We start from the raw sequence: 60,203 nt of genomic DNA, 5'->3' as shown, positions 1-60,203 counted from the left end.
TTTTTATTATATTTTTAAAATTATTAATAATTTATATAATTACCGAGCCGCGCGGGGGGTCACGGGTGCGAGGCACGTGCGAAGCACGTGCCGAGTGCCCGTGACCTTTCGCGCGGCGAGGTTAAGCGGCTATTACGGCCTCACGGGATTTAACCAATCAAGTCAATTGCTTGGCTTGGCTTATAAGATAAAACCTTATCAGTAAACTTAAGGATTGTGCCGCCCCTCGGGGAGGCCTCTAGTTTTAAAAGTTTATTTTTTAAAGAGTAACATTAGTCGTGTAGTATGCCCATTGCTACCCGTGCAGTAAAACGGGGTACGTACCTCGTTTTTTTCCCACCCTTTCAACGTTTCCTTTAATAACTTTACGAATCCTAGTCCGAATTATATATAAATTACATCAAAATTTACATAAGAAAATGACGAAAATTATGGTCCAGCGTGCACGTGATCCGGCCCCGAATTGACTGAGATATTAAAAGAGTAAGGATTTGTGTATACAAAGTGACTTTTTTACTAGTACCTACTAGTTTTCAGTAGCGTATTTTATAAATATAGCCGTATCTTTACCAAATAAATTGGTAAAAATCCGGGCTTTGTTTTATAATATTGCCTATTTAGTTATCTAAATATCAAAGCTTTTTCGAAATTTATCCGAGCTATATTGGTAAAGTTATTGAGGTTGAAAGGTGTTGGGATTACAGGGGATAAAAGCCACTAAAAGGAGCCTTGTAACAGCCACTATAGTTAAAACTCATACTTTCAGCCGCATCCGGACCAATACTGGTCCGAATCACGTGCACCCTGGACCGTAATTTTGCTAATTTCTTTATTCAAATTACGGTATAAATTATATAAAGTTTGGACCAGAATTCGTAAAGTTATTAAAGTAAACGTTAAAAGGGATGCGAGGAGCGATTTAAGGCTACCCGGTACGTATCCCCGCATACTGCACGGGTAGCAATGGGCATATTGCACGACTAGTGTTGCTTTTTTTAAAACGTTATAATAAAATTTAAATAAAATTGCTTTTATTAACTTTAATAAATATAAATTTAATATAATTTTAAAATTTTATAATTAATTTTTAAAGTAAATTAATTATAATAACCGTTAAATACTTTTATATAATAAAATTTTAATTTTAAATATAAAGTTTATTTAATGTTAATAATGTAAATTAAAAGTTAATAAATAAAAGGTTATTATTATTAATTTAATTATGTTAATTTAAAATTAATAAAATTAATTAAATATAATAAATTAATATTTAATAACTTTAATAACGGCGTTAATATAACCGTTTTAATAATAATATACGTAATAATATATAATATTTTCATTTTTAACGTTAATATTAATAAAACTTAATATCACATTTAACTTTTATAAATTATAAAATATATAAAGTTATTAATAATAACTTTTAAAGCTTTTTTAATAAATTTAATAACTTATATTTTAATAATAATAAATATTTATTATATTTTTATAAAAACTTATAAAACTTTAAATATATTAAAATTAATAATTAAATTAATTTAATTAATTAAATTAATAGTTTTAACTTTTATATTATTATTTTAATTAAATATATAAAGTTTATTAAAACCGTAATAATAATAAATAATTAAAAAGTTACGTATTATATATAATTATATAAAGTTAAATAATTAAAAAAAAATTAATTTAAAAGTTTATAAATATAAATTACATTTAATTACAAATAAATAGGTTTTTTTATTTATTTAATTTAATTAAATATAAGTAATAAATTTAATTAAATAAATGGCTTTACGATACGACCGGGTAAAATTATATATTTATTAAAAGATTAAATTAATCTTAATAAAAATTAAGTAAACGAGGGCCCCGGGGGTTATCTCACGTAAAAGTGGGTGTTACTATGTTTTTAATCAATTTTTACTGTGTCCTTAAAGTTACTATCTGCCGTGGTATTTAAAGATTGGAATAAGTGGAGAGAACTACGGAGAAGTGAGGCGTAGCGCCCGGTTGGAATCTTTACGTAATAACTCCGGCATGTAACGATACGGAGATCAAAAGAACGGGATTATTCACGGGGTCTGCCCGTGCCGTGTTCCTGCCCAGCGGCCTCGGGACCCGTAGTCGAGTCGCCGTGGCTGTGCTAATAGTTAGCATCTCAATTGAAGGTAGTGGATCTGGGCTTCGTCTGCGTGTTTAACGAGTGACTCATACCGGCCTGTCTTATACTTATCTTTTCCGGACCATATCAATCTAGTTATATTTACCCATCAGTAGTTGAAACAAGAAGTAGTAAATAAGGGCCCCAGTTATTCAAGTAACTACCTCCCAAGGTAGTTACATAATATCTTGTCAACTTAAGCTCTATATGTGTTCAATTGATATTACTTAGCTTATTGTGTTTGGCTTTATGAAGGGCTATAACGAAAAGAGCTTCATTGTGTTAAAGTTATTCCATTAATGTTTTATAGATGTAGTATACCAACCAGCTGAGTATTGTAGTCCAGATACGCCGAAACAACAACTGTTACATATTGAGTACAAAATCACCGCATAGACGTAGCGCCCCATTTTCACTTTAATACAAACCAGAATACTTTTAATAGCAAAGCTCTATATGCTAACGTTAGATTAAGTAGTTGTTGCGGTACCTAAGATAACAATATCAATTTAGGTACCTAGGTGGGTAGGTACGTAAGAGGTGTTACTTGAAGCGTTCAATGAGCGGTACGTTACATACTATAGCTGAATTATCTTACCAAATACGTGGTGACGGGGTAATTTCAATAAGTACTGTGTATGAGCCACTTGATTATCCCTTACATATTAGCTGAGAATACGACTACGCACCAAAAGTTGAAAAGCCGCTCTACTTACGTGATGCGACCTAATTAACAGCTGATATATGCAGTGCCTCATAGTAACGTATACCAAAGCAACCGCATGTACCTTAGGTACATGGCAGGATCCAATAACTAAGCCAATTGCTGGGTCAACTACTATGTTAGCAATAAGCCGTATATCTAAAGCTATCTATATACCTAATCTACATCAGTAGAGCGGGCTATCTAAGTTTAGTAATTAATGACTGGCTTGAATAGGACTGGGTACGAATACGTGAGGGTTAGATATTGCAACTTCACCTTTCAGTGCAACCAATGGCGTTTTTTATCAGACGCCTTGCTTGTAGAGAGACACAACTCCCGAATTATCGATTGGTTGAGCAGATATCATTATCTATCTCCTGAGGCTTATCTTGATCACCGTGGGGAATCTGTTGTTGCATCGTCTCCTCAACCACAGTCGCGTGTGTATCCCTATGACCCAAACTCAGCCCTTTATGCGGTCCGTGAACCCTTATTGAATAGAATAAAGTATCTTACGGGATATTAGATTGGTCAACTAAGTTTATTATTCTTGACGATAGGTTTGTCGCGTCGCCTGTCTCCTTATTGCTCATAAGCGGCGAGCTTACTTGGCATACTGTGCTTACCCGCGAATGAATTGTAACCTCAGGTGGATAGATCGCATATAATGTTTATATAACATCTTACTGTGATCTTTATCTCTCTTTCCCTTAGGATACTCAATTCGGTAGCCATATCTTCTTCTTCCAGCGACTTTATCGGTAGGAAAAGGCCGGGTTGACATCACGATGTTCAAGCGAACGCGAACTGGAACATGGCTAGGAGCTTTCGTGCCAGAGTCATCAGCATGCCTCTCCTCCTTGTTAATATTTTGTTCAATAACACAGTCAACCGTAAGTATCATACCCGGTGTTGAGGCTAATTTACTAATCATTGCGGATATTCCCTCACGAATAGACCAATGGATATGACGGCTCCATGCTTAACGGATTGAATATTTTGCCCTCGTATACGGATTACTTCCAACTAACACCTGCTACAACGGGTCTGAATACGGCTTCTGTATTCATCGGCGGCATTCTCGGCACGCTCATCTCCGGTATCATGACCGATAGACTCGGCCGGCGTCCAGCCATGTTTTGGGCGTCCGTCATTACTCTGATCGGTACGGTTATTCAGGCGGCAGCCCAGAATATCGCCATGTTCGTCATCGCTCGGATTATTCTGGGTTTTGGAGGTTCTCTTTCGGGCGTGTCTTCCGGCGTATTCCTATCCGAGACCTTTCCTAGCCGCTTACGTGCCTGGGGGCTCGGAATGATGAACAATTTCTTTTAGTAAGAGCCCAATTGACAGAAGTCATAACAATAATAGTGCAGCTCCGGAACTAACTAAGATTTTTTTTAACAGCGTAGGAGCACTAATAGCATCCGGAGTTACTCTAGGGACTGGGCAATGGCAATCAACAGTAAGAGTATTGGTCTAAGTCATGAATTGAACTGCCCGGCTAATAATATGTTGAGTGGGCATGGCGGCTACCATCCTTAATACAGGGTGTTTTTTCGCTTTTTTGCATCATCATATTACCTTTCGTGTAAGCTTCTCCCTCTAACGAAACCTCATTCTACCTACCCTAACTAATCGAATAGCCCCGAATCGCCTAGATGGCTTTGCCACCAAGGCTATTTTGAGGACGCGCGGATTTCTGTAGCGCAAACAAATACCAATGGTGATATGCTAGATCCCGTCGCTATCGCAGTGTATAAGGAGATTCTCGACACCCTCGAGTGGGAGAAGAAAGAAGGCCGATCAATGAGTCCAAAGGAGATTATCAAAACCCCTGTCACGAGAAAACGATTACTCATCGGAATGTCTGCTGCCCCCTTCTCATGTGTCGCTGGCAACATTATCGCCTCGTACTATTTAGGTGCCGAGCTTCAGACCGCCGGAATTACCGACTCAACGGACCAGTTGAAGGCTGTGAGACTATACTTATATCTACCGAGTATGAAAACTCGCTTACATCAGACAGAATGTCGTATTAAATGTCTGGTGCCTTCTGTGTGCCTTGGTCGGTACGCACATGGTGTCTCAATGGGGCCGAAAGCCCACGGCCCTCGTTTCGGAAACACTCCTCGTTATATGCCTCTTCGTAATCGGAGGGCTTTCTAAGATGTATGCCCACAACCCCGCAGACGCTTCTCAAAGTCTCGTATATGGAAATGTTGCGGTGATGTTCCTATTCCAGGGATTTTACTCCGTGGCTTGGACACCATTGCTTTACCTTTATCCTCCAGAGGTCTTTTCGGGTACGTAATTGTGATCTTGACACCACTCATCCGTTATATTTTATAAGATAAGCGCTGATACATCTATAGTTCGTTAATACATCTTCTCGTGTCTTCTTCCTCTTTATATTAGGCGGAATTTAAAGAGAATTTCCAGAGGTCACACTCAATTTGCTAATAATATACGATAGTACTCCATTAGGTCCAATGGTCTGGCTGCCTCGACGCTCTCTTTGAACGCACTTGCGTAAGTCTCTAGCTCTCAACTAAAATGTGCACTTGAATACTAATAATATTATTAGATGTGTGTTCGTATTCATCATGCCCATCGGCCTAGATAATATCGGATGGAAGATGTACATGATTAACGGTTCTTGGGATATTGTTATCGCTATACTTATCGTGAGTACTTGATTACCTCTACAGCATTTCAGTAATTTATGTCGCTAACATCTCCCTTCACTGTGTTAAGGCGGTATTCTGGGTCGAAACGAAGGGCAAGACACTAGAAGAAATAGACACCTTGTTTGAGGGCGAAAAGCATTCTTCCGTCCCTGGCGTGGAGATGATTCGGACTGGAAAAGCTAGGCTCGACGCTGACACGATGGAGCTGTCGAATCCGAATTAGTGATTGATTTGCTCGCCGAACTTGTCAGTCGTTTTACCCTTCGAAAGGATTAGGGTTAATAGAGAGTAGAACCCTTTTACTTTATTGGTTTAGAGAATAAGTAATCAAGCGAGCGAATTAACAATTAACTATATGCTAAGTTGTCGTGTATCTAGTTGGAGTGGTTCATGCGAAGCTCACCCACGCAGGTTCCTATACATAAGTAGTCATCGATCGCTACATCACTGTCACACATATGCTCATACGCTCATATAGTGGTGTAACGGTTCCAAAGTCACATTCTAGAGGTCTAGAGCTCCCAGATTTTACTTATAATATATTTTTGCTACCTTTCAAATGCTCTAGGTACATTCTACTCCGTAGTGAGCGCCCAAACGCCTAACGGTAGTCATTACCGCTCGTTAGCCTAAATAGCTGTATCTACCCCGATATTACTAGCCACTCTTTTGCTAATCAGTTACAGTATATGTATCGTAGTATTCAGTACGCTAATTTGAAATAGTTAAGAGTGCTCCAAGCTATTTCAGGCTATTTTACTCAATATAGTAAAAGACGTTTTAACTATTAACCTCTATAATCAAATAAGATGGGAGAGAGCCCCAATAGATCAAGAATTGGATAACTAAGTATGCGGAAAAAGAAGAGAAAAGAGATTGAACTGCTATTGTTAACCTCCTAGGCCAAGAGCATATACCAAGTGCTCTTCCAAGCCTTGGAATTTGGAGAAATATTGACTTTTCTTTATTAAATGACATGGGGGCGGCGGATTTCACTACCCCAAACAAGTCATTCTCCTCATTACCCCAGTCGATGAGATGATTATAACGGGGGTTAATATAGCGATGCGGAGAAATGCAATCGGTGTTGCGGGGTTAATTAACACGAAGGTCTCTCTTGGCAGAAGACCTATAAACTACTTATAAGCCTTGGGTGGTTGAGATGGCGCGCATGGAGATTATCAGACCGGTATTGCACATACGCTCGGATTTGCAGTCCACGGTGAAAGATGTTTGGCCTAGATATGCGCCTCTCTAGCAGGTTATTGCTCCTCAGTGCAGTTGCAGCACAGGCAAAGTATATTGTGCCCGGAGCGAGATGGCGAGATACGGAAAATAACCTGGTCAATGCCCATGCGGGCAACGTCGTCTTGGAGAATGGCACATTCTGGCTCTTTGGAGAGTACAAGGTCGAGGGACAGGAAGAGGGTGGTGGTGTTTCGGTTTACAGCTCTGAAGATTTAGCTACTTGGACTTCTCATGGTCTGGCTTTAGGTAAGTCGCATTTAATCTCAGGAATATTTTCATAAAAGGGGGGTTTCTAATTAAAACAATAGAACCTATCTCCTGGCACCCCTTTATCTCGCCTAAGAACATTATCCAGCGGCCCAAGGTTGTGTATAGTGAGTCGACAAGCCAGTATCACGTAGGTTACCCTTAACACATTAGACATACTCGTCAGTACTAATATAATATGTTAGATGTGGTGGCACGCCGACAATGCTACGTACGGGCGTCTACTACAAGGACTCGCAGTTTCAGATACAATCGGCGGACCCTATACATTCGTCAGTGCCCAAGCTCCTTTGGGTAATTGGTCTCAGGACTTTGGGATGTTTACCGACTACAAAGACGGCAAAACGTACGCCCTCTACTCGAACGGTGACAGTTCAGAGGGCCGAGACGTGTATCTAGCTTCGTACAATAAGGAAATCACGACGCTTGAAGAGGTGGTTCACCGCTTCGATAAGTTCGATCTTGAGGCTCCTTCTATCGTACAGACCGAGCATTCTTATTATGCCTTATTAAGTCACAAAACGGGATACAGACCCAACAGTGAGTAAATCGCTCAGCCTATCCTAATATCATGCCATACCCCCTACGTATCGCGTGATTAGTATTAGAGGCCTATTTATAATACCAGGGTGTACTAATTGCGTCTTTAGACGTCGTTGCCTTTCGAGCAGACAGCTTGAGTGGCCCCTGGTCCCAGCCCTGGATTGTCGCGCCGCTTAACACGCGTACTTTCAACTCACAGTCCGGCTTTACGTTGAGAATAGTAGGAACCGAGAAGACGACATATTTATACTTGGGCGACCAGGTGAGTCGCTTCTCTATAAGGAGTATTCCGAGAAAGTAAAACTAACGGGTTGTAGTGGGATTCTAACTCGCTTTGGGAATCTCGATATATATGGCTACCTATTAACATCGACGATGACAAGAAGACCCTTCAGCTGGAATGGCACGATGTTTACGATCTAGATGTGTACGTGCTAGTCGGTCTCGCTCCTACGCAGATGAATCCTAACGTATGATTTCAGAAAAACTGGAAACTGGCAGCCAGTGGATGGGACCACATATTCTGCCAAAGATGCAACAACAAGTGGAAACGCTTTCAAGCAAGAAGCTGTAAGTTTATAATATTCAGGGGGTGTTGCAGTTTGATTGATGTTCGTGTGTATTGTAGAACTTCGCCACCGACGGAGTTATCTTGACAGGGATCGAAGGCAACGACAGCACAGTCACCTTTCAGGGTATAGAGGGAACAGGAAAGCCTCAATGGGTTTCGTTCTACTACCAGAGTTAGTATCCCATGTCAACATCAAGTTACGGTCATATTCTAACAGAGACAAAGACACCGACGACATGGGCTTCGGAGATCAACGTAAGTTTATGACTTTATCGCCACGGCCATTCAACTACTAATAAACTTCTTAACAGCCGGCGGCTCGCCAGATCGAATTGGTGGCTCATGGCAGCTCCGCCGCATTTCTAGCGTTGTTGTGAACGGAAAGACGGAGAACGTCGAGACACTGTACCAGAGGGATACACACAAGGGAATCATCCTGTCGACGCCGCTCCAGCTGACTCTGGAGGAGGGTTCGAATAACACTATCACGGTGGGCGGTTTGTACAACGGGTTTCAATACAAGGGTGCCGATCTTGATAAGATCGTCGTTTATCCCCCAGAGAGTTAGAATCCTGGCCTTGAAGGTATGCTGGATATCCCAGGCGCCGGGCAAGTCTATTTGTTATTATATTAAAACTAATAGTGTTAGATCTAACTATCACTCGTAGATATACCTAAGTATGATATATGCCTACACTCGTAGTAAAGAATTACAGCCTTTTAGGACACCTGGAAGTCGTCTACTCTATATTCCCATCCCAATTCCGTAAAAGGTTCTCAACGCGTAAGTTTCTTAATTCGTCTCCGTAGTCGCCATATAACTCATATTACGCGTTCCAGATATATATATGTTGAAGGTATGTTATGTAATCATAGGATTATGTGTTGCCGCACAGGAGGCTCGTATACCAACTAGGCCGACGTAACCGTAGCGGCTGGCCTGATAGCGCCCTTCTCCAGGTCTTCCGGAGTTTCACCAGCCTCTTTCATTAGAGCTGGCGCGTCACTATTCTCATCAGCTTCAAGTCTCTCTCCATGTTTCTTTGCCCTTGCGAGCCGTCGTTCGTTCTTCTCCTGGTCCTCACGCATCTGTCGGATAATGGTACTCTTGGAGCGGATCTTTTCGCCGTATCGATAAAAGATGATGGGGATAGGAATCATGGCCGCTTCTAATAGACCTAGGAGCGTACCAGCCCACTGCGGAGTAAGCTTTGCATACATGGAGGGTCCAGCGAGAGGCAGGGTACCACCAAATATACTACGAGTTACGGCATTACCTGCTAATGCAGATGCGGCGTAGATACCATACGCGCCAGCTAGGTAGTTAGAGCCATAGATAAAGCTTAGCGTGTTGCCTGCACCAAATGGAATACCAAAGGCGATAGGAATAGCCCAATGAATGGTCGTAGGTAGACATGTCCAACTGAAGACGAGCTGGCCGATGGGAACAAGTATCGCACCAATAATCATAACACGCGCAGTCGCTTCAGGAGGTGCACGCCCAGTAGCGGGATCCTTGGGATGAGAGTTGATAATTTTGCGCCATAAAGGTTCGGCGACAATCGCGAACGTACAACCGATACCAATCCCAATAAATGCAAGACCAGAAGTGCCTGGACCCCAGCCACGGTGTTGGGAGAATACGATAGGATAAGCGACGAAGCAGAGGTAGAGAATTCCGTAGATTAAAGAGATCCTACAATAAAAGGTTAGCAGGACAGAGATAACGTCCCCCCTAGATGATTTTCCATCTTCTTATAAAGGGATATATGCAACATCCTCCGTGTATCTTGGAAGAAAGGATTCTACTTGAAGTTGTTGGTTGTTGTAGGTGTAAAAGTTGTACTTCGTAGACCTAAGTTTCGGTACGTACCAAGATCCCCACAGATTTAGCTCGCGCTTGCGTTAAGGCCAGTGCCACGAGGTCACGTGGCAAGCCAAAAATAGCTTTTTATATGGGGATTTCAGTTACACGGCATAAATAGGAGCCATAAATAGGGCTGGAGTTCGAGGTAACAAGTTCGAAGTAACAAACACTTAAACTAAACTCCTTGATACGCGCGATCTCAAGATAGGTAAGATATACATACCAGACATTGAAAAACCATAGGATTGGTTCTTTGATAAAAAATTCGAAGGGTCTTAACAGACAAATCTTTACAAGTGCCGCCTTGGACAGCTTCTGGTCGTACCGACACCACCATCTTTCGTCGTCGGTCTCCTTACGCATTTTGGCTGCTCTCTTTTGGAGAATTATAGGAGCATATGTCTCCTTGGTGAAGAGCATGAGGAAAATGCCGACCCCGGCAAGTATAAGAACGAGCCAGTTGTCCCATCTCCATCCTAGGTATTGGAAAACGTAGCCGCCGATCACAGGGCCCAGCCTACGTCAAAGTTAGCTTTCTCTTCCCCTCCTGGAAAAGTAATAAGATAAGGTTTCATACACCGGTCCGTTTAATGGGGCGGTTGAATATAACGACATGAATAAGGCGCGAGTTTCTTCTGTCGAGATGTCCACAACAGTTCCTGGACTGTTAGCTATCATCGCGCTCCCGAACATCGCCCTAGCGTTTAGGTCAGTACTTTCCTCAGGGAAATCCAGGGATTGGCCACTTACGCGAAGAATCGGACCACGAGAATCTCGGCTAGCGAGGTTGCCAGACAGGTTGGAATTACCATGGCCGCGAAACAGATCAAGCAAACGATATACACCGGCCTACGTCCATAGAGCTCACTTGCAGGTGCTACGAGCAGACTACCTGTCGCAAGACCGAACATATAAGTGGTAACGCCGAGGGTCACTATGGTGGTGGAAGAATCAAACTCTTCTACCAAACCAGGGGTTGATGCCGTGTAACTAGTGCTGTAAAGCACGATTACCCATGACGAAAAACTAATAGCGAAGATAACAAACTGCAATAACGAGTTAGCAGTCACTTCTTTTAGTAAATAGATTTAGGATAGGGTGGAAGGGGAAAGCCATCGAAATAGGTATTACATACCGACCGGTACCATAAAGGCCAGTATCGAGGGTTTTCCGGATCGTTCTCCTCAAATGCAACTTCATAATCTGGGAGCCGCGACGCCGAGGTGCCGACGCTAGTCGCCGTACGTACACGAGCGACCTCTTCGAAGACTTGTATTCCAGGTGAGATTGCTAACTCCAACGGCGACAATGGATCCGTATCGTCGGAGGCATTCGATGCGCGGCTCGAGCGGCTTAGACGCCTATGCCGGCTTTGCTTCTCCTCAATTGAGTCCTCGCGCGATTCCATCTTATGCTTTTCTATACGCTCAGGTTCTCTCTTGTCCTCGCCAAGCCCGTTTTCTGTATCTTCACGACCTGCCATCACTGATGTAGCAAGCGGGTGGCCGCGCGGAAGAAAAGCAGCTAGGAGCGGTCTGCAGTAATCTTTACGCCAACTTCCTGCGGAAACCAACCGGGGTAAAGTCGGTCAAGACTCCTAAGACTAGCAATTGAGGACGGGACAATCTATAGAGTAATAGCCCAAGGGCTTAAACATATGAATTTTAAACTTGTCAATGGCAAGATATGGGTGAAAAGAAAAAAAGAATTATTTACAGTTAGGATGAATTGGGAACAACCAGGAGGTAGTATCTGGGTACAAAGTCCTACCACCGGCCTATTTTCGTAATTTTGCCTAGGTATACTACGCCGAACTGATTAATAAACCCCTCAGGAATAAAGAAGCTCAATGTACAAGGCTGTAAAGTTGGCTACCTGGGTAGCTACCCCTGCCAGAGCGCACCGCTGTGTGATGTTCTGCATGCGCATGGGAGGCGGAAAGGCAAGATATCATCTTTATCACCTTGTGCGCTCCTAGCTTCCCATAGGTCTATATTTCGTGGCAACCTTGTCAGTACATGCATGAGTGGCCCGTCAGATTGGGCAGCGTATGTTGATATGCACGTTAGGGGCAAAGTCCCTTGCTTTTAGAGGATCACATCATCTTTCCGTTCCCGACGAACATCGGTAGAAGAAGCCGAAGTCGTAGCCGATGCTGAATGTCGAAATATCTCCCCTATCTTCCTACATGTTAGCACTTACATCTCCAGTATAATCCATAAGTTAATTGTAGCATTATTCCGCTTCTTAGAGAAGTCCCAATCGCTTCTATCATAAATAAATAAAAAAGAAAGAAAACTGTAATTGTTAGTTATTAATTTAAAGAACCCAACCTGTTAACATCCGGGTATCATTGCGGATTGATATACGCTAATGCTTTATTAGGAAGGTCGGAAGGAGATTTTCTGGACCTTTTGAGGCTCCCAACGAAAACTCATTGACCTCAAAGCTTGCCGTTGTTTTTACCCTTTAACGAAACTGGTTTTGTTTTCCAAGCATTAGAATTCTTAAAATTCGAAAGTATGAGAATACTTGTTTACTTGTCTTTTACTTGCAACCACCTAGAAGATCGAGTTGAATACCCCGCCTAACATAAAGAATGTACGGCAATATTTTGGCGTATCTCCACTAATAGAATATTTGCCGAGGTAAAATGTATAATAAGTGGGCTTTTGGGATCGACCCTGATGGTCATGGGTCAAATTGTAAAGCCTCGATTTGAACTTCTTTATCTCTTATGCTTTCAGGTGCGAGCGTGCCACAACACATACTTGAAATGGTATATTTTGGGTGCTTTGAAAGTATTGATTTGTTGATATAAGCGGAGTATATGCTGTAGCACGCTTGCACTTGAGGACATAGATATGCCATCTGCCTCATATAGTAATTTACTAATAAAATCTTTCATAACTTACACACCCAATCCAAGTAACATCAATAGACGAACGTTTATGCACTATATAACAAGTCCGTCGCTAACCGGGATGAATATCAACCAGCCGAATCGCTGAGATTTCTAGCTGATACAGTCATTCGTCTTCAAAATGATGCCAACGATAACGGAAGCCTTTCAGGTCAACTCCCGACGCAAGTACGAAGTAGAGCCGCTTCCGAAACATACATACATATCCATTGTATTAGAGAAACTTGCATAAGAAACGCGCGTTGAATCGATGAGTGGCTGTAAAACAACTGTAAATCAAGGAGTAATAGCGGTATGTATATTCCGTAGTGCTAAGTGGCTTCTAATACACCTGTCACCGATCCTTGGCAGAAGCAATGAATACCAGTATTGCAAATAACTCGATAAGAAAAAAAGGTTGTCAATCTAGACTATAGAGAATTGAAGGATGAGCGAGCCCGGCGTTATCTCACCGCTTCTAAATGAGATGCCGCTTCAAGGTGGCTGGTCCGGGGCCTTTCCGTGTCAAGCCGGACTAACAATGCATCATTCACGTGGCAGTTAGGGGAGCCGCCGATGATACTTCACCTTTAGCTACCGGGAGTGTGCCGGCCGACATTTTTCGGCAATGGACCATTGATAGTGAAGTTTTACCGGGTATTGTCAACGTCTATACAGTGTAGGTATGCATCTCATCTGACTGTGGTTTAGGCTCTACATCAAGATAAATTAGTTGATGACTCACTCAAGTTTGTGCCCAAGCTCATCTCATATGTAGTTCTCATTAGTGTAAACTTCCCATAGGTAATCCGTACACTGTGATGATTTAGTTTTCCAATGCTACTTACCTAGCACCTACTTGGTAAAAGACCTTATGCCCGTTGTATTAGGAGCAACCTTAAGCAGCATCATACTCTCATATTTTGATGCTCATATTTTGATATCGGAATTGCCTAGAGAGTCAATCCTTTGAGACCTGCACGCCTACCTAAAAAATGTGGTTGTGTCTGCCTGGGCATTTAATGAAAAGGATAGCTGTACATACATATACATAAGGTACACATGTATTGCAGCCTAAGAGTCGTTCCAGAAATGTGCCTGTAGGACAAGAATGATTGGATGTCAAGCCGTGGGGCATTGGGGACCTACGTCACGCCAGACCATAATAGGAAACGTCTAAACAATTGACAAGTGTCGAGTCTCCACGGGAACCAAATAAGTAAATGGTATTGGTTGCTGTTTACTTTGTACAACCACCGTGACGCGACCTTTATCAGGGCACGTATTGCTGTAAAAAATAAAAATATCCCATTGGGCTTGCTCATATTCCCACTGCATTAAGAAAAAATAATATTGTATGTAAGCTTACATTTGCATCTTTTTCCTCTCTTCTTACAGATCTCATCGTGATTTTGTAACTACAAAAACTACAAAATGGGGGAAGATCAAGACCTTCCCATTGCTTTACGGCGTACGCCTCGGGTCAGCGCCGGGGCGGCAGGATTATCGGGTGCATCGCGGTTATCAGCAACCAATACCGCTTCAGAAGTAAATGCAAGAACCCCTAAGCGACGGAGCAAGAAGAGGGTCCGTTTTTCCGACCCTGGCCCGAATATCGAGCACGATGATGCATCGTCAACAACTGGACTTACACCGATGGTTCGGCGAGCGTCCCTTGGTGTCGTTCCTTCACCTAAACGTAGACGTCGTTCCACACCAACCCCTCGGTCGCATCCCGACGGAGTAGATGAGTTACCTGGGAATAATGGCAGCAATGAAATACGTTTCTTCTCATTGCGTCAAGTCCTCGACGACCGCGTCAAGCGACGCATTCGTCGCAACGGGCTAAGTGAAGAAATGAATATCATCAGCCAAGAGAAGCGGCAACGCGTTCAGAAGCAAAGGGTCGAGCTGCAACGCCTTCAGGACCAGTTAGCGGAGAAGGACCAGGAAATCGACAGACTGCAAAATTCTACAATAGTCCAGGACACCGATCGCATCTTGGAATTAGAGCAAGAAATTCAGTCACTTAGGAATGAACTAAGTAGCAGGACCTCGTCGAATGCCGACCAAACACGGAACTACGACTGGACACTGGCCGCTCGCGATCCGTTTTCAGACAGCTACATGGACGATGACGAGGCCTTTGGAGATGCTACGATGGCGGACTTGATATGTAGCACCCCGTCGAAGACTCGCGCATCAGCATCGTTCCCTACGCCACCCTGCACGAGCCCGACAGTCCCTGCTACTCCTTGTTCTTTGCGCAGAAGAACGCCCGTAACGCCACAATCTCATATCGGGATACAAGCAGCACTCCCCGATCCCGAAAAGGAGGCCTTAGAAGCTGAGCTGGGGTCTTTACATCGTGAATTAACTAAGTTGACCGAGGTCCTTGAGAGCCACGAGGCTCTCAAAGCACGTATTGCGGATAAGCTCAACACGGCCAACCCTCCTGCGGAGTCATCGAAGGATATAGAGGCGCATCTAGATACCGTGTTGCAGTCCCTTTCTGACCGGACGGCAGCACTCCTAGATCTCAACTCCTCTCTCGCTTCCCTAGGGTTTTCTGGCAATGACGCGGGCGAGATCGTGACATCGCTGACCGGGGCATTCCGCTCAGCACGTTTGGAACTCGAGTACCTCACGCCGGGGGAGATCACCCTTCCCCTATCCTCGCGTGGAGCTGAAGTCCTAGACATGGTACTCGTTCGATTACGTGACCTCGCGCGCCAAGTCCGTGAGGACGAGGATGCTATCGACGAATACCATGAGCTGGAGTTGTCGTTGCGACAGCAACTCAATGCGCGCGTTGATGCGATGGATAGTATGCGCGAGCGTAGCCGGTCCGAGCTCGCTAGCAAAGACGAGCGTATCGCAGATCTAGAGACCGGCTTGGAGCGTCTGAAGGGCGCTGCTGACGACTACCGCCGCGACGTGGGGGAACTGGAGAGCTTGGTGCAGAGCATGGAAGAGGAGAGGAAGGTCACCGAGAAGCGGCTCACGGCCGAGGTCGCAGGCGCACAGGCCGAGCTAGTTGATAGCAAAGCCACCGTCGCCAAGCTAGAGGCTAAACTCGCGTCGGTGCGTGAGCAAGCTGAGAACTTCCGTCTGCAGCTCGCTGAGTTGCAAAGACGCAAGGCAGCTGAAGTTAAGGCCCTCAACAAGTACCACGGGATAGCTCTGGCGACACGGGACGCACAAGTGACGGATCTACGACGCGCTGTCGACGAAGTAAATAACAGCCTACATGAGGCGCACACCACAATCAAGGAGCTGCGCGTAGAGAACTTGGGGTTGAACCAGTGTCTGGATGAGGAGAGGAACCGTGCCATGCACGCTGTTGACACAATGAAGGCTGAGCTTGAGCGCGTGCTCAGGATGAGCTCGGAGTTCTTAGCTACGCCGTCAAGGTCAAGCACCAGTAGTTCAATAAGAAGCTGGCGCTCCTCGACCAAGTCTACTGCCGAAAGGGCAGCTGGAGACGACGATACGACGACTCCTGACGGTAGTCCCCTGAGGTCAGGGGCTTACCTCGCAGGTGGACTAGTGAAGTCGATCAGGGGGGCTAGGAGGCGGAAGCATGATAGTGGGTTGGGTCTCCTGGACGAGGATGAAGATGGCCGCGTAGAATCGGTCTAACTGTTACTTTAGACGATGCTTAAACGCCGTTCACTAACTCGCAATTTCTTTTTGTATGTTATTTATTACTATTTACTGGTGTTTAATCCATGATAGGGGAGTTATCTCCTGTCGTTACTGGTATACAGGGCTAAAGTGCAATACTGGAGTTAATGTCGGGGAGATGGTTAGCAATGTGGCTGTGAACATAAGGGAGTATATCTGACTACCTAACACATATTCAAAATCTAATTTTACTATGTATCCTTTGAAAACCGCATTTTTGAAGTTATCGTACGATAGTCAAGAATTGACCATCTTTTTTGAAAATTTCACACAGCATCCGGCTCGTGCGTTTGATGCTGGTTCTGTCTCATTGCGAATCAGCGTGCTAAATACCATCCCCTGCCTTGGTAGATCAGTGCATACTGCATGGCGGCCTCTCCCGCATTCATCCTCTCATTGGACCTGGCAACATCCTTAGAGCCGATAAGGTAAGGGGGTGAAACTTAATCCTCTTGTCTAGCATCGGCTGGAATAACTCCCGTTTTGCTACCGACGAGACTCACAAACATACCGCTCATCAATAATACGAAGGCCGCGTGCATCGCAACGGAACTGATCGCCTCTATTCCAAGTTTCAAGAGCAATTATCATGGCTATGTTCAGGACCATGAGTGAATACGGGTTCTGATGTTATAATAGATCATATAATAATATTGATCTCCGACGTTGTCAGCGTCGGTTGAAGCAGCCTGGGTGTGCGCGTAGTAGGGGCCGTAACCGCGGGAAATGCCGTCAGCCAGGTCTATGTATGTATGCATCTGTATCGGTACAGACATCGAAGTACAGTCGACACTTGAAGACATCTACAACAGATGGATGCTATAAGCTTGGAGCCTCAATATCCGTTTACGAACCAGAAGCCAATAACCATACGAGAAACTAAATGTCAGCCATGAATAACAGCGTTAGCAAAGGCGAGATATCTCGTGTTGCGGTGCTGGACGCGGCTGACAAGGCTGGGAATAGCATCAAGTGTGCAGATCTCTAGATATAATACTATATAATAAGGCCCCTTACAGGAACAACAGGAATCAATATTTAGAGCCCTGCAAATTTACAGTTACATCGTACGATAACGCGCACTTGGAGCCAACACCCGGACGCGCGCAAGGGCAAAGCTGTCAGAAGACCCTTTCTGCCATTTCTAGGATTTGTCAAGGATGCCAAAGCAAAAAAAGGGCTTCTAACGCTTCCAGAAGGAAACCAGGAAACGCGAAAAGATTGATAGACCCCAATAATGGAGACGTCCAAGGACCCTAGATACCGTTGCGGCAAACATGCCCGACCCTTTGCGGCTCAAATGGTAATGATCGGCGGAACGGCTGTTATGGTCGGTGTGGCAGTGCTATTACGTGACCCGGCGCTCGACGGGATGATGCAACAGCGCATGAGAAGGGTCTCCCCGTGCCCTGGGCACGCAGGAACAGCTCTTCTAATACAACGGGATGACGACGGAGAGACCCAAGGTACGGTTGAACACGAGGTATCATGCATTGGCGAGTCGCCGCGCGGAGAATCCCGCGATATTGGAATTTGGAAAAGGCTGCTTCGTCGCGTTGAGGGGGCGGCGGGACAGCATAGTTTGTTGGTATGGTATGTAGTTGTATTGTATGTATGTATATGAAGCGCAATTATTGGAAAGCTTTGTTGTCAAAGCTTCCGGGCGGTGCTAGAACCATGCTCATAGTACCAGAGCTTCGGTCCCAGAGCCGGATGGTTTGCAGCGGGAACGACTGCTGTAGGATCAGGGGAAATTGATAACTTGGGTATACATCTCCGCGTTCATTAAATCCCTCCGGACTTAGGTATTGGGGATCTACGGATCCTTGCAGGGAGCGTGAAAATCATAGTTGAACTGTGGCTTAAAAGACTATGGAGAAGATGCGGAATGGCATCATGTCAAGTGCAGCTTATTTTTACTCGGAGAGAATATTGATATGCCACTTTTCTCTGGCTAAAGCCGGGGAGTGCTTACTCGCCATTGAAGATATTCAAACTTGTGGGCTATAGGTAACCCCATATGCAGCCCCCAGGACTCAGGTATAGGTAGGGGTTCAGCGAAAGGACCCCGCGGGAGAGTGTTTGCTATACCATGCACATGGAATGCAACGTAAAATGCCGTCGAGGGACTAAGTCCGGCCCCGTCTCCATTTGGGGCTTGAAAGGACTGCACATGGATAAAATTAGTTGGAATTTCCGTCCGGGGCGTGCTCCGGTGTAACCCCCGACCAAATCTCGGCCGAGTTGACTGGGTATACTTATACATAGTCCTGGTCTTATAGTCTTAGTATTATAGTCTTATATATCGAACGTTAACAATCTGCCGTAACTAACACCATACGCTAGATATGGTAATGCGTCCGTGTTCCGAAAAGGCATGTTGAAAGGTTCCTCTGAGATTACGTTCCCTTGGGTGCGGGTTGAAGCCATTGTTAGTCTTGGGTATAACTAACTAAAGAAAGTTATGAGTTAAGACAAGGTGTTCGCACGGGAAACTTATTTGGTAAACCTTGCCTTATACTTATCGACACGAGGTAGATCTGTAGATCCTATCAAATTTCCGATGAATATACTCTTAATATAGAAGCGTACGAGATTAGTTTAAGCAACGTATTTATTAGTAAGTTGTTAATAGGCCGTCTAAAGCCGGGAATATGTGAGGACGCTACAAGTACCTCTTCCAAGCCAATTATAATAGAACAACCATCAAAAATACATCATCATATCGTCAGTATGTAGCATAGAAACTTTTGCTAGCCAACCGCGACGAGCGGCGCCAAGACCGTGAGCGTTAGTGGACGGAAGCTACATCATTTCAGTACGATCGCCCCAGTAATGCGACCCTGGACCCAGTACCAACTAGCTAGCATCCCGCAACGAACTCAGGACATAGATAGCTGCGGGAAAAGGTTGCAACGCAAAGCTTGGCATGCAAGACAGACCATGGAAGCCGGCTGGCACGTAAGATAGCAGCGAATGGTGTTAAGCAAGACGCGCAAAAGCAGCTGGCAAGGTGGTTAAGGAAAATTATGGGATGATAAGTCAACTCGAACCCGGTCAGGCGGTCAAGTAGGTAACGTTGTGACAGACCAGAGACTACCGGCATGGGAACGCGGCCGGGCACAGGAGATAGGTAGGTGTCGGGCTTAAGGTACATAACAACTTGTCTGCAAACTTGTCTGCAGTAGACATGCTTAGGTAGTCCCCCAAACATTCGAACAAAGCTTTCAAAGAAGTCTTACTACTAAATATGACATGCAGTCATGTCCAGATGCTCTTATATAAGTCGTTGCATTGGTCGAGTATGCCGAGTCATAAGCCACGATATCCATCAGATGATATCGGAATTATCTGATGGGCCAGTCGGGATGTTTCTCTGACGCAATAAACGTAGCCTTGCTGCATAGAAATCATCAGATATTGCTGCAGTTCCAACTACCAGGCCTTTGCCGCCTGCTATTGGGGAAGCGCTTGTTTCATGTAGAGTAATTTAATGCAATATGTTAATCTGGCCTATGCCACGTAGGCGATAACCCAATTGTTTGGCATTGTAGAGGCGTAGAATTGGTCGTACAGCATGCAGACCCTCCCCCCTCGCTGAATGGTTGTAGCAGCATACCTACCTACCTATACCTACCTAGGAGGTAGTCAACAGTGGTGTTTATGCGACGAAGCGGTGAAAGCGTGATAGCCAAACGCACTATGCCGGTTCCGAGCAGGCATAGATAGCATCGGACGGGTAAGCTTTGATGTTTGATGATGATGATAAAGCACGGTTAGCTATGTGAAACAGCGGGGAGTTGCATTGTCTTCGATTTTTAAGATGGGGGATATAGAATCATGGCTGTTAAGAATTTCGCCATATACATAGGTAGTTGCGCCACGATCCGAAGAGAAAAATCCCAAGTAACATTCCCAAGTAACATTTCGAAGGTTATAAAATGTTATAAAATGTTGATTCATTTCTCGATAGGCTGGACGACATCAAAGCACGGATACCCAAGTACCCAATTATATGATACTGAGTCTAGACTCTATCTACATACGCGAGTAAAAATAGAAGGACAAAGGCTCAATTCACCTACGAGACTAGCGTCTTCACGAAAAGATGTTGCCGACCAATAGTAAGTGTGACCTAGGTAATATTTACCATAATAGGCGTCCCGAGGTTGGGTTGGTACGTGGTTCGTTAGGTGCTTTATAAATTAATGCGGCTGTTGACGGATTCAGGACCCGGATGCTACATGAGAACTTTTAGGTTGCATATTTGACATCGGCGAGAAAGATCGGTTCCGTGAACGCTATTCCGTACAATTTGTAGATATAGTTAAATTAAAAGTGAGATACTAGCGGGTGGCGTAAGATACTCATCCCCTAAAACCCCTAAAATGCCACACTGAGTAGAAGATATTCCCGAATAATTCTCTGTTCATCACGACGCCTCGTGCGCTTACCCGTTGGTTGAAGGCGTACAACGCCACCAGGTGACAGCTAATAGTGACAGCTAATAAGTACCTCCTAAAGTGACAGCTAATAAGACGCGTCGCGCATGAGTAGCACGAATACAAGTCTTGATCGCTTTTAATCACCTTCAATCAACTATCATGTGCCATTCATTAATTCGATCTAGAACAGTAGATTGCCGGTCTGCCAGGTACAATACTTAATGGATGCATTATTAATGAAAGTGCCTTAAAAGCCCAGATATATACTGTAATTTACGCGGAATTATTTCAATCGGAACCCGGCGGCTACGCTGTAAAAAGTGATTGAAAAAGCGCTTAAAATTAAAACCTAGCATGTACATAATTGATAAATATTGCCGTTACGCGCTCGCGTCCGAAGAGTAGGGACGATATATCATCCTTACCTATTTATTATTGGCTAACAGACAGCCGGAAGTCTATAGTTGAAGCCCAAAACCCTATTGGTAGAAAGCGAAATAACGCGGGATGCTTCTAAGTAAAGTTAGCTTAGAAATTCCCGTTTGGGGATTTGACCGCTACATGGCGGGTTTCTTATTTTTTATGCCGAGTACCTATAGCACGTGGAACGGGCAGCACGGCGTAGAGGGCCGAGCTATTTTTTCACCTCGAACTCTGTAGATATATAACCGACGCCGAGAATAGTACCTAGAGCCTCTTTTCGGGCATTTACCATACTTATATTAAGATATTAAGATCTTGTAACCATTAACCCGGGCAATTCTACGAAGCTATGTAGACGTGGTAGTCAATATTTGTTGTCAATATTTGTTAGACTCGGGCTATATTACAACTGGATCTACCTACCCTCAACTTCCTTCGGGTGAAGACCGTTTTCGAGCTGGGGGAACTGGGGATAAGCAGATGTGATAGACGGAGGGGTACGCTGGCTGATAAGTCATGACGTCAAAATGTGGATTCCTGCAGACAAATTGGAATAAGCTCTGGGTCTTTTGCATGAATACATCCTCCTCAGACTCCAATCTCTTTTCGCGCGCGGTTTGGCTTGGGTAAGGACGGCTTTATGGTAAATCCTAGAGATCCTAGAGTAGCGGCGGAGGAAGAGACCAAAAGAGGACTGAGTTAAAAAAGTAAAAGGATTCCAAGGGTCGTAATAGGCTGTCGGTTATCGGTTACAAAACCGACTTGCGGAAATTGAGCGGGCGATGGCGGGACCTCACTAATAACGGGCGGAGAGGGGAGGAAGCAACGGGAAGAGAAAAGGCAGTAGGAATGAATTATAAAGATTAGCTCAGATTTAGGTGCCTAAAGTAAAGCAGGTACGCATCTCATCGCCGTAGATTCCCGCCGCATCGCAAGAGTTTAAAGACGGGTCTAGTACCGGAGTCGAAACATAATAGTGTAACCTAGGTACATGCGAAAGAATTACATAGGAACTTTTAAAATAACTGCAAGTAGATAGGTACCTCTAGAGTAATCATCAAGCCACAAGAAGTGCGTCACTCCACGTGATGTTACAACGCCGCGGGAATCTCCATTACCTATTGCCCTATCTTAATCAATTATTCAAGGGTTAAAAATAAACACGGGGGCAGATCTATGCAAAGACCCCCCCAGCTACCAATCTTCTTCTATCTCGCTCGCTAGGGGATTTCTTACGTTGATCATGCTACGCAAACTCAACATCCGTGGCCAAAATAGTTTTTCGCCTCTTTACCGGACGATTATCACGCATCATAAAAAATTCCACCATATGTTCTTCGCCCTTTTTTTTTTCGTTCTTTCAAAACTACCAAAGCACGGCACTTATTTGTATGCTATCCCGTGTAGAGGCTAATTGATGTTCCTCTATCCATCTTTATATCCACATAGACTAAGAGGCGGGGTCTACATAGTATGCTGAGGCTTAGGACGCCACGAGAAGCCTGCAGTTTCTTTTCTACATTACCTATTCTAAACTCGCTTATAAAGGTATTTAGTATATAGAAAGACGCCATTCTCATTCGGCGCTTGTCAGCACGCGCGAATTACATAAGGTTGACAATCAGTAAAACGTGCTACGCGCTGATCGTGCCATGAGAAAATTAAAAGGGTCACAGCAGAAAACAGCGGCGTTAAACTAGTCGCCTGCGCTTGTACATAGCGTACTAGTCTTTTAGGAGGCTAGGTAGATCGAAATTGCACCGGCTAAGCGAGGCCTCCCTGGAAGGCTACTACCGCTAATACCGCTATCTCGTGGGGAGTGACAACAAGTTGTCTTGCTGCCCATGCAGAATGTTTAGTGCAATCGGCCGATAGATCACACGGACTGGGCTATTAAGAATCTATCCTCGCTGCCGGAAACGAGAAGCTGGACCAGCCCCATAGCTTATATGCAGTTATGTAATTCACCGGCTCAAACATATTGCTTATAACCCATATAATTTACTGTATCTATCGCGAGTCTCGAGGGGCAAATATATTTGATGAAAGATTGACGATGCCCTCATTAGCTTCCTCTAAGTTTCTAATGACAACGCTAATAACCCATTAGCCGTAACTAAAGGCACCAGAATCTTTCCAAGTAGAAAACGTCGCACACTTGACAGCTGCTAAGGCATAAGCGAAGTATTCATATGCTAGGCCTTAAAGGATTGTCACGCGAGCTCCCCTTTATTTATTTACTATTCTATAGAAACTCTATACGTACCTACCTAAGTGTCTAGGTTAGCAGCATTATGAAATTGTGTGTGTGGGTTAAACTATCGAATCCCGATATAAATGCGTACGGGTCGTCTCATTACCCTAGGAGTAGTTATGGCGACACTTTGTTTAATAGATAAAGTTGCCAGTGGAGGCGATCTTGATGAAATATCTGGGCATAACTGGAGATTAAGTCACTAGTTACGACTAATGATAATCTCGGATGATTTATACTTTATATCGGTATAAGTGCTACTTTACATTTCACATACTTCTTATCAATGAATGACAACGGATGAATGATGGCACATAATTAATTAATAGCAGCCTAAAACTCTATTATATTATTTCTTCTAGCTGTGCCGTGGACGTAAAGCGGCCACTATATCATATAATATGGGCTCACTTGTATCGTCTAGTCTTTAGCATTTGCCACCTAGAAATACCGCCCCCTTTCCGCAACTGCGGAATGGCTACGGCGGGACATGTCTGAAATGCCGCGGGTACACGTACGACACGATCAGGCCCATCCAAGCGCAGGTGCCAGCTGAATGCCGGAGCCGACAATTGTATGCTAGCCACGTCTCTTAATCTGGGTCAGCCGCAGGGGCTAATGCAGTAGTTTGGTCTAGATACAGAAGCTGATGTCCGTTTCTCTAGGTACCATGTTCGTCAATATTACAGCGCACAAATAATAACACAAGAGATGCTTAATACACGCGCAAAGGCTAACGAGACCAAATTCCCGTTCGTATCGTTATGTGAATTATACCGATTTAGACTGAATAGCTCGGCGTTCTGATATAATAGCGTACGTAATATGATTTTTATTTCATTTTTAATGCTTAACTATTATTCTCTTTTCTTTACATATGTCTCTTTTATTAGACTCTTTTATTAGAACATTACCCACAGTAAAACGGAGCAATAACTGTAAGGCATGGAGACGCCGGAAAGTCTTTTTGGCTGGACCTTGCATGTCCATTGTATATTCTCAACTTCCGGCTAGACTCCGTTCCGGTACGTACCCACCCTCCCAGCGCGGACAAGCCTCTATGGGGGGCAACTACCAGGGGATAAGAAATTCATGTACCGGTACGTACCGTACATTGTACGTAAGGTACATAGGACTCGAATTGGAGGTTCCTAGATCTATCAGTATCTGCAGTATCTGTTACATCTGCCCCGGACTATCATCCCTTCACTTTTAGAGAAGGTGTACCCAATGTTTAAGCTAGCTGAGGTGGGCACGTTGGTATTGTACCTTGTATTGAAGCTTCCACTTATTTTCCATTCCCACAATCGCGCAAACTCCCAATTCCCAATTCCCAACTCCCAACTCCCAGCTCCCACCTCTCCCACCTTCTGAACTCCCCCATTCTTTTAGTTACTATGAAATCTTACTGAGGCTAATCCTCGTTGGTACGCGACTAACACCATCGCTTGGCAAAGAAGACCACTCGGGCGAAAAGAATAGCGCAAATCTAACCTACCTTACTTAATCTGACTTAAGTGTCATTGTACAATTTTGGGTCTGCGAGTTGCGAAGAGACAGGTATACGGTATACCCCCATGTATAAGTCTGCGCAGCGGCGTCTACCATCTCGGTGCAATGGTGGAAATATTCTCGAATTACACCCCTCCTCCTCTTTTCGTTTAACGAAGCTACACGCCCCCCCTTCACAATCGCTCGAGAGAGAGCCTACCTTACCTTACCTACATACCTTGCCAGCTTGCCCTACCTCCTTACCTACGGTACCTTAAGTCCTTACTAAAGTCTCTGGTATTCCCTGTACTCCCGTACTCCTTCTCTTTTCGTCCGAACTTATTAATGTTTCTGAGTCCCGGCCCTCTAATGTCTTCGATCCACATCTCACCGTCCCATAACTATACATACCATACATAAGCCCACGACCTAACACAGCTACTACACCTATACTTCTTCTATGCTCGTACCAATTTATACTACCACTACTGGCATCACAGCCACCACAAACCGACACCGCCGGACCCTGACAGGACCCTAGCCGTTACATACGTACAAGACCGTAGCTAGCTAGGCCGGCCCGGCCCAGCCCAGTAGTCCAGAGAAGTCAACAAGTTGGGACTTAGTTGAAATTTGCGAATTGCGAATTTCTTACAAGTACCACCAATTCCACCTGGAACACGTTAAAGTTCAAGTACCCACTACGCACTCTTTTAGTGAGCCGTACTATATTACCAGCAGGTCGCCTCCTAGGAACCTATCGAATCAGCGTCTATTCATATTAATCCTTCCGCTCGCTACTTACCTCTATTTTCTCTCTCTCTCTGTTACCGCTTGTTAGACTTATTATTCTGATACAAGCCCCCCCAATCTATCTCTCCCCCTCACGATCGTTCTAGACGTTGCGCCGCGCCGCGCCGCAGATCTCCACGATATTTCTATCGCTTAATATCGACGGCCGACGAAAAATTCACGAAACAACGTCCGCACACGTACGCGCTACCGTCTGATCAAAATTCACTTACACGCAAATCATCTGATCACTTTGCGCCGCCTCCGTAGCAGGGTTTAACATTGCGGACATCTCTCAAGTTCGCATGCCTCTGCTCGAGCATTAATCAAATTCTATAAAAGAATTCCATTTTAAGCTTATTTTGCAAAACCCGTCGGCACGGCTGTCTTGCGACAGCGCCTGTTTGAGTCTTTTCCAGATGTTTCGCCAAAGGTAAGTTATGCTTAATATCATGCTTCAACCATAGCGCTAGCCCTTGCATGTGTCCGGTGGGCTGTTACGAAAACAGCACTATCTCGTTGATGCCTTATGCCTTATTCCATATTCCATGTCTATATGCGACAATTCCTAGTCTTCGTTCCGCTTTGCTAACCATACTTACACATAATCTAGGACAAGTTCACAAAAGCCTGGCGATGAATTGCTTGCCAATTTCCGACAACAGTTTCCTGAGATCACGTCGGTAGCCTCATCTACGGCAGCAGGAGTGCCGGCGCCAAACACTGTAACCGCTGATAACTCGGTTCTTATTCCGCCAAGCCAGGAACAGTATGTTGCGGTTTCTTTCAGACTCACCCCTAACGCCTAAATTCCCTCTTTTATCCTTCGTGATGGCGTCTTGCGGTCTGGTTGTGAGGCGGTACAAGCGCATCTTGGAGCTTTTGATAAGTTCGAGCGCGGGGTATTCCGTGGCCCCCCCAGCTCGATTATGACTTCAGCATTAACACGCATGATCCTACTACCAGGAGTACTAGAAGACTCCAGTAACATAAATAAAATGACAAAGCTAACATTGAGAATATTTCTAGACATCAAAGCACAAGTCAAGATGTGTTCCGAGATCAGGATCCTACACCGCGGGCTTCGGGTGCGGAGTGGAGGTTTACCCCTTCGTTGCTAGATCCCAATTCCTTCTCCTTCAGTGCATTTGCAAGCCAACCGCCGGGTTATTACACACCCACCTCTGGTGGTACCAATACGCTTTACCACCCGCAAGCAGGCGACCTGCATACGCCGTCACTGGGTCTAGGAATGGGAATCGGAACCCCATTGTCGCTTCCTACTACTGAAGGTGCCATACAGGCCGGACCAGCTCTAATGGATCTCACCCAGTTTCATCACGGCATACCGCCGCATCAGTTCCCGCAACCTTACAACCCGTTTATCCAGCCGACTCCTCCCCAACCTTCGTTCGCACCTTCATCATTTGTGCACCAGGATACCGGCTACGAGACGATGGACCACGACGGATCGCCTCTCGATTCCGATGGTCATGAGGATCATATAGGTTCCATGGGAGCGACATTCCACTCACAGTCACCGCCTAACATGATTGGTTTCCAGCATCGACAATTTGGTGCCCCCATGACTCACTTGCTGCCACCTTCGGCTGACAAGTTCCGTTTCCACTCGACTCTGAACGCTCCAACGGCGATGATCAAGCACACGGATGAGATTCCGGTGACGTACCTGAACAAGGGACAAGCTTACTCGCTGGCAGTAATCGATACCGCGGCAAGTATGCCCATTATACCTGGCACGAAATATCGAACGTTCGTGCGCATCTCCTTCGAAGACGACCAACAACGACAGAAGCCTGGCGTCTGCTGGAGCCTATGGAAAGAAGGTCGGGGGACCAACGAGGCGCACCAGCGGGGCGGGAAGCTACAGGCAGTCGAGTATGTTGAGGCCGGGCAGCCGGCCGAGGGCGATGATAAGCGAACACGTATCGAACTTGAGACGGCTTCCTTCGATGGGTTCTCAGTCGTCTGGACTCCAGGTGTTAATGGTGCCGCGGAGTGTAACATCGCGGTCCGCTTCAACTTCCTCTCGACGGACTTTAGTCATTCTAAGGGCGTCAAAGGAATTCCCGTAAGGTTATGTGCTAAGACGAGTATTTTATCGGCGACCGACTCGTCCCCTTTGTCAGACCCGACGTCCGAAATCTGCTACTGCAAAGTAAAGCTGTTCAGGGACCACGGAGCAGAACGAAAACTTTCCAATGACGTGGCGCATGTTAAAAAGACGATTGACAAACTCAAGCAACAGATTGCTCAAGCAGAAAGCGGAGCGAAAGATTTCGGGAAACGCAAACGAGGTGGTAACTCGCACGTTAAGAGCCAAGATCACCAACGTCCAGGGAAAGCCCCGAAGCATAAAAGAACCTGGTCAATGTCATCAACCAGCTCCGCGGGCGGAGGCGGTGGCAATGCACGGCCCTCGCTTGAAGATGACTTGCACTTCAAACTTCAGACGCTACAGGATATGTTCACAAGCACGCGACCTGTGAGCATCTTGTACTTGCGCGGCGATGATTTAGATGATCCAGACCTACACCCGGTAAGCCTCCCTGGAGAACCAACCGATCTTACCAAAGTCGAGCCTAAAGACGCCGCTGCATGGCAAATCAGAAGCGCGCGAAGTTCGCTAGCCGGTTCTTCACTCGTCTCTCCTTCCCCTAGTTCTATGTCTTTGCATTCACAATCGGCCAATGCTACTCAATGGAACGATTTTCCAAGTAATGGGGAGCCATCAGCTTCCCGAAGAGCGTCCGAGATGCCAGTAAAAGTACCCAAACTAGATGATGACGGGAATTTGAGCGGTTGGATAGAAGCACTTGGAGTCGATCCATCATACAAGCCACCGACTGAGAGGCCCGTGAAGCCCATCGCTTGCTTCTACGTTGCCAGGCGATACCGACCCGAGCCCGAGAGACGTGAACTTCACCGAGCGATATACCTAACCCAGAGAACAGTATCGGAGTTTGTGTCGCGAATTTCGGCTAAGTGGGCCATCGACCCCTCGTCTGTTGTGCGGGTTGTCCGTGTCCTCGAGAGTGGGTTGGAAGTAGAAGTAGATGACGACGTGATCCAGGCTGTATCTGAAGGCCAGGACATGACGCTTGACGTTGCCGAAGTCGATCGAAGTGTACCTCAGCCAAAGCGAGAATGGGAGATGATGACCGTCGATGCCCCGGATGGTGATAGAGCCTCGACGCACAGCGCGTTTCGTACAACAACAGGCTACGAACTGCGACTTACTTTTTAATTTCTACGGGGTTTGAAGGACTTATGATGTGGAGTTTATTATTACTTTCGAAGGTTATACACTGAGGCGGGGAGACAGTCCTGGAACCGGTCTACGCCATTTTATTTGTTAACGAACATGAATACTTATACCCAACGAACAACCGGCGGAATTTTGATTTATTATATATGGAGTTCGAACGGCACATCAAAAGATACCATGCCATTTAGGGGCAGCTTTGTTTCTCTTCGGTCCCTTTATTGTGACGGACCGACGTTCGAGTCTTCTAGACTGATGATGCCATATACTACATTAGAGGAGATACGACCTGTATTATCTATTTGAGTTCAGGCGCTGCCAGAACGCTATCCTGAGCATGATTTCTTGGTCATTGGAATACCTATACCCAGTTGGATCATATATATACGCAGCTCTTTGAAGCCTAGAGTACCTCGGAAATATTGAAGGTTTAGCAGGTCAACGAGGACGGCCGGGAATTACACTGCATGTGGAGCAGACCTCTGTAGTCTACCCCACAAATGTTGCATTTTCACTGTTATATATACTATTTTCACCTTACCATAATGTTTTTTTCTCCTTTTTTTTTATGTGCTGCGACGGGTCCCGCGGTACTTGTGGATAATGAGAAGGTGTTTACCTAATATAGAGATGATGATGCTATAGGACTATGTACGAGTTGCTGTTAAATAATTTATTAGCTATTATATTATTTTTTGTGTATTCAAGAAGATGGTTAAGAACACGATCCAGAACACGATCAAGTACATTATACCTAGGTAGTTCTCCATATTTAATCTAAATGCCTAGTATGTATTTTCAACTTGTATTCTTCGCCCCTGTTGTAGGGCTAGTTTAGATAGACTACTAGAAGCCTTGTGTGATGCCGTTGACCCAAATAAGTTTAGCCAGATGACGACGCTTTAATCTCCCGAGAATCGCCAATCTGTCTACGGCGGCAATCTCGATCGGTATTGTCTGATTGTCTAATTTCGCGGTATTATTTCCTTACCTAAGATCTTCTTACCTTACGGCGATGCCCCTTCAAACACTGGTTTCATCAAACCGATTACCTATGCCAGCATCGAAGCATCATGGAAACTTTAATTCACGCGACCTTCAAGGTTACCCCCCTTACCTAGGCTACCTATGGTCACATTGCATTTGGAAGGGCTGAGGTCTAGATCACCTTGGGCTCTCTGGGAGGCTTAATAAGACGTGCTGTAACAACAATATCCATGTCGGGCTAGGGTAGGTACCCAACCTTTTTGTTAGGGCCATAACCGTGTAAGTTATCATCCGTGTAAGTGATAGGTAAGTTAGCAGCCGGGGATATTTACCTATTACATAGATTGTCAACATCACGCGGCAATAAAGAACGGCATAAATATTAAATTGATTGGAAGTACCTACTTGATCAGCTGAAACTTAACGTGCTTAGACTTACATAGGCTATTTTGTTGTGTTTGATATTTAAAAGTTGAATGTAAGGGTTGGCAATCCTATCTTCTGCCTTACGTGCCAATCATAATGCGCCTGAGGTTGTTTACTGTTGTACGATACCTACCTACCTAACCTATGTACATATATGTAAACAATATGCCCGCCTAACCAGCCTAGCGAAGTTCTACATAGCCGTGGCCTATCAGTTACCTACCTCCTATAAGCACCCCCGAATATCACGGCTCCAGTGGGCTGATAAGTAGGTATTGTACCTAAAGTAACATTAGGTAGGTACGCTTTTGAGTTTGAGGTACCTGGAGCTTTTAATCCGCACCCCACAAGGCGCGCGGAACTCCGGCTCCAAGACGCCGGGTCCTAATCCTCTGCAGGTGATTTGGATCCTTTCATCTCTCTAATCTGTAATCTTCTGCAATCACTACCGTCCCAACTGCCCAACCCCTCCTATTAAAACGATAGACCGGGATTGTTTCCCCAAATCGAAACAAAACATTCACAACCATTCCTTAGGTATTGCGGATTACAGGACCATTCATTTTAAACTTAAAGCGTGTCTCCGCTCCGCCGTAGTAGTCTAGCAACTAAAATACTTGTTGCGCAATCTTATGTTTTAATGCGTTCTTCATTCGGAGACGCTATCCCGCGTTCTCTTTTACTTACAATTCTTCCTTTCGTTGCTTTTGTGTGGGGTTGGTAATCTCGGAGGAGGGAAACGGGAAACAGAAAGAGGGATGACGGTGACGATGGTGATAATGATGGATGGCGGACAATGCGACAACCGTCATTTCTCGTCAGACATGAACAACAAACTAACTGATCAACTATCTGCACCATGTTCTGGATGTTCGGCTTTCCAATTAAAAGGCCCCAAGGCCATCCTTCTCTATTCATGTCCGCTTATTTCCTTACCGCCTCATTATCCAAATACACGCCATTTCCCCGACGTGGACGCGGGTTCGGTTACTCATCCCTGACAGCCTTCCGACGATAATGAACTGACGTTGGAAATAAATTCCATTGCGTCGAAAGCCACAAATAATGATCGACGTTTAGGTTGAATTGGGGCAGTGCAGATTCGCCCTGCTGTGGCGAGTGGTTTGCGCGTTCTGTACATAGACTGGTCCAGTCTATTATGTACGACTCGATATGCGCTCGATATGCGGCTGTATGGATGTCTTATGCTACTGGTGCCAGTGGTGCCAGTGGTGCCCAAGCAGCCAAGCAGACAGAGTTCCTCTAGATGCCCCATGGTACATGGCTTCGAAGTTATTGGAACAAGTGATACCCAACCGTCAGGTATGTGGTACTTTGCTGGGGTGAAGACAGTCATCCCCGCGCTTGTAAGATATTAGGTCGCGAAGTACCTACATATCTCAACCCAGCAGCCCAGCCGAACTGACTGTGTACTCGGGTTCACGGCTGATAGAACCCTAAGACACGACGCAGGGACGAGAGGCTCGACTCACTTCTAGATCTTTTTATTCTCTGGGGAACCCGCATTGGTATTCGCGAAGCTATGCTGTCGGCATCTTCTAGGAGTTTTTGAAAGACAGGTAGTCTTACACGGGGAGACTTTACCATACCTCGTTATCAGTCTCTATATGACATCTACTAACAGTCTAACCCTACATTTACTTTTTACTTTACAATCATATTATCTAACTAACTACAGGCCTGGCCAGCGAGTTCGCCTTGCTCGAATGGTTGGTAAGCAATTAGAAATTCGGACGACGCCAATGGCGCTGGATCTCAGACACGGCGCCTTTATCGTGCTACTCTTGGGAACCGAAACAATAAACTCAGCATCGTTGCCCTATCGTCCGTGCGACTGACCATACAGATGAAATAACTGGATCAAAGTGAGATTCGTGGTCACATCGCAAAACCCTAGACGCCAATCAGCTCATCCGCACCAACATCAACTAAAATTATGAAGGCAATTACTATATTTGTTCGCTACCTGACTAAAAAGTCTTTAAGAACTGTTTAATTACCAGAGTTGGTTCAGATGATAGCTACACGTAGGCCCTAGCAGCCCTAGTAAGAGGGATTTTTAGCGCCATCCTCAGTAATTTCAGCATATCGCATTGCATTACAGCGGGTTTAATTATTATCGGAAGTACGAAGTATCAGCTGGCGTTTACTTTAATAGGTACATCCGGTGCCGACCTACGCATAACCCCTGGAGCTGCAGCTAAAAAGCAATTATTGTAGCGCGTGGGAAGAGAATACAGTACCGTTACAGCTTGTGATTTGGGGTTCATTGGGTCCTGCATATGCAACTGTGACGCGCTGCGAACTAGACCCCCGTCTATAGGTACCTTATTGAGAAGATGGCCTGTTCAGCGGTCCAAGTACAGGTACTTACAGCGACAACAGCGGGCACTCAGGGGGGGCTTCACTCGCCACAGTTCTTCTAGACCTACGGGAGGCTTGACCCCCCGACAACAACTCCCGGACTCCCCGCGAATCCGGATCGAGCATACCGGAGCCGACCGGTGGCGAAAACTATGCAAGCGAGGGAGTATTTTAAATTCTATCATCTATCATGCTTAGAGGTCGGCGGCAGTGCATTGGAAGTATATCGTGCCAGCTCTAACGCAGGTGATCCTCGCTGTCTTCCATCTGGTATTAGATTTATCGACTAGTGGTTCCACGCCCATGCGACTTTCCGGGAACATAAGACGTCTACACAAAGTTCTCGTGAACAGCCCGATCTAGACAACGTAAGGAGGCCTCCTCATACCACGTGGAGTCGTAATCTACGACATATGCATGTCTTATCCAGGCCTGGATCCAATGAGAACTTAGCGAGGTGCTCATTTCAGCTGGTCAGGGAGGTCGAAGTACGGAAGCGAAGGCATTCCCAGCACCGGTAGATTGTCCATCTAGCGCAATTTTGTATGCTGCCCGACGATCGCCACCGATGGCTCGCTACGGTCTCTGCAGGAACCATGGCCGCCGTTAGCCAACCGGTAGAGAGTCCGGAACCAATCATGATTCTTGATTCTGAAGACGCTCGCCAAGGAGGCGATACAATCCAGGGGCATGGTAGAAAATATCTATGTTAGAGCTTACTATCGCCACGGGACTAGCATAAGACGATGAGCCACATATTATTGTATCACGCCCTGGGGTGATTCCCTCTTTGGGCGATGCCGGTGCGACGAGGTCGAGTATCGCTGCGATCACTAGCCACATCATTTCGACGCAATAGGATAGTCAAAGGGGGGAAATGGGGCGCTAGAGAAGGTATTGTTGGATTACCTATCATTGTTTGAGACACGGAAAGTTGCCACTTCTGAGCCACAAGTCTAAGAGACTTTCCGACCGAAACAGGGTGTCACAATAGCCAATGACAAGGCTCTATCAGGTAGGAAACTTTCCTCATCCGGCAGTCATCCGCATCCGCCACATACCTCCTAAGTAGACCAGTTGATGGGGGGAGATCTTCTGTCTTCTGAGGACAACAGCTCTGTATCGATTATTATTCCGTAATGACTGGATGAGCGCTCACCGACGACGAATCACCTCCACAACTTGCCACAACGGCCGTGACGGCTGGGACGGCAAGATGGTACGTACGTAAATAGAGCCGGGACGTGGCCCGACGAGCAGAATTGGGGTCAAGCCTCACCATATGTCGAGCCGGGGCGGGACATCAACTCTACTGGGCAATATTGCTCGAGGATCTTCAGCTTCTGACGACAGTGGCTAGTGAGGTAGCGTCGACGGCGGTGACCTAACGCCGCAGCGATCGACGGTCCGGTTGCCGTTTCCGGACGGGCTTCGTAGCCCGAGAGAACTCCGGCACCTATCAGCCCGAAGTTGGTCCCTTAGCTAAGTTTGCACTACACAAGCGAGGGTGAGTTTTCAATACGCTAAATGTCCAGATGTCCATATCGGACAGCCAGTGCGTAGATCTATGTAACCTACGTCTTCAGCCCTCGTGGTATAATACCCCGAGCTTATTGCAATACGATAGGATGTTTGCCGATGATGGGTAAGTCGGGATATCTTTGCAAATTCAACGGGTGACGTCATACATGGTTAACAGGTATGCATGTCACGTATGTAGACAGCTCTGGAGGGGCTGAGGGGCTATCAGCCAGCTCTATTAATGACGATGGAGGCTTTGGGCTTAACTACCTAATGTACTAAGTATGTTACGTGGCTGTTTCAACTTAATTAGTTGATATTTATGCGGATACGGCGCCGTAATTCGATGGCTAAGTGGATTATGAGTTTATTGTGCATCCGAGCTGGATCGCGCTATGTTATTCTACGGCCTTGGCAGTTCGCCAGGCTCGCTGTCGTATGAGGTTTCGTTAGCTAGCTTTAGATCTATCGAGACAGCGAGGTGAGTATGAAGCAATATCTTTTTTTTTTTCTTATAGGCTTCTATGATAAATAACACTTGCTAGCTTTGAGTTGTTTTATTATTGGATTGTAGTCGATAGTGATTACGAGACATATCAAACTAATACCGTATATGGGGTCAATCTACCTTCAATTGAGGTATCACGCTCATTAAGGTATTTCTTCCCTGCACTAACTCTTAGGTCAAATGAGATATATGATGGCAAGATAGGATTTCTTAAGCCTAATATAATATTTAAGGCCATAAAAATTGATAAATTTTAAAATTATAGAAAGAATGAGCTGCATGTGAGTCGGCTTGCCAGATATAAGGATTATTATTATTATGAAGCCAACCTCCTGTGCCGTTAACTGAGTAAGATTTTCGGGTACTTACGGAGTAATAACTTAGATAAATGAATTCATGTCTGTTATATAGTAAGCTTCCATCCGTTTTCGAGTGCCCCCTGTATGATTGCGTATGTGTATGTGATGATTACCTAGGTTAGTGAATCAATTTAAACCGACGAAATTCGCCCACGCTTCATCAGGAGCAGCTACTAACTTCGTGTCGGGGATTATAGTTGTACTAGTGACTGGATTGCAACTGTTATCGGTGGTATGGACGTAAAGAGAACGGTGATAGTGCCAAATAGGCTCATGGCAAGAATTGACAGCGCGGCAGCTCGCGGATCGGTACGCAGGAGCAGCGCTGCTGCAATGGCAGACGAATTGGCGCCCATCGTTACGCCGCGAGTAACGTAGTCGTCTACAAAAGTGAAGCGGTCAGTCTTATCTCATGAATATGTATGTATGGTTCCCGGAATGTAGGTAAATACGGAGAATAAAACGAGGTGTGAAATCCGAAAAGGATGCTCTTACCTTGAGGTATCTTAAGCAACGCCAACATACGCTCACCAACCAGCACTCCGACGATCCCGCTCATAATAGCCAATGCCGCTACGGTGTTCAAATCACCTCCCAAGTTAGCCGTTGCCGGTACGGCGAGCGCCAACGTGAGGCTACGGGCCGCAAAGGCAAGACTACGCCGAGCACTGATGCCTACAGCGTAGCAGATATACGGATACGCGAACAGCGAGCCGATGGAGATAGCAACGTTGGGAATTATAATCGAGGCGAAGTGCTGCTTCAGCTCACGCCGGTATCGGTATACAGGCAGCGCAAACGATATGATACTGGCGTCCAGCACGCTAGCAAACAGATTACCGGCCCCGGGGAGGCCATGACTCCCGCTCCAGAGCTCCGTATATCCGATACCCGTCTTATACGCAGCAAGGGTGGACGGGAGACTATCGCCCTTGATAAGGCCAAGGGCCCAGAGGCCTAAGACCGTGAGCAGAGACGAGACTAACACCGGGTGGAGGTACCGTCTCCAATTCTCCGGGAGGGACATGGCGATGAAATACGTTAGGATGTTGAAGCTTAGGTGCATCGGCATCGCGTACCCAGCGGCGTAATAGACCGGGAGTCCCACGAATAGGAAAATTACGCTCCAGATTAGAAGATCTAGCCTGGTGGTAATAATTGCCGCCCAACGGTCTGATCTAGATGGAGGTACGGGGGCTTGTGGTGGTAGGTCGGGACGGTCGGTGTCGCTATCTACGAGGGTGCGGCTTGACTGCGAGTCGTCCGCCTGATGCCCCTGGGTGGCGTCCCGAGATGGAAGGGGACGTTGTAAGTCCACCTCGTCAGACCGAGGGGTCGAATGACCTCCGTGAGCCGGGGTCGTTGCCATGGGTATTTCTTCGCTATCGGGGCTTAGCTCCTCTGCTCGCTCCGTCATAGCTCGCTTTGAGGACCCGAGCATAAGCTGTAAGGCCCGGGTCATATAGGCAGCGAGAGCCATCATCACGAGGAACCCGATAACTACGTTGAGTTAGTAAGTTGGATCCCGATAGCCCCGGGGCTTATTTCTGGTTACTCACCAAAGATTGCGATTATCTTAAGGACCTCGATTCCCCCTATTGACGGGCTCAGGGGTAATAAGACGAACGAAGGCGTGAATAAGACGTTTATCCATCGTAGCGCCCAGCCGCCCTGGATGAAACGTCAGTATATACCTAGGTTAGGTACCTAAGGGTATCCATGAAAATAGTAATGATTCAAGTTACCGGAACCTCGATGATAGCAACGATGCGCTTTGTCCGATGCTCACCGAGAAGCTGCTCGGACAGCAGCAGCGCGGCAAAAAGGATAATGAGACAAGCTACCGACGAGGGGAAAGGCACGGACCCAAGGCCGAATAGCTTGTTAACACCAAAGCAGGCCAGCAGCATCAATATTATGCCAAAGGGTACGTAAAGCCATGATTGTATGATGTTGCTCCGGGAATGCCGGAATGCCTGTGCCGGAAGTCGTTCGATTAATTAGCATGTATTCGCATAATCAATTAGGGGGAGGGGGAGATTTAACGAAGATCATACAAGCTGTACGGCGGGTAGTAAATCATCTACAATCCGTTCACGTCGGACTGCCATGATAGGAATAACATAGATAGATTAATAAAAATAAGGAATTTAACAAGGAAGAGTAGGTAATTATATTGGAGTTATTTGAATGAAGACTTATTCGTTGTTATAAGTTAGGTAAACTCAGATGACCGAGGCATTTTTATTGTTCCTATGAGGATGATCTACATACATAGTAGTATCAGCAGCGGCAGCTAAGCCACATTTATTTCCTCTCGCACCGCCGATCTCGGCCCACTAGATAGATGATGGCATGTCAGATACCAACGAGGTTGATATATACGTCCCCATCTATCTGTGATCAAACGTCATGGTGAAAGATTCGCCCATATTGCTGCTTCTTGCAGACCCTTGTATTTAAAGCAGCTACCTTTTGTGCAACTCAGTGTAGACCAGGACTTTAAGTTCGGGCTCTCTGAGCTGGTAGGGACTCGGGACTTTCGTCTTGATAAGTTTGATAAGTCTCCAAAGGTCCTTCAGCTCGCCAAAGACCTCCCATATTTCATCGTGCATGGTGAGGCAAGTCGTGTCGGCTTCTCGTGCCTCGCAGTAAGTGTTCACCTTATCCTCAAAAGTTTCGAGTTTGTTGCGTTCTGCAATATCTGCGAATTACCACGGGCATATTAGCATATTTCTATACATAAGATAATAGAAGCCTAGCTTTGCTCGTCCCCCGTAATGTGTAATAAGGAGAAGCACCTACCTCGGAGCTTGGTGAAGGTCTCTGAAATCACCTGTGCAGCTTTTGTTCGTGTTCTTGATTCTGCCGGTGCGGGCTCGGGTTGCTGGTCACCTTCCTTCTTAACAACTCCCTGTCGATTTCGCTTCTTTCCTCTTGGGGCCGGCGGGGGAGGCTTGATGTTCGGGCTAGTCAATTTGACCATGAAGTAGAAGACCTCAATATCCGGAAAGTATTGAATAAAGTCTGCCACAGTTTTGGGACAAGTGACTTTGTGGACCAGATTAACACATAGGCAGTGGAACATCGGGTCGATCAAGGTCCGGTACGAGGGGACGTCATGCGTCCAATTTTTCTTGTATTCGACGGCGACGCGCTTAATGCCCGACAATTTGTCGAAGTCTACAAAGCGTCCAATCAGTGGGTTATAGATAGGACCATGGAACCGAATACAGACAACATCATTATCGCAATCAATCACAGCGCTGGGATTCTTTCCGCGCTTTGGTCTCCAGAGTTCCTTAGCTGATGGCCCTTCTAGAAGCTTCTTTGTGACATCCGATGAGTGTTTGTCGATGTTGGCAATGTTGGCGCGAACTCTCCATACTGAGGGATCCGAGTCTACCTGACCGGAAGGAGTGATTTCGATTCTTCGGACATGACCGCCTAGATTATCTATCCGCGTTTTGACGTGAAAGTAATGGACACCAGGAGAGAGCGAGGCCTGGCGCCAGATCTCGAGTTTCAACTCGGGGATAAGCTCTCCGTACTTTGGGAACAACGGTAGCGACATTGTTGCTAACTAGATCCAGAGTAACACTGTTCCGAAGATGAGATTTAGTGCGGTGCCTATATTCAACAGTTAGATGGGTATCCGTCTGCGACGCGATATCATGGTAAGTATTAGGTAGATCCAAATAACGAACCTTTACGGGACACGAAGTGTAACGCGTATTAGAAGACACGTTATAGGTGGACGCGAATAACGATTTTCCGAAAGACGAAGTGTCTTGTTGTCAAGAGGGTAAAATAGAGTATCGGCGACGAACAAGACGGGAGAGCCTTTATTGCGAACGGTAGGAACGCAAAACGAAGAAATTCACGCGCACAAATTAAAGCGTCTCTTAGAAGATGAAAGAGGGAACATAAAAGGGTAAGATCGGTAGATATCGACGTGAATAAATAGATGCCTTAGGTACGTTTGATTTGGGTGGTGGTGAAAAGTCGATGAGGCCGGCAGTGACTGTGGTGAAAATAATAGAACGGCAAGTGCGAAATATTTCACGGACGAGGAAGGTGCGATATCTCGTTACGAGTACAAGTGCTAGGAGTTATTTCCCCCATGCCTTTGGGTTGATTAAATATGCGTTGCTAAGATACGACAACGACAACGGAAGGTGTAATAAACTATTAGCAGCCGGCAGCGGCTTCGCACCTTCCCTGGCAGTAGATGCAGTATAATACAGATCAGATAGGTATTGTACCTAGGTATCTAAGTGGCCAATGCACAATGAGATGTTAGAATGATAAAGTAGATAGGCATCAGTACAGGAAGGTTGCCAGGTGGAAGTAAACCAGTTGGGCGGTACAAGGTAAGTATTCTAGGGAATCGACAAAATATGGAAAGGAACCAAATAGTCGAGTACTACAGTACCTACCTAGAATATGCCATGGTAGAAGATACTGAACCAAATCTAACCCATAGAGTCAGGAATACTTGAAGGAACAGTGATACTAATGAAAAAAAGGGGCAATCCAACCCAAACCATTGGAATATTATCATTGGGCCAAAAACAAGCTTCAATAAATAGGCTAGGGCTTACTCTACGAGATAACATGGCAATAGGGAGGAAAAATAAAATTCATATCAGTCTCTAAAGGTCTAATGGCTTGCAAAAATATAAAATAAAATAGATACCTAGCAAGTCCAACGTATGTGAGCAGCAATAACTAGGAGTAGGTAGTAGCAAGAACGTTCGAACCCTATTTAATACTAAACCACCAACTTAGCAGTTCATTAAATACCTACCATAATATCTCGAAACTTCAAATCGAAACTTATGACTTGTCTCTTCTCTCAAAAAAATACACACCTATTCGCCACCTTTAGCTTCGAGACGTATACTTTACAAGACATAACGGAGGGTTCATCGCTTTACTTTATATATGACATTGCCTTTTTAATAGTACTTACAGCATTATTTATAAGGATCATTGTAAATAGCAACCGATCAGGTTGAGGTAGCATGATAAACTTCTGTAGCGTAGGTAACAACTCGAATCCAGGGACGGTGCCGTAGCCACGAGCGTACGAATTCGATTAACCTAGCCCAACTATACGCTGAAAAATTCATATGTAATTATTGAAGGAATAGCTTAGAGTACTAGTAGGTAATTTTTATCTTTCTATCTTAGTCTCGACTATAACCTTAAATAAGTCCCAGATAACTTAATTAACGCGGTAGAACATATGCTCGTTAAAGCTTTGGCAAACTGCAATTCTCCGACTGAATCAAGGTACTCCCTGTCATCTCAAAATAGTCATCGTGGAGAGCAAGTATCCTCAAAGCGGTACTTTGTATATCAAGCTCGAAAAGGGGAGGCTGAAAGGGGGCTCGATAGCACAAAGTCCATTTCACATATTCAATTGCCGGATTAATATAAATAAAATGATAGTCTTCTCTCTCCAGGAGGACCATCTATATTGACCAGGGAGTTTAAGATTCAAAGTCACGACGAGGTGACCGATGGTCGTTTGTAATAATCTTTACTTATAAAGATACCTCTTAAAGGGAGCCTTGTGACAATCAACGCATAGGTAAGCGGTATCACTTGAAAAATAAAAAATCAATGCAGTATGGGTAATTCTATTCCATCGCCTATTAAATGACGCGAGTGCTATAAAAGCCAGGCGCTTGTGCTTATTTAGTCCTACAAGGTAGTCATACACGTGACGTCCATTAAACCCCAGTGGTGCCCCGTGCCCCGAGCCCCGATTGATTAAGCACCGGCAACCACGGCTAAACTCTCGTAGATAATCTTCTTTACGGCGTAGAAAGTGCCACCGAGCTGCGTAGCGGGGCCGCCATCTGTCGGGAGACCGATACTTTCCACGTCGATCCGCCCTGCTGTAGTCTTCCGCACCACTACTGACCCATCGACTAACAACGTGCCTTCGCCCCTAAACTCTGCTGTATGACCCGACTGCTGCATAGCCTTTCTCAGATCCGCCAGTCGCAAGTCTCCTACGTGTAAAGGCTGGGCAACGGACCGTGTCGCCGAGGCCATGTTGGTTGGAAGAACGTCAAGTATGGGCTCGACAGCTTCTTCCTCTGCTACTTCGACTGGAGCTTCCGTCGAGTCCTCAGTTTTTAGGCGCTTGTTCGCGGCCTCCTCGTCGCGTCCAATAGCTAGCTCCTTGTACATTGCGAGCAGTCGTCCTGTGACTGTCGCGATGCTTAATCCACGAACGTTCTGCCACTTGAGCTGTTTTACAAGCGAGGGAGCCAACTTTACCACCCAAGCGTTCGTGTCAACGCTCGCGTCGATAGTCGTGCCCACGTTTGGCGTGTATATACTGACGGAGCCCTCGGCTAATAGCTGCTTACAATCCGAAGCCAACGTCAAGGTTTCTCCTTCGCTTCCGCCGATGAGAATGAGTTTTCGAGGTTGGATCAGGGGAATTAACATGTGCAAGCTTCGCTTATCATGAATACCGCTGAGGTCAATAAACTCGACTTCTAGCTTGATAGCAACGGACTCCGTTGTTAACACTAGTTTCGACGGGCCCAAGTTTGTTTCGTCTGGATCGTCGGGAATTCCATCGAGTTCATCTTCGACAGGACCATCGGATAATGCAGGTTCAAACTCGTCGGTAATGTTACGAGTAAGATGTGGTCTTTTAGATGGACCGGAACCCTGGTTTTTACCGGAAGTTGCGGCGTTATCCCACTTTCGCTTCTTTCCAAGTTTCTCTTCATCTTCGTCTCTTCCCATCTGTGCTTGGTCCTGGCCGTCGTTATCATCCCTTTCTTCTGCCCTTAGAAAGTCTTCCGGTCGGATAAGCTCCCCATAGTCGTCGGCACGCTTTCGACGAACTGGGTGTGGAAACATTCTATCTCGACCCTTTTTATTTCTTACGTCAAAATCATAAACGCCCTTCTTCTTTAGTAATATGTTGATACCCAGATCTTCGTCTGTCAGAGCGGCCTTTTTCCTACTAGCCTGGCCCATCGTAGTCGCGGCATTCAAAGCCCTGCCCTGTTGCTCATTATCGGAATCCTCTGACTCTGACTCTGATTCGGATGCTTCATCGCCTACATCCCCTGTCGCTTCAAGCACATTGGCCCCTCCACTCTGAAGAGTAGTTTGAAGCTGACGCTGCTGTGCAAGCCATTGCTGATAAATGACGAGATCGTTACCTTCTAAGGGTTGCCTCTTCGCATCCGTAAATTCGAGCTCGCGCGCGTTTGTGCCATCCGAGACCTCACTTGCGCGTTCCTGACCTTCTTTCCACCATGTCCAGAGACTCCTCGCCAAAGACGGACGTGTCTCCGATGCTAAGGATGGGTACTCTGTCAAGATAACCATGTTTTTCGGGTCCTGCGCAATCCGTTTCAGTATGTCTTTCGAGAACCCCCACTCCAGTGTAGAGTCACTTGCGAGGATGACCCTGCCGGCCGTAGAACTTTCGTCGGCTTCGCCACCGAAGACCTTCTCGATTTGGCCGCTTCTGTCCAGCAGCTTCAGGTATCTAAAGTCGAAAGGGCCAGCTTCCTTACCAGACTTGGCGCCATCCGTTGTGCCATTGACTCGCCTAGAGCCGTCGACTACGGCCTCGAATTCTCGAACGATGCCATCGTCCATCCATTCGAGCATGCTACGGGCATATCTCATAGTACTGTGAATATTGCGCCCCGCAAGGTAAAGTTTGGCGGATTTTAACTGGCCGTCGCCCGTTGCCGCGTCCGCTCGCCACGCATGATCCATTAGGTAGGCCAGCTCTAAGACCCGAGCGCTCGAGTCAGTAGGTATTAGAACGGTACCTCCTCTTGAAGTGCAGGCCTTGACCTTGTTCAACAATTGTTCATCTCGCTTGCTCCGGCCCCCAGCGATAGACGTCTTCTCGCCCCCTCTGCTACTACATACTAGAGCAGTCGGCTTTCGTAGCTGTTCGATAATCTCAGCGCCTCCACCTCCTGCTCCACCTAGCCAGGCCGCTCCGGCAAACACATTTTCGCGTCCTTGATTCCAATCTACGGCGTATACGATGGATTCCAGCCCGTGTTGTATATGCCATATGGTGCCTCCAAGGGTTCGACCCGAGTTGTACGCCGTGATTGTCAGACCATTCAAGGGAGGGGAAAATGGGGAGCCGAGTGGCTGGTGTGGTTGAGAGTACTTTAGAGGATGTATTAGGGAGAAATACGTTGCAATCTCTTCGGGTGTGGGAGCTTGTAGAAGTATGTCGGAAGAGGATTGTTGAGCTGCATACGAGACCTCGTCGAGCGAAGTAGAAGATATCGTGGTGGCGGCGACGGGAGTAGAGGCGTAAAGATCTTGAAGTAGGGTGCGACCTAGAGCAATGACAGGAGATGTCGCATATACTGGAATCGATGTAAAACGGGGGAAGTGTTTACAACAATGCGCGTAGGCGGCAATGTGGTTTGTTGTGGCATGCGTTAGAAGAATTAGGGATAACGTGGGCACCTGTCTATAGGCAGCAAAATATTAGTTCTCCGTCATCCAGTTAATAATAATAATATCACAGTTTTAGGAGTAGTGGGTTAGAATACTTTTCTAGTTCTTTAAGCTTGGCGACGTCAAAGGACTCATCCCAGCCGACATCAACTAAAACCTTTATACCTCCATCTAGCTCAAGGATAGATTGCGACGCGGCTGATTCTGATAGCGCTCCCTGTAATGAGCTAAAGGTAAACATGACTGCGTCATCGTACTAGGAGGCCTAATAGATGATTCTCTAGCACTCTTGGTGCTCGGATGGTCGATGGTTTATTGGCGATGCAGGTTTGCGCCAATCCGAGGAAAGTGAAAAATGTTGTATGTTGTAGGTACAAAGGAAGATTGGAATGCTTTGAATTCGCGGTATTGTACCAAGTCAATTATTACCTGTGTTATCTAAGCAGCCGCTAAGGTTCCAGCTTGTTGCCCATTTTGGCTGATAAGCTAAGCTACATCTGTGCAGGTACGGTACGCGTCGAATTAGTCACGCCTAAGTACGGGCAGGCACGGTTTAAGCACATGCAACTATAAATAATATGAAGATACTTAACCTAGGTACTTAACTTCAATGCCTGTATAATATTTAAATTATTGTTATGAAATGTTCCAAACACCATTACAACCTTTGAAAATGAGATAAGATATATTCATTCTTAAATGACACTCAAGTGATAAGAACTAAAAATGCAGAGTCCACAATACCGATAAGTTTACTTCTTAAGGCCCAATAGTTCAGACGCCTCCTTAGATTTGGGCGATTTCATGGCCGATGACAGAGTGACCTATAGTCACATTACACCACAACTCGGCCTCTTCTTCCAGCTCAATCCACTTAGGATATTTATATAAGGCAAGCATATCGTCGATGCTACGCAGCCAAACTGACATGACGAGATCATAATCGGGAGCAGTCCATTTTAGACGGCCCATGTCTTTCAGAGTTTGGCGAAAGGGTTCACGGAAAGTAGGCGGGGTTACGATCTAGCTCGGAGGGTGAATACTTTGGTATCAGCAATAAGTTATTATATAGGAGCAAAGCTAGGTAGATATCTAATTCTAGATGTGCTTACCTGAGCCCACTTGACAATGCCGTGCTTTTTTATGATGGAGATTGCCTTTGGAGGATACACTTTGGTAGTCCATTCCACAAAGTCTTCATATGAGATATCGTGTTTCTTGTAGAGACAGACCTCAAACTTAGTCAGCAGGGTTTCTCTGGGGGATGCCATGATTGCTAGAGAGTGAATAAGTTTAAGTAGTATAATTAACTAATAAATAACTGTTAAGTTTTGTTAGTTTGTTTGATGAGGGAATGATCCCAGAAATTACCACCAGACAAAGAGCATTTATATATTAGGGTCTTCTATCTTCAATATACCCTAACCGCTTCGTCACACGTACTGAAGCTCCTGTCGCGATCCATGCTTCTCAAGAAGGATCACTTGAGTAAAGCGCGATATATGATAATTGAGTCAAAGAGTTGAGTTAGAGACTACCTGGCTGGGATCAAATATGCCTCCAAGTTTGTTGTGTCATGTGGGCAAAATTATTGAAAATGTCAAACTATTAATTATAAAGAAGAAAGCAATCAGAGCTTGCAATACAAACATAATACAGTTGGACTAAACCGATTTAATTAGGTAACCTACTATGTAAGTGCATGAACCACCAACGTCTTTGTACGTGTACGGCATACCTAAATATAGCAAATGCCTCTTTTAGGTAGGTGGGGTATGGAACCCGCCTGTGGGGCAAATGCCCGATAGATCCCCCAAAGCTAAAGCAGAAAAATGATCGGAAAATCACCGGAATGTTATCGTGTCAATTCCATAATTCAATAATTCCATCCATCAACGGCCCCTGGCTCCGTTCCATGCGCCGTCCTATCTTGGCTTCGATTTCAGATGCCAATTCCAACTGTGATCATACATAAGAACAAGACGAGACAGGGACAGAAGGTCGCAAACGGATCCATAACTAACAGTTTGCTTTCCTGTTTACTTCACCCTATCGCCAATCATCAATCGCCAATCGCCTCACCGAGTATACAGCTACAGCTAGGTACCTTAGGTAGGTATTTAAAGCTAAAGCTACGCGTTGTCCCCTATATACAAGATATACGAGACCTATACCATGGAACATTTCCGATCTTCATGATTTGCCGAACCCCGAATTGAACCATACTACATCTCGAAATACCCGTATGCGACGAGGTACGCCGCATTAAATTGCCTACATAATATCTGGTCTACGAAGAAATACCCGGTTAGACATCTAGCTGTTCTCCATCATGGCTGATTACTCTATGTATCACGCATTGGGGCAGGGTGAGCAGCTTGATCCCAATGACCCCAACCGAACAAGTCAACCCGCCCCTCCTCAATTTCAGCCTCCCGTTGCTCAGAATCCCTACCAACAAGGCGCTGCCTACGGCTCTCCCGCCCCCCAAAGCCAGCAGTATTATGGAAGCCCACCACCGCCTGTCCCTGGTACACCTGGGTTCGCGGCTCCGCAAGATGCAGGCCTCGCCTCGCAAATGGCAGGCATGTCGTTAGGAGACGGGCAGCAGACGGTAAGGAGAAAAAAGAAGGACCGCCACGTCTTTCACTCTGTCGAGGCGCCGGCTGGCTCTTCTCAGGCATATAATGGTATACCACCAGCAGGGACACAGGCTACGGCTTTCTTGAACGCAGACCCATCTGTACAAGCCGGTAACCAGTTTATTGGCCAACCTCTTTCGCCAAACCAGTTCCCGGCGCCCGTCAATACCCCTTTCCACCCCGCAGCCCCAGCGACACCTGCTGAATTTGCTGCGAGAAATAGTCAGATAGATCCGGGCCATGCGCCTACATTCGTGCCGGCATCAGGTGGAGGGCAAGTTTCGGCAGACGAGATTCCCAGTGTGCCGGCTTCCAGAGACGTGGCACAACAATACTACCTGAGCAATGTATACCCGACGTTTGAGCGTCATGTGCCTCCTCCAGCTACCGTCTCCTTCGTTGCCTATGACCAAGGCAATTCCTCGCCCAAGTTTACTCGATTGACAATGAACAATATCCCAGCCAACGCGGAAGGCCTAAAAAGCACCGGGTTGCCTCTAGGTCTCGTCTTGCAACCACTAGCTCGCCTTCAGCCCGGTGAGATGGAGGTCCCTGTACTCGATTTTGGTGATGTGGGGCCGCCGAGGTGTCATAGATGTCGTGCCTATATTAACCCTTTCATGATGTTTCGCTCAGGGGGCAGCAAATTCGTGTGCAATCTATGCACATACCCTAATGATACCCCCTCGGAATATTTTTGCGCAACTACGCCTCAGGGTGTAAGAGTAGATCGAGATCAGCGACCCGAGTTGACAAGGGGAACAGTCGAATTCTTGGTACCTAAGGAGTACTGGACGAAAGAGCCGACAGGTCTCCATTGGCTGTTTGCGATTGATGTTACTCAGGAATCATATAATAAGGGCTTTTTAGAGGCTTTCTGCGAAGGTATTCTTGCCGCGCTCTACACTTCAGAAGAGAATGACGAGACAGATGAGAGCGGTGAGCCGAAACGACGAATTCCAGCTGGTGCAAAGGTCGGGTTTGTCACATACGACAAGGACATACATTTTTATAATTGCAATGTGAGTATCCGGTGGACTTGTTGGCAAGAAGTATCCCTAACCATTAGTTAGCCCGCTCTTGAACAGGCACAGATGATAATCATGCCCGACATCGAAGACCCGTTTGTACCGCTTAGTGATGGGCTCTTCGTTGACCCATATGAATCCAGGGCTGTTATCACGTCGTTACTTACGCGATTACCGACGCTATTTGCAGATATAAAAAATCCGGAACCTGCTTTACTGCCGACATTGACATCATGCTTGGCTGCGCTGGAAAAGACCGGAGGCAAGATTGTATGTTCGTTATCGGCTTTACCTACATGGGGCCCCGGACGGCTTTTTATGAGAGACGACGGGAAATATCCTGGTGGTGAAATAGATAAGAAACTTTTCTCCACCGAACATCCCGCATGGAGGAAAGCTGCGGAGAAGATGGTTGCGGCCGGAGTTGGTATTGATTTCTTTTTGGCTGCTCCATCGGGTGGATATTTGGACGTAGCTACTATTGGTAAGTTTACATACGAGACATGATTCTATCATCATTGTAGCTAACCGCGCGCCCAAGGTCATGTCTCATCTACGACAGGCGGAGAGACGTTTTACTACCCCAACTTCGTGGCCGGTCGCGATAATGCCAAGCTCTCCCTTGAAATAAAACACACTGTCACAAGGGAAACAGGTTATCAAGCGTTGATGAAAGTTCGATGCTCCAATGGTCTTCAAATCTCCGCGTACCATGGCAACTTCATACAGCATACCTTTGGGGCCGATCTTGAAATAGGTGTAATAGATGCCGACAAAGCTGTAGGCGTAACGTTTGGCTATGATGGGAAGCTTGATTCGAAGCTTGATGCCCATTTCCAATCCGCCTTGTTATATACAACCGCATCAGGCCAACGGCGAGTAAGGTGTTGCAACGTGATCGCTAGCGTTAGCGACAACCCTCGAGAATGTATGAAATTCGTAGACCAAGATTCTGTCTACACGATTCTCGCCAAGGACGCTGCTTCTAAACTCGCCTCGACGTCTAGCACCCTCAAAGACATAAGACTAGGATTAACGGAGAAAACGATTGATATATTAGCAGGGTATCGCAAGAATTTTTCGTCCCAATCGCATCCTCCCGGACAACTTGTTATGCCGGAGAAACTTAAGGAGTTCTCAATGTACATGCTTGGGCTTCTTAAATGCCGGGCATTCAAGGGAGGCAACGAAACATCTGACCGGAGGGTACACGAAATGCGCATGATTAGGTCAATAGGCGCTCCAGAGCTCAGCCTGTACCTATACCCTAGAATGATACCCATTCACAACCTGAATCCAGAGGATGGATTTCCCGACGAACAAACAGGCTATTTGAAGGTTCCTCCAGCCATCCGTACATCTTTCAGCCGAGTCGAGCCAGGCGGCGTATACTTGGTAGATAATGGGCAACAATGTTTATTATGGTTCCACTCTCAGACATCACCCAATCTACTAGTAGACCTCTTCGGAGAAGGCAAAGATAGCCTCAATAAACTCGACCCGTATAGCTCTTCATTACCAATCCTACAGACACACCTAAACGCCCAGGTCCGGAACATAATCGAGTTCCTTAAAGTCATGCGCGGTTCCAAGGCGCTGACGATTCAGCTAGCTAGGCAAGGAATTGACGGGGCAGAGTATGAGTTTGCAAGAATGCTAATTGAAGATCGGAACAATGACGCGCAGAGTTATGTAGACTGGTTAGTACATATACATAAGGGCGTGCAACTTGAGGTAAGTTGATTTCTTATTCCCCTTACGTTACGATAGGCTGAAAGTTCTGGTGGAATTAGCTGGTACTTTAGAGGTGGATGGAGGACATTCGCTAACATTGCTCGATGTAGTTGGCTGGGCAAAGACGAAAGGAGGGCGATGATCATGCTTCCCTGGCGTCAACATTTCAAGGGTTGAGGCCGCAGTATTGGTAGGGTACCTACCCAAATATCAACAGCCATGTGTACAGATAGATTTGAACCTACGGGCCTAGAGTTCAAAAGGTGTGCCTAACCTTAGACCGAGACCTCGAAAAGGAATCGACTCTGATACCCGGAGTGCATCCGAGTATTTCGGCCTCTAGGTTCCACCGCATCGGCATCAGGTCATGCTTTTCACAATATGGAAACGGTGTCAAGCCTCTACCATACGACGAGCCTGTTCTCCAAGTTGACTTTAGTGTGATTTCAATGTAAATCCGCGTCACCTAACCTCCCCGATCAAGACATCAAGACATGCCAATCTCTAAGTCACCACTTTTTTTATTTTCCGCAAATCCGTCTCATGAAAAACACCTGTGCGTCTTTCCTAGTGAGGATGAGAAGAATCTTACTTCGGCCGAAACTCCCTGCATCTCGCCTGTGATCACAGCCAAGCAAACAACCCAGCGGAAGTACAATCCAAGACATCTGAAAATAGCCGATTACTCCAGCCCGTTCCAGTGGCTTGTAACGGCCGTGAGCCTTGTTTAACCCGAACGAATCTTGGTGTTTGCGGACGGCAATCGAACGTCCAGGATACTGCTTTACGGGTATTATTGACCTACACTTCCATTGCATTCGACTTTAAGACAATGCATTCTCGCGATTATCTCCTAATAGCTGGAACTTGACAAGTTAGAGTAGATATCTTAGGTACTTACCAAGTCAGCTTTGCAGTGGTCATCGTCATTTCATATGCAGCCAGCCACAATATCGTTACGCGTCGAGAAATGCATAATCGCAAAGGAGAGGACTTCACTTGGACCATATCACGCCTCACGCTAGGTGATTAAAGAGAACTTTTGACTGTACCGGTAGATGACTTTGCACACTTCAGCCAGCCTCACACACCTACTAATCAAACATATACTAGCATATGTTCCTTCTTAATTGCACTAGTGATCCTGTTAAATCGGGTACTATCCAGCTCTACAGACCGGCTATGTTCAATGGCGTCGAATCCCTTGGGGAATACGAGGCGTGATTTATTATAAACCGCATTAGTGGTTTTGGACTACTTCCAGGCCTTCTCAGGGCTGCCGAAGCTTGTCCCGCTATATACATTATTTTCAAGACCATCCTACTAGGTATACCGAACCAGCCATTCGTAATATTCCTTTGCCTTCTAGAACTTGGGAAAGTCTCAAGTTTTCTTCCCATCGCAAGTAATTGCCCAATTTCTTCAATGGCGTAACCAGAAACCAGATGTTTCGGTGCCTTGCGCTTGGATCCGAGCTATAGTTCTGGGACTCGGGAACGCACAGGGCTTCTCAGACATACATTCGGAGAAGTCTAAGTTGTAGTCACCAATATCGCGTGTGCTGCCGATTAAACAGCTATACCTACATACTGGGCTCCAATCAAAAACCCCTTCGAAATTCTCCAGTACCTAAATGCGAGCATCCGGAAATGCGTGTGCCTGTTCGCAACTCCAACTCTTAAAACCTGATACTATACTTGATCCCTTGTCGCCTTACAGCTGGAGTATATCTTTAGGATTCTGTGGCGCTTATTAATCTTAGGTAGTCAGTGGTTAGAAGATGCTTGCCTACCACCCGGAGGAGTAAAGATTTCACGGGCGAGGCTCAACTCACATGGATAGAATATAGGTAATAGGATCGGCCACGCCTATCTTAGACCGGGAAACGTTGCGCGCATTATCCTAGACCTGATTTAGGAAGGAAAGACATTCGAGCGAGGGCTAGGATATTAGGTAGCCCGCATATGAAATTAACGCTGTGCTCTCCAAGGTTGACGCCCGATACTCCCCGGAAATGGCGTAAATGTAACAGTACCGGATATGCATATCCCATGGCCGGACGTCCAGTGGCTGCGCATACATCACATACAATATCAAGGTCCAGGTCCAGATAGTAGATCTTAAGCTGTACCTTTGGCCACTTACATTTTATTCTCATACCCAGATCCGATATTATCTTGGGAGACCGGTCAGAATTTAAGCATGCTGGCATGTCGGTCCTTTGGATACATCTGGGAAATTGTAGCCGCACGCCATATAAGCCTCATGATTATGCTTTGACGGTTCCATGACGAGAGCCCAGACCCGGCCAACGTTGAAAAGGAAAAAGAAAGGCTTCTTTCAGTACCCCCACACCTTCACCGGTCTCACTCCCATGCGAGTTTGGCGTTTGCTTACATGATAGTTTAATGTGATATATGATCAAGATTTGCAGGGTAGCATATGTGGCGTCGGATACTCTAAGCTTCACTTACATTACCCAGTTTTGGTATCGTAAATAACTACCACATCTTGAATTGGTGTAAGATCCGTGTGACTCGAGCTTCATATGTAATAGATAGTGCCTGCGCGCTGCATGTCTATGATTTCTGAGGGGCTTGTTTGGATCGTGATTCAATCGGACTTAGCCGATCCCCTTTATCACATGAAGACGTTCACGGTCGAGAACGTAAGAAGATCGACTTGCTCCTAATAACGGAAGTAAGCCTTTTCCCTTTTAGAGCTATATGCGTATGCATCCAGTGCAGTACCTGATATGTTACAAAATCAAAAACCGCAGTCCTGATGACCTCGGTGCAGTGCCAGGAAATATCAAAAACCGGAATACAAGGTGCGTCGTAATGAATAATAGGAGATTATTCAAGATGATATTATGATATATCATTATGTGATAGAAACAGGGAACGTAGCATAAAGTGATTAGAATACATGAAAAATTGACATGACAACCGGCTCTTTACTCTTTATACCTATCCAAAGACTCACACACAATTACTCGATTCCAAAAGATAAATAATCAAAATTTCCCAACCCTTGAATTGATGATGAATTGACTTGAAAAAAAATCCGGTATACGACCGGATCGTCGGGTTGTTGAATCCACCCACACGGGTTCGTATAACACTCGACGCTGTGTAATGACGTACGAGGACTCAACGTCCCGCACGTGTTAGAACTTTCTCCTTTCCTTTTTCACGATGTAAGCATAGAGATGCCGTATCGGGGATCCGGTCGACTCATGACACCCTGGATCTCGCTGGGGTCGAAGACGCGCGAGAATATCTCGAAGTCGCTCGGCGCCGATGCAGAGCCGGTACTGGTGCTCGAGCTCGAGCTGGAGGATGCCTTCGACTTGCTCTTCGAGCTGCTGGAATGGTGACTATGACTGTGACTGTGACTGTGACTATGGCTGTGCCCGTGACCACTGCTGCCCCTGCTTTTCTTGGCAATGTCGTCGAGGATCAGCTTCGCGGTGCTCTGGTACTGATCCTCAAACACGAAGGCGACGTAGTCAAAGCGGCCACGAATATCCGGGTCGTAGAGGAACACTTCGCGCCAGAGTTCTGCGAGCTCCTGTGGTGGGTTGCGGTGGCCGTTGCCTAGGCCGAAGTCGCCGATAACAACGGTCCGATGTTCGTAGTAGACGCAGATGCGCAGGGCGGCGCGGATCTTGTTCCTGACCATTTCGCGCTCCAGCGGGAATGCATATTTGGAACCGCCGTGGCTCAGCTTTGGCCAGCGCGCCGCCGGCATCGAGACTACTGGAAGGTCGTACCATTGGTCTAGTTTCTTGTACTGGTCGTGTGGCCCGCGGAATACGACAACAAACTCGGAGTAGATACCACCTTCTGACGGGATGGGATAGTTGCTCTCAACGTCAGATCCGGGACCAGGGGTGCTAAGAGTTGCTGAGAGATTACTGCGTCTACAGAGTCGTTCTTCATATCCCACCTGGTACATAAGTAAGCGTATAAGTAAAGTAAATCATAGGTAGTCGCCGTAGTTATGTAAAAGTAAAAGAGTAAAAGAGGGAAAACTCACTACACCGGTCTCCCAGTCGCCGCCAGCTCTCTTGTCATTCGCCGCGCATATAAATGGTATCCGAATGTTTACCTTCTCTTTCCAATCAATGGCAAAGTCAACAGGATCCCCCGAGCAAACATCTGCATAAGCATGTTAGAGTAGGGAGTGTAGATATTATTTACGGCAAGGTTATATGTACAAAATTCCGGAGGGGATGGAGAAAAGCCGCTGATTGAGCTCTGGAGCGGAATCTGCGCCAGCGGCTGTTGGAACAGATAGGAATGGGTTGGCCATTGGCGGGCGTATTCCGCTCTTATGACCGGGATGTAATGTCGCTTCGTTTCCGCCGCAACTTCGGAAGGCTTAGGTTTTGAAGAAGGCATTATTATGAAGAGGACTTAACCGTCGAGTAGAACAGCAGAGAGTCGGTATGGACAAGTGATTTAATCGGCGACGAAGATGTAATTCGAGTAGCCGGGCTTCGATATCGTTTTATATGAAAGAATATATGAAAGACGAGACGGGATGCAGCTGCTCCATCTACCTACATTGATAGCCTCGAATAGGAAGGGAGTCATATTCACGCTGAAGTATCAGAAGAAGTATCAGAAGTATCAGGCACGTCCCAGTCAGGTCAACGGCGGGCAGAGGACGGGAGAAACTCTTGTGTTACCAATACAAGATGATTGCCTCTTATCGAGTCCACTATGTCCTAGACATTGAGATGAAGTGAATTCAGACAATAGGTTAAGAGGCTCGCTATTCATAATATAAACCCACCGCAGCGCTTCCGCGCCGTCTTTACCAGCTTGGTATTCCGGTAGGTTGGGAGAATTAGACATCTGTCTTTGTGATACAGCTCGGCTCCCAGGTAGATGGAATCGCTGTTCCAGTCGAAGATCAGGGCGCACTGCAGATAACCGAAGTCGGACAGATCTGGTACTCCTAAGCCCGCAGCATCGTAGAACCCCTGCGGACGAAACGATTTTTAACGGGTGATGAAATCTACTAGCCGTCTTACTGCAGTTGAGCGTTCGCGAGTAGATGCTGCAATAAGCAAGACGACTGACCGACTGACTGACTGACTACCTACGTCTTGTTTGTATAGTTAGATGATTGTGAACGGGTTTCGGTACCAAGTAGCTTAGTAGGTAATAAGGGGCGTTGTTAAGGCCCCTTGGGCGAGAATTCACCGGAGAAGCAAAACTAACTGGCATAATAAACACGGGAACCCCGTCTCGACGGCATCACCGGATATAGATAAATAGTAACACTGAGTCTTCTCTATTCGTCAGAGATTGGCGTGCATACCTTGTGACGGGAACTTGACAATCACGATCTACGCCGGGGTCGCTCACACAACTATATCGAGTATCTCCCTGCCTATTTAATCCTGTAATATTGGTGTCGTCGATGAGCTGAATACCTAATAAGTCTATCTTTTAACCGTGTTTTCAGTTACCTATAGGTATCAAAAATAGGCGATGAGCAACTTCACAGCATACCTACCAGCGACGGCCCTTCTGTGAAAGAAAAAAATAATAAAACGAATATTTCGGAGCATGAGACGGGGTCGCGTAAATTAGGCTTGGTGGAACTCGAGACGGCTTCATTAAGACAAAGTTCCGCTTCAAGAGAAATATGACAGTTGACGATGGCGATGACTAATGGAAATGAATAAATATGTGGTCTGTGCTCTAAACCCGGTCAAGGATAAACTTGGCTTTCCGAAAATTGACGACTGATTTTTATACCTTAGGAGGTACCTAAGGCATTCCATCATTTTTTTTATAATTATAAGAGAAGACAGACATGTCATGCGATGAAGCACATAATACACAACAGTTTTAATTAATATGTGTCCATGATGTTCACGAATGAATCGGAATCATCTGAATTTCCCGAACATCTCATAATAAATTGTGTGAGATGAATTCTATCCTTCCGCTTCTGAGAGGAGCGTCACCCAGAGCGTCACCCAGAGCCCTGCCCCTGAAGCTCTCACTCTCATCACGGACAGTACCGCGCGCTTTCATTTCAAATTCAACCGTCCCTAGTTCAATCGCCGGCCTTCTTAATTTTAAGCCGCAAGAACCTGTCTCAGATGTGAATATTCATGGTTTCGTTAGGTCTGTCCGTGCACAGAAACGATATCACTTTGTCTCTCTCGGCGATGGATCCTCTCTCGAACCACTCCAAGCTGTAGTACCTGCTGACCAGGCTGAAGGGTACGAGATCCAAGTTTGAATCAGACCTCTGCAATATCCACCCATTGCTAATGATGCATTCGATAGTCTAAATATTGGAGCGGCAGTCCGACTACACGGGTCTTGGATTCCATCGAAAGGCCGCGGACAGAGCCATGAGTTGCAAGTTGAACGAGCCGTAGTCTTGGGACCGTCCGACGGCAAGGTTCGTTCAAGCTTAGAATCCCTGGGCTGTCGTGCCTCACGTTTCTACATGATATGGCTTACCATCTCATAGACGTTTCCAATACAGAAGAAATACCAGACTCCGGAATACCTCAGGACCATGCCCCATCTTCGTTCGAGGATACCGTTCAACTCGGCCGTCTTGCGGCTTCGCTCTGAGATTATCGCATCCCTGATCAAGTTCTTTGGCAGCCGTGACTTCGTGCAGACTCACACGCCCATTCTCACCTCATCAGACTGCGAGGGCGCAGGTGAAGTCTTCCGCGTGTCGTCTGGTGATCCTTCTCAATCCTCTCCAGAGTCTGAGACACCAAAGTCTTTCTTCCGTCGCCCCGTATATACGACCGTGTCAGCTCAGTTACATTTAGAAGCTCTAGCTCAAGCCCTCGGTAATGTCTGGACTCTGTCTCCAACATTTCGTGCAGAGAAAAGTGATACACCGCGTCATCTTAGCGAGTTCTACATGCTAGAGGCGGAAATAAGCTTTACTGACAAGTTAGATTCCGTAATGGACCTTGTTGAGGATATGCTAAGACATGTCTGCACCGATCTGGCCGGATCGAGAGTTAAGAATGACATCTTAGCACGCGTAAGTGAGAGCTCCTCGGATCTGGTCGCAGCGGAACAAGTTTCCCAGCGTTGGGATGGTCTCGTACGAGAAGCTTGGCCGCGCATTACCTACACAGAGGCTATCGAGCTGCTGAAGCAGTCAGAGACGCCGTTTATTCACGATCCTATTTGGGGCCAAGACCTTCACACTGAGCATGAGAAATATATTGCTATGAAAGTAGGCAACGGCAATAGCCCCGTGTTCGTCACCAACTATCCACGAGACATCAAAGCTTTCTACATGAAGGCAGACGCAGAGAACCACAACACAGCAGCAGCACCCGGTGAAACTGTCGAATGCTTTGACCTCCTTGTGCCAGACTTCTGCGAGATTGCTGGCGGGTCCATGCGCGAGCATCGATTAGAGAACTTGGTGGAATCTATGCGCAATCATGGGATGATGACCCCGAGCATGACCCCAGATAATAATACCACCGAGCCATCACAAACGGTCGAAAATAACCTTAACTGGTATGTTGACCTACGGCGCTGGGGCTGTCCTCCTCATGGCGGCTTCGGCTTGGGCTTCGATCGGCTGATATGCTATCTCTCCGGGGTCCAAACAATACACGACACTTCCGCGTTTCCCCGCTGGTACGGCCGATGTGATTGTTGAACACACAATAAGAACACAATATACTAGCGGGCATGCCGTGCTCGTTAACGCTTACTTCTCTGGGACGTGGGACGTGGAGAGTGTCTTGTGCCACCTTCGCACAAAAGTAATATTGATTCTGACTTGACTGCCGAACAAGCTTTGTGGCGTTCTGTTGTGCATTGATCCGGATTTCACGAGGGCAGAATCAAAGTCTAAGGCTAGTTTTGACAGGTCCTAAACACGACGTATGGGTCTTGTGTTGCCATATCCACCACTCTCCGCTTATATTAGGACGAGCTCGAGGGATACCTTAAGCAGGATACCGGTCGATTATCTACGAGCCCCAGCTTACCCGCATAGCGAAAGTAAAGAGTCACTCGAATGGTACCCCTACCCTATGACAGAGAGGTAAGGGACTTCGGAGTAACATGCTGCTAGCTGCTGCTGCTGCTGCTTTATGCTTAATTGTAATTATGTAGTGTTAGGTACTCTAGGAAAAACAGCATCATACAATACAGAAAGCATCCCATCTAGTAGGTAACCCAATTCCTAATTCCTATCGCACGCGCAGGCCTTCGAACATCCCTAGCGCTTGAATTCGGTGGCGATAGATCGACAGAACTTGTTCATGATATTCGGCAGTTGGAGCACTTGCCTGCCGCACCACAAGCACTTCGTCCCCCATCCCCGATCGGTGAATATTGGAAGTGTTCCGGGGAAGTACAACAGATGAGAGATTTTCTTTTTTTTTTTTTTCTTGTGGAAGATCCACAAGTGTGCAAATCCACCTAGTCAAGTCAAACACTTTCTACTGGAGACTAGAGCCCAATGTCCTTCTTGGACAACTCCAGTACAATCCTATCATCCCTTGGGTTATTAAGATACCTGATACCTTTTGGAGCTTGTGATATTTTGAGCCTCTCCAATCTCGGTGGGCACTTGTTGTAATTTTATCAGGCCATCATTGGTACGGCCGAAAGGGAGCAGCGTTCAGTGTCAGGGGCAAAGTGATGAGCCCTTCCGTACCTAGCTGGAGCAACTTTGTACAACGGCGGCTTTGATATGAGACACGCCTAAGCTGGAAATATCTGCGAACACCCAGATCACGACCAGTCACTGGCCTTCCCGCGACCTGACCGGTCCAACAGCGAGTTTTTCTCGCCTGCTCGGCCGCTTCTACGGCGTAGCGTTCGGTTTATTATTACTACGCGTTACCTTCGTTCGGCTTTGCCAACTGTGCCCATACTATCTATTATGCCGGCAAAGGACGGATTTGGGGCCATATGACCGCACCCTCAGTCTTTAGGTCCTACTGACGTTTCATCTAATGCAAGGAATATCGAAGGCAGCTATGTATCCATTGGGGTCGCGGCCCCAAAAGCTGTCATTGATGCAGTTAGCCTTCAACGACGACACGATGTTTCCCCCCTCCCCTCCCCTTCAATTAACCCTTAGAAAAAAAAAGCTGGTTTCATCGCGATAGGGTGCAGATGCAAGCAGGCAGCCTTAGCCGCTTGCCAAGAACAAGTTCTATTTGGACGAGCTATAGGTAGCATCGAGCTGCGGTGTAATTCCCGGCGCAAAGAGCAGCCGGCAGATTCATCCCGTTTTCCTTTCGTCACATCCATTATCACCATCTCTTCCTAGCTGGTGGCGGACGTCGTCAATATACTACTACTACCTAGTGTACTACTGCCACTGCTGCTACTACTGCTACTGCTACTATTACTATTACTACGTATGTACACTTTGGCTCGTGACCGGTGGGGGAATGTTGGGGCTTTCGAATACATAACTACCTACCTACCTATACAAAGAGCGCCAAGCTGCTCTATTAGGTAACAAAGCCGCCGTCAAGTTTGATGATTCGTCGTCGGGAAGAGTGTTTCCCCATAAGCAAGACGATGAAGCGCTTGGCCGAGCGACTATCGAAGGAAGGACGCTTGCCTGCCTGCCTACCTACCCGACGAATCTCTGTGCTCCCGAGATGATTCACGTGTATCCGGGGTGCAGGATTACCTTGATCTCGTTGATACGATTGTGAACCCAGATCCTGATCAGCCCATGTTTCCACCGTGCGTCCACCCTTAGGGCCTGGGCTCGCTAGGCAATTAGCATCGGTTGAAAACGATATCACTTTGTATGTATGTCTGTATGTCTGTATGTATGCATATACTGGACTGGATGACCGTTTCTTCGTTACACGATTAGAAGCTTGGCGTTTTCTTGACGTTTCTTGGCTACACCCTAATTCGTCTGTTTGGTACATATTAGGGTGTTAGTCGTGTTAGTCGCAGGCTTGTTATGAAGTACCCCCCGGTTCGCGGCGCAGACCTATACACTGCCTACTTACTATAGTACTATCTTGCCAAACATTCACTGTCCGATACAATATTCAATATTCGCTGCGCCGTCCAAGACGATATTCGGTTTCTTCGCATTCCCGACGGTACCGAGCCGGCATTTTGCGGACATAGTATATTCGTATATAGTACGTTCATTACCCCTGTGGCCCACGTGTACTGCTTAGATGCGATCGCCGGTGGGCATTTCTCTATCTCACCGTTCAATTTGTTATGCTCTCGGAAGTCAGGTTTCTGGTGGTGGTATACGATGTTCCACCTCGCGGAGATATGGGCCCTATTAGTTTAGGCTCGACATTCCGAAGCCCGCCGATCCCAGAAGGAGAGTCGAACTAATCTACAGAGTATGTATAGTGTATAGTATGTAATAAGCTTGTAATAAGCTACCACCTGCTGTATTATCTACCGTACATGAATGTACGGTTAACAACTACCAACAGTATCACCGAAGGGCCGCGTCAGCACACGACAAAGGGTACCTAGGTAGGTAGTTATGCTGTTAGAATAAGGTGGACATGGTGGGGAACTCGGCCTACTCCAATGAGCTGCGGCCATGAATTTTGCATCTTGTGGGTTGTACATAACGCTTGCTTGGCTCTGCCGAGATGCTTGAGCACAGGCAGGGTTGGTACAAAAAAAAAAAAAAAAAAAAAAAAAAAAAAAAAAAAAAAAAAACAAAACAAAAAAAAAAAAAAAAAAAAAAAAAAAAAAAAAAAAAAAAAAAAAAAAAAAAAAAAAAAAAAAAAAAAAAAAAAAAAAAAAAAAAAAAAA

At 46.1% G+C, this 60,203-nt stretch overlaps 13 protein-coding genes across 13 annotated transcripts; 6 read left to right on the top strand and 7 right to left on the bottom strand.

Moving 5' to 3' along the window:
• Positions 1-3,658: 3,658 nt before the first annotated feature.
• On the top strand, positions 3,659-5,783 carry F5Y00DRAFT_267099 (putative hexose carrier protein; the record flags this gene model as incomplete). Its single annotated transcript, XM_048012030.1, has 9 exons — positions 3,659-3,763; positions 3,828-4,204; positions 4,278-4,335; positions 4,391-4,461; positions 4,517-4,847; positions 4,900-5,166; positions 5,347-5,402; positions 5,458-5,557; positions 5,628-5,783. 9 exons carry the CDS (start codon positions 3,659-3,661, stop codon positions 5,781-5,783), a joined length of 1,521 nt encoding a protein of 506 aa, XP_047859848.1.
• A 905-nt stretch (positions 5,784-6,688) lies between these two features.
• On the top strand, positions 6,689-8,757 carry F5Y00DRAFT_274765 (carbohydrate-binding module family 35 protein; the record flags this gene model as incomplete). Its single annotated transcript, XM_048013415.1, has 9 exons — positions 6,689-7,054; positions 7,117-7,205; positions 7,261-7,615; positions 7,726-7,880; positions 7,936-8,045; positions 8,101-8,188; positions 8,247-8,361; positions 8,415-8,444; positions 8,501-8,757. The coding sequence occupies exons 1-9, from the start codon at positions 6,790-6,792 to the stop codon at positions 8,755-8,757; spliced, it is 1,464 nt and encodes a 487-aa protein (XP_047859847.1). The 5' UTR covers positions 6,689-6,789.
• Positions 8,758-9,101: 344 nt separating this feature from the next.
• On the bottom strand, positions 9,102-11,539 carry F5Y00DRAFT_267097 (MFS general substrate transporter; the record flags this gene model as incomplete). The annotated part of the gene is made up of 5 exons (XM_048012029.1): positions 9,102-9,885; positions 10,280-10,573; positions 10,634-10,753; positions 10,807-11,102; positions 11,192-11,539. 5 exons carry the CDS (start codon positions 11,537-11,539, stop codon positions 9,102-9,104), a joined length of 1,842 nt encoding a protein of 613 aa, XP_047859846.1.
• A 2,686-nt stretch (positions 11,540-14,225) lies between these two features.
• Positions 14,226-16,854, top strand: F5Y00DRAFT_249960 (uncharacterized protein). Its single transcript, XM_048009666.1, has one exon. The coding sequence runs from the start codon at positions 14,393-14,395 to the stop codon at positions 16,598-16,600; it is 2,208 nt and encodes a 735-aa protein (XP_047859845.1). The 5' UTR covers positions 14,226-14,392; the 3' UTR covers positions 16,601-16,854.
• A 9,615-nt stretch (positions 16,855-26,469) lies between these two features.
• Positions 26,470-29,318, top strand: F5Y00DRAFT_267095 (CP2 transcription factor-domain-containing protein; the record flags this gene model as incomplete). Its single annotated transcript, XM_048012028.1, has 3 exons — positions 26,470-26,483; positions 26,664-26,819; positions 27,080-29,318. The coding sequence occupies 3 exons, from the start codon at positions 26,470-26,472 to the stop codon at positions 29,316-29,318; spliced, it is 2,409 nt and encodes an 802-aa protein (XP_047859844.1).
• A 6,044-nt stretch (positions 29,319-35,362) lies between these two features.
• F5Y00DRAFT_249948 (LrgB-like family-domain-containing protein) lies at positions 35,363-37,762 on the bottom strand. The gene is made up of 5 exons (XM_048009665.1): positions 37,580-37,762; positions 37,268-37,498; positions 37,082-37,193; positions 36,018-37,022; positions 35,363-35,904 (listed from the first exon to the last, which is right to left on the bottom strand). The coding sequence occupies exons 1-5, from the start codon at positions 37,631-37,633 to the stop codon at positions 35,714-35,716; spliced, it is 1,593 nt and encodes a 530-aa protein (XP_047859843.1). The 5' UTR covers positions 37,634-37,762; the 3' UTR covers positions 35,363-35,713.
• A 228-nt stretch (positions 37,763-37,990) lies between these two features.
• Positions 37,991-39,096, bottom strand: F5Y00DRAFT_267093 (uncharacterized protein; the record flags this gene model as incomplete). Its single annotated transcript, XM_048012027.1, has 2 exons — positions 37,991-38,226; positions 38,328-39,096. The coding sequence occupies 2 exons, from the start codon at positions 39,094-39,096 to the stop codon at positions 37,991-37,993; spliced, it is 1,005 nt and encodes a 334-aa protein (XP_047859842.1).
• Positions 39,097-41,154: 2,058 nt separating this feature from the next.
• On the bottom strand, positions 41,155-44,375 carry F5Y00DRAFT_220850 (beta-lactamase-like protein). The gene is made up of 2 exons (XM_048005654.1): positions 44,099-44,375; positions 41,155-44,016 (listed from the first exon to the last, which is right to left on the bottom strand). Exons 1-2 carry the CDS (start codon positions 44,242-44,244, stop codon positions 41,304-41,306), a joined length of 2,859 nt encoding a protein of 952 aa, XP_047859841.1. The 5' UTR covers positions 44,245-44,375; the 3' UTR covers positions 41,155-41,303.
• Positions 44,376-44,669: 294 nt separating this feature from the next.
• F5Y00DRAFT_249943 (uncharacterized protein) lies at positions 44,670-45,661 on the bottom strand. The gene is made up of 2 exons (XM_048009664.1): positions 45,116-45,661; positions 44,670-45,026 (listed from the first exon to the last, which is right to left on the bottom strand). Exons 1-2 carry the CDS (start codon positions 45,272-45,274, stop codon positions 44,790-44,792), a joined length of 396 nt encoding a protein of 131 aa, XP_047859840.1. The 5' UTR covers positions 45,275-45,661; the 3' UTR covers positions 44,670-44,789.
• Positions 45,662-46,157: 496 nt separating this feature from the next.
• F5Y00DRAFT_220801 (beta-sandwich domain of Sec23/24) lies at positions 46,158-49,690 on the top strand. The gene is made up of 4 exons (XM_048005653.1): positions 46,158-47,667; positions 47,719-48,157; positions 48,215-49,407; positions 49,467-49,690. Exons 1-4 carry the CDS (start codon positions 46,336-46,338, stop codon positions 49,476-49,478), a joined length of 2,976 nt encoding a protein of 991 aa, XP_047859839.1. The 5' UTR covers positions 46,158-46,335; the 3' UTR covers positions 49,479-49,690.
• A 2,567-nt stretch (positions 49,691-52,257) lies between these two features.
• On the bottom strand, positions 52,258-53,936 carry F5Y00DRAFT_220767 (uncharacterized protein). Its single transcript, XM_048005652.1, has 3 exons — positions 53,630-53,936; positions 53,449-53,570; positions 52,258-53,358 (listed from the first exon to the last, which is right to left on the bottom strand). Exons 1-3 carry the CDS (start codon positions 53,811-53,813, stop codon positions 52,600-52,602), a joined length of 1,065 nt encoding a protein of 354 aa, XP_047859838.1. The 5' UTR covers positions 53,814-53,936; the 3' UTR covers positions 52,258-52,599.
• A 1,274-nt stretch (positions 53,937-55,210) lies between these two features.
• F5Y00DRAFT_249929 (asparaginyl-tRNA synthetase) lies at positions 55,211-57,606 on the top strand. Its single transcript, XM_048009663.1, has 3 exons — positions 55,211-55,658; positions 55,725-55,842; positions 55,915-57,606. Exons 1-3 carry the CDS (start codon positions 55,360-55,362, stop codon positions 57,085-57,087), a joined length of 1,590 nt encoding a protein of 529 aa, XP_047859837.1. The 5' UTR covers positions 55,211-55,359; the 3' UTR covers positions 57,088-57,606.
• Positions 57,607-58,903: 1,297 nt separating this feature from the next.
• Positions 58,904-59,338, bottom strand: F5Y00DRAFT_256434 (uncharacterized protein; the record flags this gene model as incomplete). The annotated part of the gene is made up of 2 exons (XM_048010407.1): positions 58,904-59,205; positions 59,251-59,338. The coding sequence occupies 2 exons, from the start codon at positions 59,336-59,338 to the stop codon at positions 58,904-58,906; spliced, it is 390 nt and encodes a 129-aa protein (XP_047859836.1).
• Positions 59,339-60,203: the final 865 nt, after the last annotated feature.

The sequence above is a fragment of the Daldinia vernicosa genome (genome assembly GCF_022497035.1).
Source record: "Daldinia vernicosa strain CBS 139.73 unplaced genomic scaffold F5Y00scaffold_94, whole genome shotgun sequence".
NCBI classification, from domain to species: domain Eukaryota; kingdom Fungi; phylum Ascomycota; class Sordariomycetes; order Xylariales; family Hypoxylaceae; genus Daldinia; species Daldinia vernicosa.
The sequence above is the reverse complement of the archived record's forward strand: the minus strand, read 5'-3'. Positions and strand labels throughout refer to the sequence as shown.

Coding starts and splice junctions, on each gene's coding strand:
- F5Y00DRAFT_249948 (XM_048009665.1), bottom strand. CDS start 37,633: ATGGCAGTCCGACGTGAACGGATTGTAGATGATTTACTACCCGCCGTA. Junction 37,194..37,267: donor TTGCTATCATCGAGGTTCCG/GTAACTTGAATC, acceptor CGTTTCATCCAG/GGCGGCTGGGCGCTACGATG. Junction 37,023..37,081: donor TAAGATAATCGCAATCTTTG/GTGAGTAACCAG, acceptor AACTCAACGTAG/TTATCGGGTTCCTCGTGATG.
- F5Y00DRAFT_220801 (XM_048005653.1), top strand. CDS start 46,336: ATGGCTGATTACTCTATGTATCACGCATTGGGGCAGGGTGAGCAGCTT. Junction 47,668..47,718: donor TACATTTTTATAATTGCAAT/GTGAGTATCCGG, acceptor ACCATTAGTTAG/CCCGCTCTTGAACAGGCACA. Junction 48,158..48,214: donor TTTGGACGTAGCTACTATTG/GTAAGTTTACAT, acceptor CGCGCGCCCAAG/GTCATGTCTCATCTACGACA.
- F5Y00DRAFT_220767 (XM_048005652.1), bottom strand. CDS start 53,813: ATGCCTTCTTCAAAACCTAAGCCTTCCGAAGTTGCGGCGGAAACGAAG. Junction 53,571..53,629: donor TCCATCCCCTCCGGAATTTT/GTACATATAACC, acceptor ATGCTTATGCAG/ATGTTTGCTCGGGGGATCCT. Junction 53,359..53,448: donor GCGACTGGGAGACCGGTGTA/GTGAGTTTTCCC, acceptor CTTATGTACCAG/GTGGGATATGAAGAACGACT.
- F5Y00DRAFT_249929 (XM_048009663.1), top strand. CDS start 55,360: ATGAATTCTATCCTTCCGCTTCTGAGAGGAGCGTCACCCAGAGCGTCA. Junction 55,659..55,724: donor CCTGCTGACCAGGCTGAAGG/GTACGAGATCCA, acceptor TGCATTCGATAG/TCTAAATATTGGAGCGGCAG. Junction 55,843..55,914: donor TGGGACCGTCCGACGGCAAG/GTTCGTTCAAGC, acceptor ACCATCTCATAG/ACGTTTCCAATACAGAAGAA.
- F5Y00DRAFT_220850 (XM_048005654.1), bottom strand. CDS start 44,244: ATGTTTACCTTTAGCTCATTACAGGGAGCGCTATCAGAATCAGCCGCG. Junction 44,017..44,098: donor AAGCTTAAAGAACTAGAAAA/GTATTCTAACCC, acceptor TGCTGCCTATAG/ACAGGTGCCCACGTTATCCC.
- F5Y00DRAFT_249960 (XM_048009666.1), top strand. CDS start 14,393: ATGGGGGAAGATCAAGACCTTCCCATTGCTTTACGGCGTACGCCTCGG.
- F5Y00DRAFT_249943 (XM_048009664.1), bottom strand. CDS start 45,274: ATGGCATCCCCCAGAGAAACCCTGCTGACTAAGTTTGAGGTCTGTCTC. Junction 45,027..45,115: donor GCATTGTCAAGTGGGCTCAG/GTAAGCACATCT, acceptor CCTCCGAGCTAG/ATCGTAACCCCGCCTACTTT.